Source organism: Cryptomeria japonica, chromosome 4, assembly GCF_030272615.1.
Source record: "Cryptomeria japonica chromosome 4, Sugi_1.0, whole genome shotgun sequence".
Lineage (NCBI taxonomy): Eukaryota > Viridiplantae > Streptophyta > Pinopsida > Cupressales > Cupressaceae > Cryptomeria > Cryptomeria japonica.
The window spans coordinates 391422133-391494221 of record NC_081408.1 but is presented as its reverse complement, the minus strand read 5'-3'; positions in this window follow the sequence as shown (position 1 = coordinate 391494221).

Below are 72089 nucleotides of genomic sequence, written 5' to 3'. Positions count from 1 at the left end.
TTCTCAATTTGTTCTAGTTCCTCTTCCATAGCTTTAATCCAGTGCTTATCTTCACATGCCTCATTAATTGATGATGGTTCAATTTGAGAAATGAGACATACCTCTTCATTTTCTAGTCTTCCTCTTGTCATAACTCCTTGATACTTCTTCCCAATTATCTGATTTTCAGAGTGTTTCAATCTTACATACCGAGTTGTCTTCGTTTGTTGTTGTTCCTCAGTTATAGTGGAATTTTCATATGATACCGGTGTAACTGGATCTTTATTTTGTACCAATGGATTCAATGTAGGTTCATTTGTCAATATTTTTGTTGTCGATTCAGAGTCTATATACCTTGAGGTTCCTTTAAACTATTCATCAATCTTCACATTTGTACTCTCAAAAATTCTATGTAGTCTCTTGTTAAAACATCTATATGCTTTTCTCTTAGATGAATATCCAAGAAATATTCCTTCATCACTTCTAGGATCAAATTTTCCAATATACTCATCTCTTCTAATATAGCATTTACTTCCAAATGTTCTAAAATATTTAAGAGTAGGAGTAATACCAAACCATAGTTCATGAGGGTTCTTACTAGTTTCACCTTTGATGTGAACTTTTTTGAATGTATAGACCGTTGTGCTTACTGCCTCTCTCCAATATACATGTGGTAGATCCGCTTCTGATAACATACTTCTAGCTGCATCCAAGATAGTTTTGTTTTTCCTTTCTACAACTCCATTCTACTATGGTGTCTGGGGTGCTGATAACTGTCTTCTGATTCCATTCACTTCACAGAATGCATTAAATTCCTTAGATGTAAATTCACCTCCTTGATCTGATCTCAGACATTTGATTTTCTTACTGGTTTCATTTTCTACGATTACCTTGAATAGTTTGAACTTCCCAAGTGCTTCTGATTTTTCTCTGAGTAAAGAAACCCAACACATTCTAGAATAGTCATCAATGATTAGCATAAAATATCTATCACCTTGTAAGATTTTAGTTCTAGTTGGACAACATAAATCAGTGTGAATTAAGTCAAGAGCATTATTGGATTTTTATGGAATACTTTTAAAATATGCTCTAACTTATTTTCCAAATTGACATTCCTTACATACCAGATTGTGAGGTTTAACAATCTTAGGTAAGTCTCTAACTGCCTTAGTAGTACTGATTTTCACCATGCAATCAAAATTTACATGATAGAGTCTCTTATGCCATAGCCAACTTTCATCAATATGTGCAATCAAGCATGTCTTTCCACTATTATTCAAATGAAAGATATTACCTCTAGTTGGACTACCGATTGCAATTTCCAAACCAGTTTTGTTCATAATTTTGCATTTTCCATTCTTGAATTGTAACTAAAATCCTTTTTCAACTAATTGACCAACAATCAAAAGATTGTGCTTTAAACCTTCAACATAGTAAACATTGTCAGTATTATGCTTACCATCAAGAGATATAGTACCTTTTCCTTTGATCAAACAAGCTTTATCATCTCCAAATCTTACTAGACCTCCATTATATTCCTGAAAATTCAAGAATTTATCTTTATCACAAGTCATATGATGTGAACATCCCGAATCAATGATCCATTCATCCTTAACTTCAACTTTAGCTGCCAAGGCTTGCTCTACCGATTGAACAATAGGTGTCAGTTGATCTTCTATTATAGCAATAAAAACCCATCCATTGTCTATTGGATCCTCATCAGAATCATCAGTGACTCCTTCATCAGCAAGATAACAAGATTTATCTTTATTCTTCTTAAATCTATATCTCCGATATTCAAGGTTAGGCTTGTATGTTCTTCTAGCTTCTTTTCTTAGTCTAGCATGTCTATCAGGGCATCTTGAAGCCATATGACCAATCTTATTATAGTTAAAACATTTAAAGGGTGTTTTACATTCATACTTACTTCCAACTGGACATTTTTCTTGCAAATAGTGCTTCAAGTTCTTCAAGTTCTTCATTTTCTCTCCTACTTTCCTCAAGTTCTCTTGCATAAAAGGCTTTCCAATCAGATTTGTCAAATGATGGTGCAGATGATGTTGATGCCTTAAAAGCTAAATTTGTCTTTATAGTAGCAACAGGACCAAATTCCTCAATTTCAAAAGTTGAAAGTTTTCCAATCAATGTGTCCCTAGTTACTGATGTATTACGCATTGTTCTTAACTCATTTATAGCAGTAACTTTCATTTTATATGCCGGTGGCAATCCTTTTAAAAATTTTGAAATAATTTCCATCATCACTTAAGGTTCCTCCACAACATTTAATACCCAAAATAATTTCATTAACTCTTTCCATAAAAGCAGAAATCCTTTCATCTTCTTCCATTTTCAGATTTTCATACCTGACCCGAAAGCTTTCAAGTTTTGCAATTTTGACTGTGGAATCTCCTTCATTCAATGTTCCCAAATGATCCCAAATAGCTTTAGCAGTAGACCTATCTTATAATCTCTTGATTTTCTGATTTGATAATGCGCTCAAAAGGGCTTCTCTCGCTTTGCAATCATTTTCCTCATCTTTTCCTAAGGTAGGTGGATTAGGCTGACTTTCAGTAGGACCAATATAGCCATTCTTTAAAACATCCCAGATGTCCTTTCCAATGCAATTTAGATGTCTTTCCATTCTGATCTTCCATATGCCATAGTTGGTTCCATAAAGTTTAGGATTATCCTTCCTGAAATAGTTAGTAGACATTGGATCTCCTCAAGCTATTAAACTTCTGCAAAAAGAGGACTAAGCTCTGATACCAATTGTTAGGTCCCAGAGACAACTAAGAGGGGGGGGTGAATCAGTTGTCAAATAAATTTAAACCAAAAACAACTTAACCAACCTTAATTATTAATACCGGTAAACCAAACTTTATATCGGTAGACATTTTATCAGTTAATTGCAATACCGGTAAAGATTAATGCATGAAACAGAAAGACAATAACATCCACAACACATAACACCAATATTTGTACGTGGAAACCTTGTAAGGGGAAAAAACATGGTGGGAAACCTTACCCACAATTAGATGATACTACTGCAGATAGTATGTGTATACAAATGGGGTCTGCACATGCAGAAAGGCCAAGGGCCTAGAGCTCACTGCTCAAACACAAATAGGAGTCACACTTACTACAATTGGATGGTTAAATCCAATAATGATGTACTGCTCAAAATAGCATCTTCATATGCTGGATTCATTACTTGTTTAGTTCTGATATGCCTTTACAAAAACCTTGCTTCACCTTCAAATGATGTCTGCATGTATAGCTCTGCTTATTCTCACATATACCATCTTACAATTTATTTTCCCAATCGCATATCAATCTTACAAATAAGATCTTACATATATACCATAACCTAAGACCAATTTTAGTAGGTCAACTCTAAAAGATATTACAATAAAATCAATTACAAGTAAATCAATAACCGATGCAATATCCGGTTCAATATGTCGTCTTAATGTATTTACAACATTGATAAATCATCTCCAAAGTGTGTCGTGCTGATCTGGAATAGATAATCCTGCCAGTGCTTATTCTGGACCTATTTGCTGGTAACAACAAATATGCAAATACGAATATGCCAATGAACAAATCTCCAAGACAAGGTGTCCAAATGGTCTTCAACATAACCAAGTGTTTTCCATGTTATTCCAAGTGTTGGTGAACAATATATCCTGTTGGTGTACCAGATACCCATGACTGTGCATAAGGTCACTTGCTTGCCAGTGAACATTGTCAATTCTCCAAAGTGCCAAAGTTGATAAGTGTTAATAGGTGTTGACATCAATGACAAAACCATATCAACATAACCAAAATACCAACATTAAGTGCTTTAATTCACATAATCTATTGACAACTAATTCACCCCCCCTCTCAGTTATCCATCGGTTATCCTAACGATTGGTATCAGAGCTTGGTCCTCTTTTTGTAGAAGCCTAACTGCTTGAGGAAGATCCTATGGCAACTAATAGTTCAACTACTGTTTACCAGAAGGACAACCTTGGGCTTGATGGAGAAAACAATGGAGTATGGAAAATTTGGATGGAGACTCATTTAAGATGCATTGGAAAGGAAATTTGGGAAATAAGTCAGAAAGGTTACACTCGTCATGATCCAGCATCTAGCAATCCTGCACCAACAGACTTGAAAAAGAACATTGAAAATGACTGCAGAGCTAGAGAAGCCCTCTTAAGTACCTTATCAGATTAGTAGATCATGAGATTATCAAATAAATCATCGACAAAAGCTATATGAGAGAAGTTGGAGACTTTGAACGAAGGTGATCCCACTGTTAAAATTACAAAACTTGAATGTTACCAGGTAAGATACGAAAACTTGAAGATGGAGGAAGATGAAAGAATTTCTGCATTCATGGAAAGGGTAAATGAAATTGTATTAGGAATTCAGTGTTGTGGTGGATCTGTGAGTGAGGAAGAGATTGTTTCAAAAGTATTAAGGGTTTTGCCACCAGCATATAAGATGAAGGTAACTGCAATCAATGAGCTAAGAACCATGCCTAATTCTTCTATCAATAGAGATACTCTTGCTGGGAAGATATATGTTTTTGAGCTTGAAGAAGTTGGTCCTCCAGGAGCTGCAAAGATTGATACTACATTTAAGGCATCTACATCATCAACCGACAAGCAAGATTGGAAAGTTTTGTATGCAAAGGAATTGGAAGAGATTAGGAAAGAAGATGAAGAGCTTGAGAAACTTGAAGCCCTATTTTCTAGAAGGATACCTAAAGGTCCAACAAGAAGTAAGTATGAAGGAAAATATCCTTTCGAATGTTTTGCATGTAATAAGATATGTAATTTTGTATCTAGATGTCCTAAAAGGAATTCAAAATTGGAAGAAAGAGAAGATCTTTTAAGCCTAACCCTGAATATCAGATCAAGCATAAGTATAGGAGAAACAAAAACAAATCATGCTCCTATGCTGATGAGGAAGGAGTAACTAATGACTCAGGGGAAGAACCAACAACGGATTCAGCTAATGGATCTGACAATGGAAGATATTGGGTATTTATGATATGAAGGAAGATGATCCAGAACTAGTTCTCATAAATGAGGAAAAGGCCCTTGCAGAAAAATTTGAAGACAAAGATGAATGGGTAATAGATAGTGGATGTTCTCATCATATGATAGGAGAGAAAATAAATTTTCTAACCCTATAAGAATTTGATGGTGGTCATGTCAGATTTGGTAATAACAAAGCATGCATGATGAAAGGAAGAGGAACCATTTCATTGGATGGTAAGCATAACACATAATGTCTATTATGTTGAAGGTCTGAAGCATAATATTTTGAGTGTAGGACAGTTGGTAGATAGAGGATTTCAATTACAATTCAAGGATGGAAAGTGCAAAATCATTAGCAAATCGGTATTAGAGATTGCAACTGGTACACAGACAAAAGGTAACATATTCCATTTGAACTCCGATGAAAAAAAATGTTTGATTGCACATATTGATGAAAGTTGGCTATGGCATAAGAGGTTGTGTCATGTAAATTTTGATTGCATTGTAAATATCAATTCAACTAAGGCAGTTAGAGATTTACCTAAGATTGTGAAGCATCATAATCAAGTATGTAAGGAATGTCAAATGGGTTAGCAAATTAGAATTTCTTTTAAGAGCATACCTGATAAATCTAATGATATTCTTGATTTGATTCATACCGACCTATGTGGTCCTGCTAATACAAGAAGCTTTCAAGGAAATAGATGTTAATCATTGATGACTATTCTTGAATGATGTGGGTTGCTTTTCTAAGGGAGAAATCTGAAGCCTTTGAGAAATTCAAGATATTTAAAGCTGTGGTTGAGATAGAGATAGGGATGAAAATCAAGTGTCTAAGATCAGATCAAGGTGGTGAATTCACATCTGGTGAATTCAATAGCTATTGTGAGAAAAATGGCATTAGGAGATAGTTATTTGCACCCTGGACACCTCAACAGAATGGCATTGTGGAAAGAAAGAACATAACCATTTTGGATGCAGCCATAACCATGATGATGGAAGCTAATTTGCCTCATATCTACTGGAGAGAAGTAGTAAGTACAATGGTTTATACATTCAACAGAGTTCATATCAAAGGAGATACCGGTAAGACACCTTATCAATTATGGCTTGGTCATTCCCCTACACTTAAGTATTTCAGAATCTTTGGAAGTAAGTGTTATATCAAAAGAGATGATTCCATTGGAAAGTTTGACCTCAAATATGATGAAGGAATATTTCTTGGTTATTCAACTAAAAGCAAAGCATATAGATGTTATAACAAAAGACTGCAGAGAATTGTGGAGAGTGCTAATGTGAAAGTAGATGAGAAGCACATAGACCAAGCTAAATCTTATGACAAATAAATTACAGTGGAAATGATCATAACTGGTTTGGTAATGCCTGTACCGGAATAGAATACTGAACCAGTTACCCCCACATCATCACAATACTCAGTTGTAACTAAAGAGCAGCACAAAGAACCTGAAAAATCAAAAAACACCAAGGTATGTAAGGCTAAATCATTTTGAAAATCAGATCATTGGAGACAAAATCAAGGGAGTTATGACAAGAAGAAGATTGAAAAATCAAGAGGTATGTTTCATTTCTTATATTGAACTGACATCAGTAATGGAAGCTTGCAAAGATGAATGTTGGATGCAAGCTATGGAAGATGAATTAGATCAAATAGAAAAGAACAATACTTGGACTTTGGTTCCTCAGCCTGAAAATAAGAATGTCATTGGAACTAAATGGGTTTTTAGAAACAAACTGAATGAGGATGGACAAATTGTAAGAAACAAGGCTAGATTGGTCTGCAAAGGATATTCTCAGAAGGAAGGAATTTATTATGGTGAAACGTTTCCATCGGTAGCCAAAATTGAAGTTGTTAGACTATTTCTTGCTTGTGCAGCCTATAAGAACTACAAGGTCTATCAAATGTATGTTAAGTGTGCATTTCAGAATGGAGAACTTGAAGAGGAAGTCTTTATTGAGCAACCTGATGGATTTTTACTGACAGATGATAAAAATATGGTTTGTAGATTAAGGAAAGCCCTATATGGATTAAAACAGGCTCCTAGAGCTTGGTGTGCAAGGTTGGATAAGTATCGTTTGAAGCTTGATTTTATAAAAAGTAATGCTAATAGTAACCTATATTATAAGATCACTAATGATGATATTCTGATTATTGAAGTGTTTGTTGATGATATCATTTTTGGAGGTGAAGAAAAATTGTGCATGGAATTCTCTGACAATATGAAGAGTGAATTTGAAATGTCTATGATTGGAGAAATAAGATTTTTTCTAGGTTTGCAAATTGCTCAGACTGACAAAGGCATCTTTATCTATCAAACTAAGTATCTAAGGGAATTATTGAAGAAATTTGGTATGGAAAATTCCAAACCGGTTAGTACTCCTATGGTTACAAGTGAAAAATTGTCAATTAAAGATGTATCCCCTCCAGTAAATCCTACAAGATATAAACCCACGATTGGTGGTTTTCTATATTTAACTCAGACTAGACCGAATATAATGAATGCAAATAGTATTGTATCAAGATTTCAAAGTAACCCAAGAGAAAATCATGAAAGTGTAATAAAAAGGATATCTTGGTATTTGCAAGGAATAACTAAATATGGTTTATGGTACCCTAAAGATGATGACTTTACTTTATGTCCATATATAGATGAAGATTAGCCAGGTGATGTTGATGACCAAAAGAGCACATCCGGTGGAGAATTCTTTCTTGGGAAGAGGTTGGTTTCATGGATCAGCAAGAAGCAGTCATGCATTTCTTTATCTACTACTGAAGCTGAATATGTTGCGGACACAACTAATTGCACTCAAGATCTATAGATGAAGTAGATGTTGAAGGATATACAAGTGAGTTGTAATGATCTGGTTTTTATTCATTGTGAAAACTCTGCAACTATTGACATATCAAAGAATCTGGTATTTCACTCCAAGACTAAGCACATATCAATCAAGTATAACTTTTTGAAGAAAAAGGTGGAAGCAAAAGAAGTCAAATTGGTTTATGTGAACACTAAATAATAGATAGCAGACATCTTCACTAAAATTGCCCCAAGAATCATTTGAGTATTTGAGAGATAGATTGGGGGTTTCTACCCCCCCATTAGAGACTTAAATGATGTAGATGTGCATCAGTCTGATATGCATTATCAGAGCTATCTTCTGCTCCAGATTGATGAAGTAATGCTACTACTCAGGGAGAGTAGTCAGCCTTGAGATTTACAGTTTTCATATTTTGTTTGATATGTATGTCATATCTTTGGTATTGTTGTCAAAGGGAGAGGAATATATGTGAAAAAATATGCTATCTATTTTTTCAAATTGATAGCACTCCTTAGGGGGAGTTTGGCGGTATTTGGTCTTTTGATTCAGATTTGGTTCAGAGCTTCATTGCTATATCATTTTATGGGAGATTGTTGGATGTCTTCCATAGGGGGAGACTTGTTTGGAATTTCTTGGCACTTGGATATTTTTCACATCTAGTGTTTCCATCAATGCCAAAGGGGAGATTGTTGGCAATATGAAGGAACTTATTATGTTGCATTGATCTTTTGTCATTGATATCAACTCTAGCTATTATGGTTGTTTACCGATTTCTGGTAGAAGGATTGGATTGGGAAGATTTTGAGTTGATTATCACTAGTATGATCTAGATGATGGAATAATTTTGTATGAATGGTTCATATTCTTTTGAAGTATGTTTCAGTCAGTTGATATTGACTTGATGATCGGATGCTATCTTATGTTCTAGTAATCCTTCTTTGTAGGTCCGGTAATGGTTTCACTAGTAGAGTTTTATTGAATATCTTTGATGTAATGCATAAGTGGTATTGGTGCAGCTTCTAGAAGGGATTCATGATGCTGATGGTGATTTTATTTGTGCCTCGACTGATTGGTTTCATTTCTTTGGCGTGTGTGGATCTAATTTGGGTCTGGTGCTATCTAGATTATGGACCAGTTTCATGAAACGTGTTGGTGGATCCTTTTGATGTGCTTCTAGGATGTTTTATTATTTGGATGATGTTTGTTTGGCCTTAGGCCGACATGTTTTATGATTTTATTCTAGGATTATGTAATGGATCTATTGAATTATCATTTGGGTGGCCGACCTAATTGTTTAGGTCTAGGGATTGCATAAATATATGTAAGATCTCATTGTAGATGATAGGCAAGGAGAAAATAATGTAATAATAATTTGTGCAGAGGATTTGGTCGATGATAGGTGATTGAGTTGGGTTTATGTAGAGGTTTTAGACCTCCGGTATTGAGCTTAACCGAAACTGTAATCTGCCATGTTTGATGCTATCATAGGAAGTTCTTCTTTCTAGATTGTTGTCCAAATATTTTGAGGTGGTTGACCTCTCTGTAGTTAGTGAGACTCCATTGTGATGAACAGTGCACTCTAGATAGTGTGCCTTCCTTCATGTGTAGGCCCCCTATTGTAATCATATACTTTCTATAGAAGTATCATCTGACTGTGGGTAGGGTTCCCACCATGGTTTTTCTCTTTATCGGGTATTTCACGTACAAATCATGGTGTTATGTGTTATGGTTGCATGGTATTGATTCTCTGGTTTTGAATTATGATTTAATGCTTGATCAGTTATTCTGGTAAAAGGTTTTAAGTGCTTTAATTCACATAATTTGTTGACAACTGATTCACCCCCCCTCTCAGTTGTCCACTGGTTATCCTAACAACTAGAATCCATTTGTGTCATCCACTAGACCTTTTAGTAATTTCTCCACTAAAATATATACCCCATTGATGAAAGGGGACGTCCACTTGCATAGGTCGGAGAGGCAAAGCTCCTGAATACTTTAGTTTGCCTAGAAACTTCTGGCAAGGTTCACATTTCCTAACAAATTCATGAGTATCCCTTAATAATGTAGGCCAAAAGTAGCCAGCCCTTAACACCTTATGGGTTGTAGTATTTTTTGTATAGTTCCCCCCACATATCCATGCATGTATATCATTAAGCATTGCCTGATACTGATGCTTATCTAAGTGTAACAACAAAAAACCATCTCTATCTTTGTAATACAAATCCCAAGAAATAAATATGTACCTTTGGGCATGCAGCTTCAGAGTCCTTTTCTGAGTATCAGTGAGTTCATTGGGACACTTTGCATGCTTTAGAAAATACAAGATGTTGGTATAGGATGAAGTGTGTTGCAAGATACATAAGTTCTCCTCTAAGGTAGACAAAGTATTAATTTGGACATCATCCAAATTTTCTTCTACCATGAGCTTTGCCAAAACCATACCCCGAACCAGCTTATTAATTTGAATGTCAATATTAAGTTCTTGGATCTTGTTGATCCATATACATCTTCTCCCTTTTGTCTCCGACTAGACAAATATATCCTTCCCTATTGCACTAGGCACATAAGCTATGACATGGGAACCTATAGGGTAAGGTCTGAAGTTTTTCACAACCTTAACTAAAGCATATGCTTGTTTTTTCCATGATATCATACTTGAGTTCTAGTGCTTGGAGGGATTTACTGTAAACAGAAATAGGTTGTTCATACCCCACATTGTTCTTTTCTAACATGACATCAGCTATAGTGTGGAATGAAGCAAAAGAGAAAACCTGAAAGTATTTTCTGAAAGCGGGTGGTTTTAAAATAGGGGCTTATTTGATGACTCTCTTGATAGCTACAAAGTCTTCTAGGGCTTCATTTGTCCAATCTATTACAGCTCCTTTCTTTAGCATCTTATAAATAGGTTTCACTATCTCAACAAAGTTGGATATGAACCTACAGATAAAGTTTATTTGGCCAAAGAAAGATTGGATGGCCTTTATAGTCTTGGGGATGGGTATTTTGTCAATAGATGCCACCCTCTCAAGGTCTATCCTTACTCCATCTTTAGACACAATGTGTCCTAATAGTTTTCCCTCAGTTACAACAAAGTGGCATATTTTAGGGTTAAGAGAAATCCCATATTCCAATGCTCTGGTGAATACCTTCTCTAAATGTAGACAATTCTCTTCTCTCTTATAAAATGTTGCAGGTCATCTTGATAAACAACCATGATGATGTCTATTAAATCAGAAAGAGCTACATTCCTTTCTTTTTGTAAAGTTTCCCCAACATTAGTTAGTCTAAAAGGTATCCTAACATAGGCATAAGTCCCCTATGGAGTAATGAAGGCGGTCTTGTATTGTTCAAATTCCTTAACCTTCACCTGGTTGTATCCTAAAAAATCCATCCATCATGGATAGTAGTTCACAACCTATGGCCTTTTGTAGAATTTCTTCCATGTTTGGAAGGGGGTAGTTATCCTTTAATGATGACACATTTAAGTTTATGAAGTCCACACATAATCTAATGTCACCATTCTTCTTCCTTACTGGGACTAGGTTTAGAACCCATGATGAATGCCTTATAGGATTGATTATTCCACCATCTATGAGATTCATTAACTCCACTTGCATCTTTGATATGAGCCCTAGGTTGATTGGTCTTCGCTTCTACCTAAAAGGCTTGGCAGCTGGGTTCAAAGGAATCTCATGCTAGAACAAGTCCTCTCTGTAAGCCTTTAGGTCATCATATGACCATGCAAAAACATGTTTGTATTTTCTGAGTAGGGAATTTAACATGGATCTGATATTGGGGCTGATCCTTTTACCAATATAGACTCTCCTAGGGGATGATTCAGTCCCTAAGTTTATTTCTTCAAGGTTATCCTTGTTCATAGGGGACTACTTCATTGTTAGATTGTTTTGACTGTTAGACACTCTTTCTAGAGCCACCAATCCTTTTGGGATTTTATTCATTTTCAACTGCACTATCTCATTCCCAAAGACGGTGTCCTTTCCATCTATGGTTTCCACAAAAGCATTGAAGTCAATTTCTTGACTATCATACTCATCTATGCAATGCAAGAATCTCAGCAAATCATCCTCGTCATTAAACACTTTCTAGTTACAAATATTATTTGGTATAGTAGGCCTGGTGTTCACTTCCACCTTTGAAATTCCAGTCAAGGTGATATCATCACTTTTCAAAGCAACATTTGCCAAAAACTCAGCCTTGATGTTTTTTTATCTCTCTACCCATTTGATGTTGAAGGAATCAAAAAATTCTAATGAATCCCACCCAACTGATCTATATTGCTTCAATATGTCATTCTTGGAGGAATAAATTGATCTAATCTGAGATACAATCAATTCAGAGTCCCCCCATACTGATAGTTTGTTTATCCCATGCTTAGTGGCAAGGTTTGAACCCAATAGCAATGCTTAATATTCTGCTACATTGTTGATGCATTCAAATAACAACTGGAAAGAATATTTAAATGTCTTTCCATTAGGTACAATGAACACCACACCAACACCTAAACCTTCCTTGTTGCAAGCTCCATCAAAATACATATGCCACAAATCTTCTTGACTATTCTGAATTTCAGTTATGAAATGGTTTGAAATTTTTGGGGATGGTTGAATGGGTTCAACCCTAAAGTTTCCCATATCAAAGTCACAAAACATCACCATATTATTTGGGTCAGCTTTCTCAATAGTAGTGTTAGACCTAGGTTCTCTTTCTAATTTGATATCTTGTCCATTAACAGGGATGGTAGCATATGATATATTTAATTAAACATTTCCCCCAACCACTGATGTCCATTGTTGTGATAAAAGCATGCCATATTTTGGAGGGACATCTACAACCATTACATCCACCTTGTAGGGAGCTTTAGGGATGTTTTCTATTTTGATCTCAAGGCTCTTGAGGATTCCTATCACAGGTATGGACCTATTGTCCATGGCATAACATCTCTCATAGTTACAATCAACATTTAACCCAAGTTCCTTCATGACCCCCATATGCATGATATTAATAGCAGCTCCAGAGTCAATCATACAATTTTTTACATATCTACCATTGATTAATAGGTCCATATAAAAAGGATCTACTTGAGAAGGGATCTTAGTGATAACATTCCCTAAATATACTTCAAGAACTTGCATTGTCATGGGTCGTTCTTCTTGTGTATAGTCATTGTCACTTCCTAAGACAACATTATTGTGCAAAGCACCTTGAGATACACTAGGGACTCCATTTATTAAATCTAAAGCATTGCCTCTATGTTCTAGAATTTTCATCATTTCTAATAAAGGGACAAAAATCTTTATTTGAGACAATGTTTGCATCATATCAAAAGAAGGTGCAACAAAAGTAATTGGAATAACCTCCTTTTGGCTTGTTGTTTTTGGTTGCTTCTCCTTCTTAACTAATCTTCTTTTGGGGGAGCTTCAGTTGTTACCTCTTTTTCAATCTTCTTGAATTTATTGCTTCCTTTTGGCAAATATTGTTGGGTAGGAGTGGTCTTTGCAACCTTGTTCTTTTCTTCAGTGCTTGAAGGAAGAGATTGTTACTTAGGCTCTGGTTGCCTATCCTTCATGAATATTCCACCAAGTTTCCCTTGGTTGGGAAAAGCACCCCTTTGTATCAAGTTATACCTACTTTTAATTTAGGTAACAACAACAACCACAATGATTCTCTTGATCTCTTCTTCAGAAGGTCTTCTCGGATTGATGTTTTCAGACTAGTCATTATAAACATTGAACCTATGATCCTCTCTTTCTTCTTCATCAAAAAACACTTCTTGATGGTGACTGCTATTCCATTACCTTTGAACATCCACATCTATTTCTGTTTCATTTTCTTTGGAAGTTGAGTATTTGGATTCACTATCAACTCAAAAAGAGAGTGTATTCACCATGTGGTATGTGAATCCATCCTCCATGCAGCTAGCGTATACATCTTCATGTTCTTCCATGGCCTTTTCCACTGAACATTGGGCTTGTGTGTGTGGTAAATTACATGCCATACACCATGGGTTGTTTTCTACAAGATGAGCACTTGGTATTTTTAGTGGATCCGATGTTTCTTTGTTTGCAAGCCACTGAATTCCAACCACGGGTCATCCATCTTTCCAATTTGTATTATAGGGCATGTCATGCAACTTTGGTCTATCATACCTTTGAAAACTAGGCCTGTCATGAGACACACCATTTTCATTTCTAGCCACTTTATAGAACAAATCCTTTAAAGCACTCATAACCTTGTCTAACTTATCTTCCTCTTTGGGCACCTTCTTGTGATGTCCTTTGGGATTTTCCAAAATCCTAACGTCATCTCTTCCAGATGTTTTTCCTGAGGCCTTTCTGTTGTTTTCTATAGTATGAGAAATTTTAAATGTCTCTCCCAAAGTTGGGGGGTTTCTAGACCTCAATTCATACCCTATCTTTCGATCAAAAGCATCAAAATAAAACACTAAATTCATATTATCAGTTGGTTTCAGACTAAGAGGAATTTTGTTTAGTATTTTGATAAACATATTATTGAAACATGCAACATCCTCATTCTGATTTTTTCTGATGCTTGTCAACTCATGCAAAGAAAACTTGGGATCTGAGTGATCCCCATATTGATCTCTAAATATTCTCTTGAAATGTTGGAATGACCCGATAGACAAATCAGGCAGACTTTTGTACCATTCTCTAGCATCATTAGTTAGAGACTGCATAAAAATTTTCATGAAGAAATCCTCATTTTCTACTTCAAAGTTGTCCATTATATTTTGAAATGTTCTAAGATGATCTTCTCTTGAAATTGCATTGTCTCCTGAGAACTTAGGTAGTGCATCCCTTACCTCATTGCTTACTGGATTTGGGAAACCTATGATCCCAGTGAGATCAATCTATCTATAACTATCTAATTGCATTGTTATTCTAACAAACTAATTATGCATTTGTTGTTGATGTATATTTCCCTGATTAGGGATCTGATGTTGCTGATGGTGTTGTTGTTGATATAGGGGTATCTGATATTGTTGTTGATACTGCCCTACCATTTGTTGTTGATACTATAGGAATTGTAAATACTACTGATAGCCATTATTTCCTCCCATTTGGTTATTATGTTGATATACTGGTAGAGGAGGATACTACAAAATTAAAGGATATTGTGGGGTGGTGGACCAAAAGTTTGTCCTGATGTGTTGGATTGGTTTTGTGCACCATAATGATGTTGTTGAGCTCCATGATGTTGACTAGTACTTGCTTGACTAGTATTTCTATTTTGGATATTTATAGGTGGTACATTTATTCTTGCAGAAACAAAGGACAAACTAGGCATTATAGTTTTTCATACATACGACATTGGCACGGTATTGGTTGTAGTGCTAGAAACATTTACTTGGGTACTAGTTTGGGCATTTGTTATTGTTTATGTTGAAACAACACTCACAATGAGAATTTGAGTAGTATTATTTGTGACAGCAGGGGCTAAAGCATTGGTGGTGTTCACATTGGAAGACACAGATGCAAAAGTAACTAAAGGACAACCGGTTGTACTAAGTACACTAGATGTTTGACTTGACACCACATGGACAAGGATTTGTGTAGATTGTTGAATGGCCAAAGTTAACATTTCATGTGCCATCATATCTCTTTCTCTTCTCACTTCCTCTAACTATGTCTGTAACTCTTTTGTTGATCCCCTAGTTGCATTTCTTGAGGTAGAACATATATTAGATTCAGTGAACTGGGTTTGAAAAAGGTTTAGAGCTAAAGGGAAGCTCATAGACACAGGAGTGGCTATTGTGAATTTTAGACCAAAGTTACTTTGTGCATTATCTAACTAGTCAACATACCTAGCCTCATACTCTCTTTGCAACCTAACCCTTTCAAATTCTACATACAACTTATCACAAGCTACTTGATCTTGGACCGGATCTTCATAGTAAGGGTGTTCTGGGTTTTTATCCATATTTGGGAAAGTATGACTAACAATAATATTTTCTCTTGAAAGGGAATCATCACTACTAGTATCATCTACCCCGTAGGCAGATCTATAAGTGTCACTATGGTAACTTTCTGAAACACCCTTCCCTATTAAATCACTTTGCAACTGATTTTGCTTTTTTATTCTAACCATAGGAGTATTAAGACTTATACTAATTCATGCTTGAGAGAAGACAATTTGAGGAATACCTTTATCTTTGACAGTCCACCTTTCGCTCATTGTAAACTTGCTTCCTCTTTTGCTCCTATGATAAACTTCATTATACGAACTTAGCTCAGCATCTGATGTTTTATGCCTTGTAATACATTCACTCCTCCTTGTAGCAGTATTTGTAGCCTTCTCGCTGCTCATCTTAACTTTTCATGCTATGAACTAACTTCTTTCTTCTCAGAGTCACCACCCAAGATGGGAATATTTGTTTTTTTCTTTAGTAACTCTGGGCATTGGATAAGGACTACTAGGGGAAAAAATATCTTTTGACAAAACCTTGACTTTGCCTCCCTAGAAGAGTCACCAATCTGTTGGTTCGCAAATCAATAGATCCTAAATCCTAGAGGAATAGCCAGTAACTCATAATCAGAAATAGGATTGGACTTGGCCAACGAACAAGACATAGTCACATACTGCAATCTTCGACACTTTAGGCTCTGCAAGAACTAGGTGAGTACCCCTATTGTAATGTTACACAACATTTCAACTTCATACAAACAAACATTGCAATGTATGGCAGATGCTTTCAATTAAAATATACCAAGGAAAGTATAATAAGTTACAAGTTCTAGATTGAACCTTAGCTTATATCACTCTTGCTTGCATCGAAAGTTGGCTCTAATCTATTCTACTCCTAATGCAAAAGAACTAAAAATAGAAATATAAAAGATAAAATAAGAATGTAAGAATGATCCTAAAACTTAAGATAGTATGAATAGTGCTTGTTTGAGGGGAATACAAAGTGAAATAGAAGTCCTAGTGACAAACAATATCATATTATCATCAACAATAATATTATTATTTATTATTAAAATAACATTAAAAATATGGCTCTACAAGTTGGCGGTGGAAGGCGATTCGGTGCTTGGGTAGATGTTGGCTAGGATGATCCGCCACATGTGCCGCAGTGGGTGTTTTCCAAGGGCCGATGGGAAGATAGGGCTTTGTTTCTGCAAAGGCATCGCAGAGATTTCCGTCCAGTTTCCAAATATTTTCAGGGCTTTTTCAAAGGGTTTCCGCGGCATTGGATGGGAAGTTCCAATAGGCAAGGTTCGATGGTCAATGGAAGAAACATTAACAAGGGTAAGAAATTTGCTAATTTCGTTTCTACACACTGATCTTTTGCTGAAGTGGTAGATATGGGAACCCAAGTTGCTCCTAGGGTATTCAGGTCTGTAAAACAAATGAGTGGCACTCGTTTGGCTGGTCCTAGGGCATCGGGGTCTGTTAAATAGATGGATGTGGATGTTTTTGTTATTGTTGATAAAGATGCGGGGAGCTCGAGTAGTAAAGCTCATGCGGAAATTGGTAATATGGATCATTTTGTTCCTTCGAAGGAGGTTTGGTTTTCACAACCTTGTTTTGATTTTTCTGGTTCTGTTGTAGCTAATAGGGCTTCCAAGTTGCATTCTGTGGCTATTTTAGGGGAAATCTAGGGTCCTCCGACCAACTTATCTAAATTACATTCCAAATTGCGTAACGTTGGCCTACTTTTATTTGTTTTCAGCTGTTATCTTCCAATTCCTGTGTTTTGGTTTTCAAATCCCCTCGTTGCAAGGATGATGTTCTTTCAAATTCATTTCATTGGTTTGGTAATGTTTTAGTTAGGGTTTCTGCTTGGAAATCCTTTTTTGTGCCGGAATGGGTCAAATCTAAATCTCTTCCGGTTTGGTTTGGCTTGCCTCAGCTTCCATTTGAATTCATGGATCCGAAGGTGCTGAAATCTATAGGGGATAATTTTGGGTGTTTTTTGACATCTAAATCTGTTCTTGAGGAAGGGAAGGTTCTGGTAAAAATATGTGTTTTGATTTCCCTGTCTTCAGTATGCCCAATTTCTTGTAATATTAAATCAAATGATGGCATTTGGAAGCAACCTATTGTGAAGATGACGGATGATCTGTGTCAAAATCTGATAATTGTGCATGCTCCTCTATTTTTTGACTTTCAAAATGTAAAAGTTGGTTTAAACAATAAGGTAGATCAGAATGCTTCTTTTAATCTTACTCCTACTAAAGACTCCTCTCAGGTCTTGGAGGGGTCTATTCGTCAATTCAAGGAGGACCTTAACAATGCTGCTCAAATTAATCATAATACTTCTGCAAAAGATTCTCCTCAGGTCTTAGTTGGGTCTGTCCGACATTTGAAGGAGGACCTTCACAATACCATTCATCTTAATAGGAAATCTGCCACTGTTGTTCTTGAAAGTGAGGCAAAAACCTTATCTCAGGTTGGGTTGTCTATTGGTCTTGTTAAAAATGACATTCCTAATCTGGGTAACCAGTCGGATCTTCCCCTATTACAAGATTCCCTTGTTTGCCCTGTTCAGAAGGAGGGGCTTGGTGGTAGCTTAGGGGATGGGGTCCTTAATTCTTTAGATCATTCGTCTGGTCCTATTGCAGAAACCGGGGTGATTGCTCTGGTTGTGTCCACCACTATTAATCATGATGAAGATGCCTTAATTCAGCAAGTCAAAGAGCTACTACATAATGAGCCTATTAGGGAGTGTGATATGCCTGAGTCTCTGCATATTTCTCCAGATGATCACATGGCTCAGCAAGTTGAGCAGTTGCTTAAATCCAACTTGGATTTTGCAGAAGAAGAGGTCTCGAAAAAGGTTGTGTGCTCTATTGGGAATTACCTGGATTTAATTCATAAGAGTTTGTCAGTTTCTCCTTCCTTATTTCCTTCTGAGGCCCCTATTAACACCTCTCAGGATGACCCAAAAAGAGTGGTTCTTTAGGAAGTGACCCTGTCTCATCGGTCATCTCCAGTTAAAACGCCCATTAAATCTTCTATTGCTCAAGTTCAGCTGAATTTCCCTAACACTATAGTGTCACCAGGCAGGGGTAGACCTCCAAAGAGTTGTAAAACTCAGTTGGAAATTGATGCAGGTGTTCAACAAGTTTTGTTGTCCTCTCCTGGGTTCAAGAAGGCTGCTATTTTGACCTTTGGGAATGGAAAAGGTAGTGGATCCTTTAAATAAATAAAAAAGTGTGTTATTAGTCCTCTGGTTACTAGGTCTGCTATGGTCAAGAGAAGCTTACATAAAAGCTTTGGGGAGAATTGTTCTTCTCCCATTAGTGAAAAGAGGGGAGGGTCGACCTCCCCTCGAGTCCAATGAAGATTATTTCATAGAATGTTAGGGGCTTAAATGCCCCTAACAAGAGACGCTTGATCAAGTCTTAGTTAGATTTGGTTAAGTGGGATCTAGGTTTGCTTCAGGAGACTAAACTTTCATTGGAAAAATTAGATTTTGTATTTTTGTCTTGGAAAAAGTGGAAGTTTTTATCTTGTCCAACTGCTGGGGCCTCAGGAGGCTTGGCTCTGTTATGGAATGATTTTGTAGTTGATGTAAAATTAGTTGCATCTGAGTCTAACTGGATGTTGTCATTAGTCTCATTCAGAGCTTCTAGTTTTTAAGTATGGGTGTTTAACATTTATGCCCCCTCAGGTATCTTGGCTAAATACAATCTTTGGCAAGAGCTCTTTAGGGTGTCATCCCCCCTTAGGAATTCTTTTGTCATCTTTGGGGGAGACTTCAATGCCATCTTGGATTTTAGTGAAAAATCAGGAGGGACTTACCCAAACAAGAAGTCTATGAATGATTTTAATGCATTCATTGTTGACATGTCTCTTTTTTATTGCAAGACCAATAATGGTCTATTCACATGGACAAATATGAGGAAAAATTTCTCTCAGATTGCGGAAAGATTGGATAGATTTTTACTCTCATCTAATTGGTTTGATTCAAACATTGAGTTTTTCTCTTCCACTCTTCCCCTGTCTAGGTTGGATCATTTTCCGGTCTCTCTGACTGTTGTATGGGATAGACTTGGCCACAAGCTTCCTTTTAAGCTTGAGCCAATGTGGTTTAGGGATCCCTCTTTTCTTCCCCTCCTGAGACAATGGTGGGGAGAGGCTCCATTCTTTAGGGGTTCTAGAATGTTCCAGTTGGTCAAAAAGATTACTTTCTTAAAAAAAATATATTAGGGGATGGAACTCCCTTCATTTCAAGAATATTTTTGAAGAAAAACAAAGGGTTTTAGATATGTTAGAGGTCCTCAATAGGAACATCTTGCAGCATGGTTCAGGATCTAAGGTACTGGATGAACTCAGGTCTCTTAGGAGTGAATTAGAAGAAATCTTGGCTAGAGAGGAGGTTTATTGGAGACAAAAATCTCGGGAGTTATGGCTAGCTGATGGTGATAAGAATACAAAAATTTTCTATGCTAGTACTAAAATGAAAAGGGTCGGGAGTAGGATCTCTTGTATTCAGGATTGTCAGGGGAATATTCTTTCTGAGGATGGGGATATCTCCAAGGAAGTGGTTAAGTTTTTTAAGAATCTTCTTTCTTCTGAGAATATTGATGTTTCTAACAATATCTCATCTCTTATTCCCTCTCTTGTCTCTCCCGAGGATAATAGAATGTTAATGTCTCCTTTCTCAATAGAAGAGGTTTGGGGGGCTATTTTTGCAATGAATCCAGATAAGGCTCCCAGGCCTGATGGTTTTACTCATTTGTTTTTCCAAAAATGTTGGGAGTTTGTGGGTCAGGATGTCCTTTTGGCTTTAGAGGAAGCTAGGAGAAATAGATCTATCCTTAAAGAAATGAACACTACCTTAATTGTCATTTTACCTAAAAAGGACGACCCTAAAACCTTCACAGATTTTCATCCTATAGCTTTATGTAACACCATTTATAAGATATTTTCCAAAGTAATTGCTATGAGGTTGGTTAAGCTTTTACCAAGAATAATTTCCCTTGAGCAAGGAGGATTTGTTCCTCAAAGGGAAACTCTTGAAGGGGCTATAGTAGCTCATGAGGTCTTACATTTGATCTCTGCCCAAAAATACCCTGCAATGATTCTTAAGTTAGACATGATGAAAGCCTATGATAGGGTTGAATGGAATGCTTTAAAAATTGTCCTGTCAAGGTTGGGCTTCTCCATGGCTTGGATAAAAGGGATTATGGCTTGCATTTCCCGACAAGATTCTTGGTTCTTATCAATGGCTCCCCTTGTGGTTTCTTCCATTCTTCCAGGGGATTAAGGCAAGGGGACCCGCTCTCACCTTTTTTATTTATCTTACTAGCTGAAGCTCTGAGTCGGGCAATTGGCTCAGCGCGTGAAAGTGGTTCATGGAAGGGTATCAAAATTCATAATTTTGATCAAAGGATCTCCCATTGCCTTTTTGCTGATAACACCCTCTTCTTTGGTTGTGTAACCTTGAAGGAGGCTCAAGTTATTGATCAAGTGATTAAGAGTTATGTAGCTTTTTCGGGTCAGAAGGTTAACAAGGAAAAATCTAAGATTTTTTTCTTAAATACTCACTCCCTACTCCAGGATAAGCTTCAAAAGTTTTGGGGTTTCCAACTTGGGGATCTTCCTTGCACTTATCTAGGTGTTCCTTTTTTTGCTAATAAGGTTAAGGTTAGTTTTTGGGATAAAATAGTTTCAGGGGTGTCTAAGAAAATCTTGGCTTGGAACCACAAATGGCTCACCATGGCGGGGAAAATTGTATTGATTAAGTCAGTTTTGAATGCAGTGCCTACTTACTTAATGTCAATTCTCAAAGCTCCAAAGGGTGTTATTTTCAGTTTGAATGATACTCTGAGGTCTTTTCTTTGGAATAACAACAGGGCTGGGAAATCTAGGATCCCCTTGTTAGCTTGGGATAAGGTTTGTCTTCCTAAAGAACTTAGGGGGTCTGGAATTCGTAGCTTGGAAAATCAAAATTTGGCCCTGGTGGCCAAATTAGTGTGGAAATTGTATGATAATCCAGCCTCCCTTTGGGCCAGAATCATGTTCGCTAAGTATCTTTCTAATGGATCTAGGGAGTCTATTTTTCGGGCCTTGACTCTGCCTAAGGGGTCGGCTATTTGGAATTTCATGGGAAAATGTAGAAGTGTCTTGCTGCCGCATCTTTCTTGGGTTGTGCATAATGGTTCGAAAGTTAGATTTTGGGATGATACTTGGAATGGTCACTGACCTATGGACTCTATTAGGGATTGGTCCCCCTTGAAATCTATACTTCTGGATAAATGGGGGGTCTATTTATCAGACTATTTTATTGTAGTTCATGATGGACATATGGTGATGGCTCAATGGAAATCGATTGAGTTTCTTCCTATTAGCCCTAGTCTTAAAGCAGATTTTTATTCTATTCTTAGAGATAGAATTATCATTCTATCTGAGCTTGATGATGAGCTAATTTGGACTAACAATTCATCTGGAAATTACTCAGTGAAAGATGGATACAATTCCCTTATGCCGACCAAAGATCTCTCTTCTTGGCCTTACAAATTATTCTGGCACCCTACATGTCTGTCAAAGGCTGGAGCATTTGCTTGGCTTGCTGTTCAAGATAGGGTTCTTACCAAGATGAGACTGGATAGGATGGGTTTATCTATTGTTTTCCCTTGTGTTCTCTGTAATCAAAAATTGGAATCATCACCCCATCTTTTCCTTCATTGTGATTTTGCTCTTGGATGTTGGAATTGGTTTTTCAAGAAGTTAGGTTTGTCTTTTGCCACTAGTGGGGACCTCCTCTCTCACTTTAGAGCTTGGCCTTTTTTGTTTTCCTCTTCTTTTTATGCCTGCCTTTGGACCATAGCTCCATCGATTATTGTTTGGAACATATGGTTAGAGAGAAATAAAGGGATCTTTAAAAAATCATTCACGCCGCTCTCTGATATCTTAGTCAAGATAGAGGCTTCTATCTCAAAGGTGGCCTTGTCATATATTCATAAGAATTTAGATCATCTGACATCTTTTTCCCATTGGGATGGCATGATCACTAGGACATGGAAATCTCTATCTAGCATTCCCTCTCATGGGTCAGTTGCAACGGAGCTGGATTTTAAAAATAAGAGAATTATGGCCAGTTGGGTTCCTCCTCCTTCGGGTCATTTTAAACTCCATTTTGATGGTGCTTCCAAGGGGAATCCAGGTTTGGCTGGGGTTGGTATGGCCATTCTTGATCATAATGCAGTCCTAATAACTACTCAATGTCATGCCCTTGGGTTTCACTCAAACAACTTTGCTAAATGTCAAGCTTTGTCACTTGGGATTGATATGGCTATTTCTCTTGGGATCAAACACCTTTCCATCTAGGGGGATTCAATGGTTGTTATTCAAAGTGTATTGAACTGTAAAAGTAATTGTTGGCATTTGAAGTACCTAATTGATCACATCTTGGAGAAATTATCCTTTTTTGATACCTATATATTATCTCATTGTTATCGAGAGTTAAATAAACTAGCAGATTTCCTGGCTAATTTGGCTATTGACTCGGTTGCTTTTCATAAGAATGTAGAAATTGGCAACATTCCTCAAGATGTCCTCCCTGGTATATGCTACATCCCAAAGATTAAGATTATCTTTTTTGAGTTATTATCTTCATTTCTTATTGAAGTATATATATTATCCTCTTCTCAGATTAGTTTGTACCTGTGCATCATGTGTTGATAGGAGGCTTTTACTTCTAGTTTACATATGGTGTATTTTTACACTTCTGTTTTGGGTTAGATGTTAATGTGTGTATTTCTTAAGGAATGGGGAAGTAATTTTCAGGTGGCAGTACTGTTGGATTTTGCCAAGATCAAGAAGTCATTGAAATGTACAAGATAGAGACATAATATGGGATAAGAATAAACTGTATTCTCATCAATAGAAAATGATCAATAATAGTTGTTACATACAATGTAGATGAGCCTGCTTATATAGGCAAGGCTAGGGATATGTGTGAGCACACAAATATGACATGTGGCTCAATAAGAAACAAGGGTAGGTAGGAAATAGGTGTGGGTAGGTAGGAGAAATAATATAATATTCCACATGAGGTGGATCACCCACCGAAGGTGGAATTATCACTCCACAATAAGTGGATATGATAGTGTAATAACAAGATCAACACCATAAGAGGTGGAATTTCTCCTACACACACTATCCCAATGTGGCACAAACACCCAAGTGTCTCATATCCAAACTACTATGAAATGCATTATCCTAAGTAAACTTAAGTAAGTGTAATAATATCCATGATCAATAATTATTTACACCAACACCCCCCCTTAAGTGCAACTTAGGGGAATGCACTTAAGTCTACAATGCAACTAAGCAATGCAAGATGGGTCCCGGCTACGAGGCCATGTTAGGTACCCATGCACAAATGCAAATGCATGCAAACCAATGCAATGAAATCTCTCACAAAGTGGGGAAAGAGAGAAAAACCCAATGGGAAAAAACCCTCCCCCAAAAGAGAGATGAAAGCTATACAAGAGAACTCTCAAAGAAGTATGTGAGGAACAAAACCCCATGTGAGGAAAAAGTCCCCCCCATACGAGAGAAGAAGAGAAGTCAAACTGTGATCATCCCTCAATGAAGAATCTGCACCAATGATAGAAGCTCGATGTATGAAGAAACTGCTCCACGAACGTCGAACAACATTCCTCCCCTTAGGAAGAAACAAAACCAAAGGTGTATCCATGAAGTCTCCCCAATCATGAAGGGAAGATGAATGAAGAAAACTCATGATGAAAGGAATCTCTGAAAACTGCTCAAGTGTCCCCATGTCGATGCTAGAAGATACCCCTTCCAAAGATGGTAAATTGTGCCATACTGCTGAAAAAGGAACTCCAACATCTAGTGGAGATGGATGTAGAACAATATCCAAAGACTCATGTGTCTCCTCAAAGCATAAAGAGGCCTCCTCCAACTGCTGTACATAAGTATCCACAATCATGTCAACCTCGAAAGAATGATCATGTAGAGAATGAACAAGAGGGTCAGAGTGTGCCCTCGCAACAATCGAAGAAGGATCATCTTCATCAAAGAGAAGATGTATGTCATCAATGATGTCTCCCAAATCTGTAATGTAGGATTCCACAAACAAACCTGCAATATCTGTCATGTAATCATCCCATGAATCTGAAGCTGGAAGACAATGTATATCCTGCTGCACTGAATCACATGAAGGCAAAACTATCGCACTATCTGCATCATCAGGTGCAATAGGTGATGTGATATCAATATGAGAAGATGAAGTACAAGACTCAAGAACTGGGTTACATGTGAGAATCCCCATGTTCAAGTGTCCAAAGTTCTCCTCAAAATCTGAATCATCACAATAAGTGTGATCATCATGTGTAGAATCATCAAATGTGAAATCATCATCATCAACAAAATCTGAAAAGGAGTATAACCGAGATGCATGATCAACCACCCTAGTTGCAATGATAGCTCTAGTCTCCATGTCTCTAATAAAAATTGAGTCAGGTGTGAACTCCACAACTCTCTTAGTTGCGCCATGTGTGATTTGATAGATAGAAAGGAGATTGTTTGTCAAGTGGGGTACACACAACACATCATTGAAGAAGTTATCCCCAATGTCAATAGATCCTTTCCCAATCACATCCATGTATGTATGATTTCCCATCAAAATCTGAGGCATGGTGCAAGGCTCAAATGTAGAGAACATAGACTGTGAAGATGCCATATGATGAGAAGCCCCTGAATCTAGAAGCCATCTCTCTGAAGTATGATTTGTTGTAGCACATAGAGCTTGTCCTTTTCTTGTTCCAAAAGAGTGAGTCTTTCCACTTGTAGAAGCCATGAATGCTTGCCCTTTTCCTTTTGAATGTGAGGAAGTGGAAGTTGATGAATCATCCTTCTTGTAGACTTTAGGCAAATCAATGTTATGCTTTTTGATGATATGTGTGAGCTCATCAATCTTCTTAGTATGGCAACGATGTTCCTCATGACCAATCTTTTTACAATAAGCACAAGTAGGTCTCTCTCTCTTTGGTGAATTATCTTTCTTGGAAGAAGATGAATCTCCTTGTTGTGGAGAAGATGATGCTTTATCCTTAGGCTTTGATTGCCATTTCTTCTTGTTTGAGTTGTCCTTTCCTTGATTTCCTTTGTTCCCTTGATTTGCTACTAATGCTTGAGACTTAGAAGAAGCCTTAAGAATGCCCATGCTTATCAACTTAGTTTGTTCCATCATCAACATTTCATTGAAAGCATCAAATGTAGGCATTTTGTAGCTTGAACCCATTGTCATCCTATGAGTTTGGAAACTAGAAACAAATGCTGCATATTCTTGTGGAAGCTTGCCTATCAAGTTGAATATCAATTGAGTATCCTTCTTATCAATGCCACAATCTTTGAGTTGTGCCCTCAACTCATTTGCCTTAGTGACATAATCTTGTATAGTATCAAAGTTCTTGGGATCTAACATGGTGAGATCACTATCAATTTGATATCCCCTAATCTCATCAACTTGACCATACAAGTCTTGAAACTTTTGCCAAGCATCCTTGATTAGAGTACATTTCTCAATATGAAAAATGAGATCCTTTGATACATACTTTCTTAAGGTACCAACTGCCATGATATTTTTAGTGAGCCAATCTAAGTGACCAACTGGATCAGCCTTAGGATCAGCTGGAGCAACAATAGTTCCATCAATGTAATGAGTGAGTCCTTTTTCCATAAGTTTACTCCATGCATCAATTTTCCAAGTAGCATAATTATGTGGAGTTAAGAGAGGAAACTTAGAAGAACCCATAGCAGCAAAAAGGAAAGAACACAAGAGCACAAAGCACAAGAGACACCCCCCAAATTCAATCAATGAAAGTACCCCCCCAAAAGTGATGATTTTGGCACTTTATACTTAGTGCGATTACAATGAGCCACTTGCAAAACAAGGCAAAGTGGGCTTATGATGCAAATTTTACAACTTCTCAAATGAGATACAAGAGACTTCAATCAATAATGCAATGAATCTAACTAAGATTCAAGCAAATATACAAGTACCAAGAGAGCCAAAAATGGCCTAAATCTGAAAGTACAATTTCTACTTACAATGACATCAATCTGATAGCATCATGTGAAAGTAGACGAAAAAATACGCACTTTCAAAAAAAACGGCACCTGAAAAGGAGGTCGGATGACCCCAAACGAAGCCTCTGAAGTTGCAAAAACTGGGATTACTCAGGGACAGTCACCAAAAACTGCATTTTCTGAAAAATCCGTGCATCAAAATCAAAAAATTCTTTCACCACTACGGAGAGCACGAAATTCTAGCCCATTTCAAAAAAAATTGCACCCAAAAAGGAGCAAAAATGAGCAAGTTATGGCCATTTGAACTTGAACTGCAAAATCAAAAATGCAAATGAGAGGGGGTCAAAAAATTTCCAAACCCTGCTGATGTGGTGCTGACGTCATCAAAACACTATGTTAAATTTGACGGCCGTATGACCATCGCCAAAACTTCGCTGCCTGGCTGACTGGTCATCCGTACCATACGGACAGATGCCGCGGCGTGCTGACTGTACGTTCCGTATTGTACGGAATTGCTGACGTGTCAAGGTGACGTGGCTGCTGATGTGGTAGACCGTACTGCTGACTGTGTGTACGGCTTTCTGACGTGGTAGTACGGAAAACCGACGTGTTAGGTTTAGTCCACGGGCCACGGGCCTCCTGCCACGTGGCGGGCATGGATTCGTCTGCCTGGATGCCGCGTGGCGGAGGGCACTGCTGGGAGCGGAGGAGCCAAGAGGCGGCGATAGGGAGCTCGGGCGGCGTCGGAGTGTACAGAAAACCTGCGGAGATCCTGGGGGTTGCGGCCGGAGCGGAGAACCTGCGGACGAGGCGGCGCTAGGAGCCGAGGCCGGGAAGGTCGCTGCTGGGTGGAGCGAGGACGCCGGAGCGCGGAAGACGGCGCCCGGACGGACGCGGCTGGAAGGATGCAGGGCGGCCGGGGAGATTCGCCGGCGGCGGCGTTCATGCAGGAAGCAGGCGCCGGAGATCGGACAGGTGCCGGAAGCCGGGGACGAGGATTGTACGCGGAGCAGAGTACGGCAGGCGCGCTGTCAAACCTGCAACCTGTAGGTCATGGGCGTACGGGGGGGGTCTGCGGACCCCCCAAAAACCAAAGTTTTTTTTTTGATTTTTTTGCTTTCTTTTACAATTTTTTGATTCTTTTTCGAATTTCAATTTTTTCAATTTTTTTTATTTTTGATTTTTTGAAAACAAATTTTCAGAATAAAATTTTTTTTTTTGAAAAATATAATAGGAATATTCGAAAAATCCATACGATATAGCAAAATTGGGGAAAAAAATTTTCCTCACCAAAATAGGCCAACTTTATAACCAAAATTCATGGAAATGGCCTTCCGGACGCAATGGCAAGGTCGGATCTGGTCTAGGACGCCTCCAAATGACGATGCTCCTCAGATCTGCCTCTTGACGTCACAATAATGCCTCTTCAAGACGAATCAATGAGACTCCAATAGCTCTGATACCATGTTGGATTTTGCCAAGATCAAGAAGTCATTGAAATGTACAAGATAGAGACATAATATGGGATAAGAATAAACTGTATTCTCATCAATAGAAAATGATCAATAATAGTTGTTACATACAATGTAGATGAGCCTGCTTATATAGGCAAGGCTAGGGATATGTGTGAGCACACAAATATGACATGTGGCTCAATAAGAAACAAGGGTAGGTAGGAAATAGGTGTGGGTAGGTAGGAGAAATAATATAATATTCCACATGAGGTGGATCACCCACCGAAGGTGGAATTATCACTCCACAATAAGTGGATATGATAGTGTAATAACAAGATCAACACCATAAGAGGTGGAATTTCTCCTACACACACTATCCCAATGTGGCACAAACACCCAAGTGTCTCATATCCAAACTACTATGAAATGCATTATCCTAAGTAAACTTAAGTAAGTGTAATAATATCCATGATCAATAATTATTTACACCAACAAGTACATTTTAAAACTCTAATTCATTATCTTCATTTCTTACTGAAATATACATATTATCCTCTCCTCAGTTCAGCATGTATCTGTTCTTTATGTGTTGATAGGAGTCTTTTATTTCTATCTGCATTTGGAGTATTTATACAATTTTGTACTTGGGTTAGATGTTAATGTGTGTATTTCTTGAGGATTGGAGAGGATTTTTTCAAGCAGTTGTTTTTGTTAACAGTTTGTTATTGATATGGTAACAATCTTTCTATTCGGTTTAATTGTATGGATTCTCACCATTGGTTTTTTCTCTTATGTGCTTGAGATTTATACGTCATCCTTCTCTTGGTCCAGTTTTTTTATCAACACATGTGTAAATTATTGTCTGTTTACATATGGTGGATTATGGATGCTTGTTCTAATGTTTGAAAATACCATTCTAGTTCAGAAGTACGTCCTTGTGCCTTATATGTTGGTCACATTCAGACATAAAGTTTAATATGGTGGTGTCTTACTTTGGGACATTACTTCATTATATCTGCATGCTTGTGGGTAATCACAGGCAGGGCTCGGGCCTTTTTTCTTCTGTCCGGTTGGAATTTATGGTGTGTGGAAGTTGTTTCTTATCATGCTTTATTCTTTGTTGCCACTTTTAAGAGTTTTTTATTCTTACTCATTGGCAAAAAGTTTGTTCATGTACAGTGGCTGGATGATTAATTTTAGGAATGCAATGTCATGATTGCATTTCTATTTTATCTCAGTCTCCGTACAGGTCACCTTTTTTGAGAGTATTGGTTGCGGGTTTTTGGTGTACGGGGGAGGTTTTTCGCACGAGTGAAATCTTTCCTTGAATGTTCATTATTTTTTCTCCCTTGTTGATTGCATGGTTTTGTTTACTTCATGTCCATTATGTCGCAGATTTTTAAGGTCTCTTGATTGATCTTGTTCATGTGGATATCTTGGTTTATTAATTGGCTTGGCTGGCTTTGTGCTTCGCATGGATATTGTCATCATTTTTTATTAGGGTGGTGGCATTGTTTCTATTTTGCATTTGCTTTTAGTTTGTGTCGAGTTTTTGAGTGTGTTGGCCTTTTGTGGTTGTTTACTTTCGTATGATGACATTGTGGCCTTTTATTCTCCTCTGCTCTCTGGGCTTGGCATTATCTTTTTTGATGGAATCAGTGGGTTACCGCATTCTAATGCCTCGCAAACATTATGATTTCCAAGACCGTTTTGTTTTGGATGATGAAAAGCTTGGGCATTTGTTTCAAATTCATTCGGTGGATTTTTCTCTGGCTTTTCACAAAGTTTTGGGAAAGAGATGGCTTGTGGATAACTCAGGTTGTTTCCTTGTTGATATTGCATCTCGGTTTCTCACTGTATGTATGGATGTGCTTCTAGATTCTGCTATGGTTAGGGCAATCTTTGATACATATTTCAACTCCCATTTCTACACTATTGTTGATTTGGACTATAATTACTGTTTTGAATTTGGTGATTTCGATTATGTTGGTTTTATTTCTCATTCTCAGCTGTTATCTTCCGGTTGGCATTGGGAACTCCTTTCAATTTTAAGGAATGGTTTGATATCTAACTTATATGATGATACATTATTTGATTTGGTAGCCCTTTTAGATCATGTATCACTGGATTGTTTGGCTGCAGCGGTTAATATATTTGTAGGAATTCATTTTCTTTTAGAATCAATGCCAAATGTTAGATCTTCTCCAGTCTGGGTTTCTCCTATATAGATGGTTCCTCCTTCCTCTCCACCATTAGAAGGGCCTAGCTCATGGTTCTCAATTCCTTGACATCATGTTCTTGGGCTTTTCTATTTGAGCGTAGAAGGTTTTTTGTCCACGAGCTCTTGAGCAAGGCTATGTTTTCATCTACCTCCTTCCTTTTTTGGCAAGCAGAATTGTTATTTGTGGGAAATAGCGGGTGGATTCCTACATGCCTTATGGATATTATGGTTCTGATCAATTGATATATATTTTTGGCAAGCTTGGAAGCCTTGTGGCTGTATACCTCCTCTACAATTTACTCCTCATAATTTTTATTTTTTTTGGGTCATATGGATATTGATATGTATCTTCGAAAAACCATGTAATGGGAGGGTGTTCAATATCAAGTATGTAATTGGTTTATGGGGTTTTTTTGGATAATGACAGGTATATCCTGATAAGCTATGTAATGGGAGGGTGATCAAAATCAGATATGTAATTGGGTTTATGGGGTTTTAAATTCTCTTTTTCTTTTTTGGGCCACAACCAGAGGTTTTCTTGCGGGTTCTTTCCTGCCGGTATGCCCTTTGAACCCGTTTTGTATTTTCAAAATTCAAAATTAATAAAATATAAGTTTAGTGGCTTGTCCACTTTTATCTAAAAAAAAAAAAATCATATTATCATCATTAAGACTCAATGCAAAGCATATAAGACTTGCTTAAAATGCTTAAAATAAGAAACCATTCATAACTTCCTCACAATCTCTCAAACAAAAATTGCAATGTTCAAGACAAAATTTAATTCATTTTCTTGAAATTAAATCCACCAAGAAACACACATTCTCCATTAGAGAAGACAAGCTAAACATGTCATTAACACTTCAACTCATACAATATAACACAAGAGATGGGAGCCAGAAAATGAATGTTCTCTTTATTTATTTTCAAAATAAGATTGATACATTCATGACAAACTGTTCAACTCACTAAACTTGCAAAATTGACTAAATATCTTTGCATTACTCTTAGCTTTTCTAATAGATACAAATAAAAAGTTTTTCGAATCCCTCTTCCTAGCCTTGAATTCTCTTTTATAACACAAGGGAGCAAAACAAGCTTTAGACCAGAGAAGACACATGTCAAAATCCTATTGCATTACAATCTGGCCTAAGGCTTTTGGTCCTTGATTCTTTGCATGCAATTTTCTTTGATGCATTAAATGAAGGTGACTGAGAAGGCATCATCTTAGGAGCTTGGGCTGCAGATTTGCAAAAATTATCCTCGCTCGGTACTTCAATATCAGCTCTTGTCTGGATCAAAAAGTGCAGCTTAGCGGTTAATAGCAGGTATCTTGGATATCGTTCCTTGCTGATTGAGTGCTCTAATCAATCTTCCCAAAATGGACAACCTACACAAAACTTTTAGGGGCAACAAAAATGGAAAATCTCTGACTAGTCCTCTTCTTTAGGCTGGTCCTTCTCCAAAGAACAATACCTTTATGCAATGCTTCTATTTCATCAACTGGCCAAACAAAAGCCCTTAAGCCTTGCAGCTTACTCATTGCCTCTTTTGTTCTATGGGCTGGCACAGGTGTGGCTTCCAAAGTAAATCTATGATACATTAAATCAACCTCCATAATTTTATCAATGATATTATAATATGTATCACTTTGTGCAAAATATGTGGCCAATGAATTTAAAACTTCATTGATGGCATCTTGGAAGCATTGCTTCCATTCGTCCAGGATTTTGATCTGTCCTTCCTTTGTCAAAGTAGTGGGAATATCCCACTTTTGCAGTCCTTGAAAAGAGTCACTCATGCCCATCAATGTCTCCTTTTCTTCCTCAATGTGAGGTAACTCCTTAATCAATAAATTATAATTTTTCCATCACCCCCAAAAAATGGGGTGCAACTACCACATTCTTGACTGCCAAGAAGACCTCCTTCAAAGATTGACTCTTTTGTAGCCAAGTAAGCCTGATAGGTTGAAAAAATGAAAAAATCTCATCTGGCTGGCTGAGAAGCTATGATGTCAAAGAATAATAGGTGTGTACCTCATTCAATTTGTCAAAGACCTTATTAGAAATCCTCAAAATTTAAGACCTTTTGATTTCAAACTAATTCTTCTCAGCTTCATCCTTAACCCTTTGTAATTCTTTATTCATCTTTTCCAATTCTTCAGGCCTTATTCCTCCTGAAGATTTTGCAGCTATTTTTCTTTTTTTATCCTTCAATGCAACATTTTCAATGAATAAATTATTGTGGCTTTCGTTTAGGGCCACATGCATGTCCTGTAGCCTTGCATGTTTTTGCTCAAGTTCCTCTACAACTAACTGAGCAAATTGGACTGGATAGGATGTCATGGCCACAACTTCAGATGCAATAGTGTCTTCTAAGGTCCTAATTATTACATCTCCTATTTTTTTACTGTCCACCCTACAAGACCAAAGGATTCTAAATATTTGGGGCCTTGAACCACAAAGAAAATGCCTTCAAAATTATGCTTATCCCTGACCCATGCTCTCCAAACTTTAGAAAAATTGGGATCCTATTGCCTCATGATCTGATCAAGTAAAAATATTTTCTCAAAATCCCAACCAAGTACCAGAAGCATGTCATTGTTTGCTATCATTTCCCTTCCTTCTTCAAAGGTGCATCTGAAGATATCCCTATCAAAATCTCTGATCTCTTCATCAGATAAGTTTTTCCTTTTTTCCCTACACCAAAAATATTTAAACTGAGGAGTGTTCACAAAATTATCATCCGCCATGAAATTTTTAGAAGCAACAATCCTCTCATCATCTGCTTCCTCCACATGGATTGTTCTTGGGATGATGGCCCTATCTTTATCATTAAGGACCTTAACAACCTCATCCTCTTTGAATGTGTCTCATGGGGGAGAGGGTAGTGGCACACCAACATCAAAGTTCTCCTGAATATCAACAAAGTCAGATATGTTTTCCTTTCCTTTATCAATTCTTCTAATTTTCTTAGCAGTATGTTGCCCTTCCTTTTGTGTCCTCTGCTGAGAAGTCCCTGTGGGCAGCTCTTCAATTGTGGTTGTCACTCCCTTCACTTTGTAAACCTTAGGGGTTATTTCAAATGGCCTCTCTTCAAATTTTGTCCCCTTTTCTTTGGCTTCTTTTCTTTCCATTTTTATTTTTATGATATCATCAGCCATTCAGATCATAAATGACATCCTTGCAAAATCATTGTGAAAATGTGTTAAAAATCCTTTAAATTTGGGATCTTCCTTTCTTTCCCTCTCTAGATTTTTCATAAGCTCCCACTTCTTTTTCCTTTGGTTCACATTAGCAGGGAAAACATTCTTGGTCAGATCCTCCCTTTCATTAAATGAATGGAAGTAACCCTTTTCTTTCATCTTATTTATCCTCAAATCGCTTATGCACCCCTTAGTGTCAAAATGCCTAGCCCGACCAACCTTTAACCTATAGTTTTTCACCAAAAAATCCTGTATCTTTTCTCAGACATCACAACCTACACTAAATTCTTCAAAAACTATTACTCTAGGGAGGATCATGATGAATAATGATGAACAACAGATACCCCAACCAATATTGAGAGGGGGGGGTGAATCAGTACAGGTAAAAACTTTCTTAACAACTTATCTAGCTAAAGAAAAACCAACTGGTTTTCACCAAAACTAAACTTAACCATGGAAATATCGGTTAAACATAGTAAGACACCAGAAACCATAAACTGATAGGTCTGAATACTTCAAATACGATCAATTATGCAACATCAACTTCACCCATAAACATATGCATGTGGTATACTAAAAATACCATAACCTATTAACCCTGTATGCATAATCCTTCAACCAAATACTTCATAATCATCACATGAAAAATGCATAACACATAACACACAGATTTTTCACGTGGAAACCCAAATGGGAAAACCCACGGTGGGGATGAATACCCACAAGCTTGTTTTGAACTCTTTTGAAGCTCGCCCTGTTAGGAGCCGAGTCCGGTTAAAGACTTTAGAATAAGGTTTTGCTAGGAACCGATCTTGTTAGAGATCACCTGGTTAAGGGATGGCTATATACCCTATTAAAGGTTACCTCACTAGAGGATTTAAAGAACTCAATGATCTTGAGTCACCTGGTTATAGGTTTTACAAAAATCTTGTTAAAGCTACCCGGTAAAGGGATTTCCATCTATTGAAATGATTAGAAGACAACAGGAAAAACTACGATCTGATAACAACACTACATGCCAAGGTAGATCCTTTTCATATCCTCTACTCTGCAATCACATTCTACAGTTTCTCTCTTACTGGTCTGGCAAGTATCAAGTATCTCTTCACTCAGATACACACACACAACATTTACCAACAACTTTTCAATAACAAACATCATCGACCTTATAGACAACATATATGTCGGTAACATAAACCCTAAACCTTAAGCATCTTAGGTTTACAACATAGGAGGTCCAATCCTGACCGTCCAAACATATTGCATAGAGCATTACAATTTCAAATAGATCACAAGACAATCTGCATCGTTCATTCTTCACCACACATGGGAATCAGTAACCCATTACACTCTCTTCTCATACCACTAAGAAGAATGATCATTCCCGAGGTAGACTTTAAACGCGATCAATCTTCTTATGCCTCAATCCTTCACGCGCACAAAGCTAATATGGCACCTCGATCACATCTCTTAGCTAACTCATCACATAGTATCATCATTTCATCGCACAAGATGGATCACCAAACCGATAACCATAGAGCTGAGACTACCAACCGGTAATCACACTTAGTGAAACCCAGACACCGGTTCACTAAATCTCCTCATGCCTCTTCATACCGGTTCACCAACTTCTTCCAATCTGCACATCGATTCACTTACACTTATTTGATATCAATGACAACATACATTATCATCATATCAACATGTCGGTTCATCATATGCCAATGATATCCAACAATCTCCCCCTTTGGCATTGATGGCAATACTCAGTGTAGCATTGCAACTGAAAACCTCATAGACCAGTGTATCTACATTATCAGATATCTTCTCCCCATACATCTATTATATATCTTCTCCTCCTTTGACAACAATGCCAAAGTGGAGGCATAAGCTTCCAAAATCTACTATGTTGCTCCCCCTAAGGAGTAGCTTCCATCAACACATCAATCCTGAAATATTTGATGCTATAGTACTTGACTGATGCAGAGCACACAACCTTAGTTGACTTCATGAAGGGGCAGAACCCCTAATTCACCTCTCAAATAGGTAAATGTAGTCTTTGGTAAGGGCTTAGTGAATATATCTACTAGCTGCTCCTTACTGGAAACATGTTGTAATACAACCTCCTTATTCTGAACTTTCTCTCTCAAGAAATGATATTTAAGCTCAATGTGCTTAGTTCTAGCATGCAATACCAAATTCTTGGAAATGTTTATTGCACTTGTCTTATCAAAAAATATGTTCACCAGTTTAGATACAAGTACCTTGAAACCTCAATACATGCTTCATCCAAATTGCTTGAGTGAGTTCATAAAATGATGCCACATATTTTGCTTCAGCTATAGATTGAGAAGTACAACTCTGCTTCTGCTTATCCACGATACTAATCTTCCACCTAGAAAGAATGCTCCACCGGTTGTTCTCTTCTGGTCATCCATATTACCTACCCAATCGACACCGGTATATACTTTGAGATTATAGTCACCATTATATGGATACCACAATCCATAATCAACTATTCCTTTCAATTATCTAAGAATCCTCTTCACAGCTACCAAGTGGGATTCTCTCAGACATTTCTGAAAATAAGCTACTATGCCCACTACATGAGCAATATTTGGTCTATTGTGCACCACATAGTGCAGTTTACTGATCATTGACCAATACTCCTTTTCATTCACCAGTGCTGAATCATCTTCCTTGGTCAGTTTACAGCTAGTCACCATCGGTGTACCAACCAGTTTTCTTTCCTCCATGCCAAAAGTCTTCAATACCTCTTTGACATCCTTGGACTGGGTAATAAAGATACCCTCTTTCATTTTCTAAATCTGTAAACCAATGAAGAATTTTATCTCTCCTATTAAAGACATCTCAAATTCTTTCTTCATTTCATCTGCAAACACATGAGTCATTTTATCATCTCCTCCAAAGATTATGTCATCCACAAACACTTCACAAATCATAATCTGATCACCTTCCGATTTCAAGTAGATGTTGCTATCTTCACTTGTTCTCTGAAATCCAATCTTCACAAGATGAGAGTGTAGTCTTTCATACCATGCCCTAGGTGCTTGTTTCAATCCATACAGGGCTTTGTGTAATCTACACACCATGTCACTATCTTCTGATAAGGAAAACCCTTCTAGTTTCTCTATATACACTTCTTCTTCTAGGATTCCATTCAGAAAATTAGACTTCACATCCATCTGATAGACCTTAAATCCCTTAAATGCTGCAAATGCAAGTAGAATTCGAATACCTTCTAGTCTAGCCAAAAGAGCAAAGGTTTCTCCATAATATTCTCCCTCCTCCTAAGCGTATCCCTTACATACAAGCCTAGCCTTGTTTCTGACAATTGTGTCTTCTTCATTCAACTTGTTCCTGAAGACCTATTTGGTACCTATGACATTTTTATGTTCGGGTCTAGGCACCAAAGACCATGTTGCATTCTTTTCTATCTGATCTAGCTCCTCTTCCATTTCTTTAATCTAGTCTTCATCTATAAGAGCTTCTCTAGAAGTCTTAGGTTCAAATTCAAAAATCATGCAGGAGTTCTCCTTCACTTTTCTTCTTGTGAGTATCCCTGTGTCTGGTGGAACCTAAAATTACAGGCAAAAACTTGGTAATTGATAACCGGATTGCTTAGGTTGGACAATCAAAAAATTATTCTACAGGGAGTATATCTTACCCAAGAATATTTTTTGCAATGTGGTTATATTTTGCATATAAATGATTTAAAAATAAACCCAACAATATTTTTTGCAATGTGATTATATTTTGCATATAAATGATTTAAAAATAAAATCATCTACCTCTCAACCCAACCTTCCTAACTACCCATACCTACCCTCCCCTTTTACCAATTGCTCTATTGTATCACTTGAAAATGTTTATTAGGGTAAATTACTATGGATAATAATTTACAAATATTTCCACAAGATTTTAATTTATTAAAGTAATCTTGAAATGTGGAAATACATTTTGAAATATGTGATTTAAATAAATTATTTTTACCCTAAAACATTGGTAAAATATATATTAGGGTAAAATGTTATTTCATATAAATGGATCTTATTTTGAAAAATATGTTAAAAGGTGTGAAATGTACTAATGAAGAAAATTGAATTTTGATATTGTTATTACCTTTTTTACTCTCTTGTAAATTATTTTTGCCCTTAATCACTAAATTAAATATTTTAGGGTGAATTTTATTTATTAAGAGATTAATTAAAGGATAAATATTTATTACAATGTTGTTTTATGTGCAGAAAGCTAAAATTCTTGGGCAAACATTAAAAGGGAGTATTCTTCATCCAAGATTACATTTTAACATTTTTTTTGTGATATAATATTTCTAATTATTACTTGCGAAAGGCATTTTGATATTTATAGCATCTTGATATACTTATGCAAGTAGTATTTTCTTTTTGCCTTTTAAGAAATTATAATTGTAATATTTTTTATCAAAAGGGAAAATATATGTGGTATTGGATGACCTAAATAGGGTTTGATATATTACTATGTCATTTTATATTCTCTTAATATTATTTTTACCCTAGGTAAATAATTTGAACATATTCATTAGGGTGAGTAATTTAATGCTTGATTGCTTTTTGCAAAGGTTATTTCATATGATATAATATTTCCCACCCAAATTAAAGATTACCAAAAGGTGAGAAAGTATTGTAACATTATCGGAAGGGAAGTATTTTCTTTTACTTACTATACAAAATCTTTTACCTTATGTTATTTAATAAAAACTATTATTGGAATAAATATTTACAAGTGTTTAATACTTTGATTTAAGCGAATTATTGTAAATAAGTATTTTACATAGTGTAAAATGATTATAGCCTAATCTAGAGTGGAATATATTTAATCTTTAATTAATAAGGGATTTGATTGGTTTATTTTATGTGCAGGAGATATTGAATATTTATGAGAAGTATTATCAAAGCGGAGGATAAAGGATATATTATTAAAGCTTTATTTAGTGTGTATTTTAGGGATTCAAATGTAATTATCTCTGTAAGCCAAAGGGTGTGTCCTTTGGAAAAACAACTGTCTGTAACTCCCTCATGTATGCGAAAGGGTGTGTCCTTTCACATATGTCTTTTGGATTAGGTATTTATAGGGAGTCTTTTTCAATTAAAAAAGAAGAGAGACAATTCACAATCTGTGATGCTGCCAGTGGGGGCTATGGGATGTTTGTATTGGAGAAGTCTGTAGGAATGGAAGTATCATTTTGAGCAATCACTATGTAATGGACTATCTGTAAGTGTAGCTATTGTATGCATTCACTCTCCAGAAATTAATATCCAAGATTCGTTGTTTCAATTCCAGAATTCATGTATACTTTTGTGTTGATGAATTTCATTTTGTCCTCTTGATAAATCTGATAAAGGGTTTAATACAGTGTACCACCATAAGTTGTTATAATTGAATATAAGATTTGCTTCTTCATGTTCTTATAGCACTTAATGGAACCTCTGTATTAATAGTCTTGTGTTACAAGTTGCCTGAAAACTGTCTCAAGAGTTTAATCAAATTATTTGTCCACAAAGTATCGTGCATATTCCTTGATAGAGGCACTGGTCTGTCATTTATTTCTGAGATTTTTATTTGTATGCATAAGGTCCTTACAGAGAAACATTCTTCCATATCCTATTTGAACTAATCCTTGCAGATTTCATTCAAGTCCTGAAAGCATTTCATTTTCAATATATAATATCTTTAACATACACTTTTATTCATATTCAGTTTTTAGTTTTCAAAGTATTCAGCTAAAGCACATGATATAGCATAGTTGCAGAACACTAATTTGCCAGTTGTGTAAACTTGCTTAGAGGCTTAAATCCATATTTAAATAACTCTTTTGTGCTTCAGAGGGAAGGGTACACCCGCCTAGGTCTTGTGGAGCCTGAAGTGCAGAGGGATTTGGTCTTTGACCATCCCTATTCGTTGGCCAAGGCTAATTGGATTTCCTAAGGAGTTGACAAGTCTTTGGGTTTTCCAATCTGTGGTTTTGGGCACCAACAGGGTCTTTATCTCCTATGATTTTCTTTGGATCATGGTGTAGCTTCACGTATCTGGGAATGACTCTAGCCTGATCTGCTAGCTTTTCTTCTTCTTCTTCACTAACCTCTTCCTCTTCTCTTACTTTGGCTTCTACTAGTACAGGAACACTAAGATCTTTACAAGTTTCTTTCTCAATCGATTGCCAGAAGGCTATACCTGGTTCATCTTCTACTTCTTCACTGCATGTTACCTTAGGTTCCTTAGGGGATTCATCAACCCTGATATTGATACTTTCAACAATTTTTCTGAGTTCTATTGTTGTAACACTTGAGAGCTTTGCTCTTAGTGGAATATCCCGAAAATATTCCGTCATCACATTTTGCATCAAATTTTCTCAAATGCTCACCTCTCTTGATATAGCACTTACTACCAAACACTTTAAAGTAACTCACATTGGGAGTTTTCCTGATCCAATACTCATAAGAGGTTTTATCTTTGCCTTTCTTGATGAGTACCCGGTTCATAGTATAGACTGCAGTGCTCACCGCTTCTCTCCAAAAAGTGTAAGCCACCTTTCCTTGGATCAACATTGTTCTAGCCGCTTCAACTACTGTCCTGTTATGGGTTCCTTGGGGCAGACAACTGTCTCTTGATACCGTTATCTTCATAGTACTTATTGAATTCATCAAAAGTAAATTCTCCTCCTTGATCAGTTCTCAAGCACTTTATCTTTTTACCACTTTCTTTCTCTACTAATGCTTTGAAAGCTTTGAACTTTACAAATGCTTCAGACTTGTCTTTCAAGAATGTGACCAACATCATTCTTGAGCATTCATCAGTAAGAATCATAAAATACCTATCTCCCTAAATACTTCTAGTTTTTATAGGACAACACAAATCAGTATGCATAATATCAAGTAAATTTTCTACTGAGAAAGACTTACCTTTAAAAGTTGAGGAAGACATATTCCCAAGTTGACATTCTTTGCACAAATAATTCTCAGGTTTGTCCAGCAATTGTAATCCTCTTACCACCTTGATCTTACCGGATTTAACAATATTGTCAAAGTTCATATGACAGAGTCTCCTATGCCATATCCAACTATCATCAAACATAGCCATTAGACACTGACTTATCTTGGCATTCAACTGAAATAAGTTACCTCTAGTATGCTTACCAGTCACAATAACTTCACCACTCTTCCCAATTATACTACAAATTTCACCTTTGAATTCCAGAATTAATCCTTTGTCATTCAGGTGAGCAACACTCATCAGGTTATGCTTAAGACCTTCTACCCAGTAGACATCATCTGCACTGCTCATTCCATTTAGTGAGATGGATCCTTTACCTTTTACCAAGCATGGTGCATCATTATCAAATCTGACAACACCTCCACCATATTCTTCCAGAGACAGAAACTTTCTCTGGTCGCCAGTCATATGGTGATAACAACCACTATCAATTATCCACTCATTAGAGTTGTCAATGCGAGAGACAATAGCTTTCTTGTCGGACACTTCTTCCTTTACTACTACAAACACTATGTCTTCATTTTCTTCATCTTCTGATTCTTCATCAGTGATACCTTCATCCACAACAACTAGATAATTTCTTTTGTTTCCTCCTTTATACTTCCTGAACCTCTCTGGTTTATCTTTATTGTCATTGTTAGGGCAATTTACAGCTATATATCCTATCTTATTGCAGGAAAAACATTTTTTTGGATGTTTTGTGTTGATGAAAACTGACATTGTAATAAAACCCTAAAAAGGCCGACTTTGTTTGTTGCCCTAAAAACACATGTTATAAGCGGTTGGGATTCTTAAGGCATTGTGAGGTTTATGTACTATTTTTGCTGGATAATAAGAAAGATTGGACAACTGTTTATGGTGGATGTAACCCATTCTGGGTGAACCACGTTAAATCTTTGTGTTATCTATGTCCTGTTTTATTCCTTTATCTTTTGTATTTAGATCTGCATATAATTGTTAGTTCATATTTTCTTTTCTACTTGAAACCCTAACAATTGGTATCAGAGCGAGGTTTTCTTTAAATTGGCAGGACTTTCATATTTGAGTGGGAGCAATGGAGGATTCCAAATTCAAGGTCAAAAAGTCTAACGGCCAGAATTATCAGTTATGGAAAATGCAGATGGAGGATTACCTATATCAAAAGGATTTGTGGCAGCCATTGGAAGGAAAGGCTAAGAAAGAGACCACAATGTTAGATGAAGAGTGGGACATTTTAGATAGAAAGGCACTGGGATCCATTCGATTGTGCCTTGCACCATCTGTAGCATTCAATATAACAAAAGCAAAAATGACTGTAGATTTGATGGCGACATTGGCTAAGTTGTATGAGAAACCCTCAGCTTTGAATAAGGTATTTCTTATGAAGCGTTTGTTTAATTTGAAAATGAGTGAGGGAGGATCTGTAGCGGAGCACTTAAATGAATTTAATATAACTACCAATCAATTGTCTTCAGTAAAAATTACTTTTGCAGAAGAGGTTAGGGCTCTCTTGATTTTATGTTCTTTGCCAGAAAGATGGAATAGCTTGGTTATGGCTGTAAGTAACTCTGTCTCTGGTAAAAATACTTTGATATTTGATGATATTGTTGGTGTTATCCTAAGTGAGGAAATGCGAAGGAAAAGCACGGGTGAGACTCCAACATTATCAAGTAGTGTTTTGAATGTGGAGAATAGAGGAAGATCAAAGGAAAGAGGAAAAGGCCCTGGGAATGAGAAGTCACGAGGGAAGTCAAAGAAAGGACGCTCTCAATCTAGAGGAAAGAAAGATTGCTAGTACTACAGAAAGCCTGGTCATCTAAAGAAAGACTATTGGTCTCGGAAAAACAAAAGAGACAAAAATAAAAATGACAGTAAGGAAGCTAATATTGCAAGTAATACTTTACAAGATGCTTTAATCTTATGTTTGGATAATGTTAATGATTCCTGGGTAATAGATTCTAGGGCTTCATTTCATGCTACACCCCATAGAAAATATTTTCTAGATTATGTTCAAGGTGATTTTGGACAGGTATATTTTTGTGATGATGAGCCTTATCAAATTGTTGGAAAAGGAAAGATAAAGATCAAGTTGCAGAATGGAAATGACTGGTTTCTGCAGGAGGTAAGACATGTTCCTAATTTAAGAAAAAATTTAATTTCTGTAGGGCAACTAGGTAGTGAAGGTTGCATATGTTAGGTCCCAGAGACAACTGAGAGAGGGGGGGGAGGGGGGGGGGGGGGGGGGTGAATTAGTTGTCAAATAAATTCAAACCAAAAACAACTTAACCAACTTAATGCTTAATACCGATAAACCAGTTAAGTATGTCGGTAGACAGTTTTAACAGTTAATTGTTATACCGGTAAAGATTAATGCATGAAACATAAACACAAAGTCATCCACAACACATAACACCAATATTTGTACGTGGAAACCTTGTAAGGGAAAAAACCATGGTGGGAAACCTTACCCACAATCAGATGATACTACTGCAGATAGTAAGTGTACATAAATGGGGTCTGCACATGCAGAAAGGCCAACAGCCTAGAGCTCACTGCTCAATCACAAAAATGGGAGTCACACTAACTATAGTTGGATGGTTAAATCCAATAAGAATGTACTGCACAAAATAGCATCTTCATCTGTTGGATTCAGTACCAGTGTAATGCTTATATGCTTTCACAAAAACCTAGCTTCACCTTCAAATGATGTCTGTGTGTATTGCATTGCTTAATCTCGCATATACCTTCACACAATTCTTTTTCACATTCCACACTTGATCTTACAAATAAGATCTTACATTTATACTATAACCTAAGACCAATTTTAGTAGGTCATCTCTACAAGATATTATAATAAAAACATTTTACAAACAATACAATATCCGATGCAACAGCCGATTGAACATATCAGCTTAATGCATTTACAACTGTAGCGTCCTAAAATTGCGACACTTGCAATTTCGACTGCATTTCGGTCTTCACGATGGCGACGCAACACGCAACCTGAATGGAGACCCCGAAACCTGATTATGACACCAAAAACTGCATTTTCTTGCACCCTGGCCTGAACCTCCTTTGCACCCTGCTGTCCCGGGAGGTGGGACCAGAGCACCCAGCACCCTGGTCCTTCAAGACCAGGGCACCCAGTGCCCTGGTCCCCCAGGACCATGGCACCCAGCGCCCTGGTCCCTGGGTCCTATTTTGGGCCCGGTCTCTTTTGGACTTCGGGTCTTTATGTTTGCAAATTGGAAAATTATCTTTCCTGGTCGGCCTAAGGTCAGGAAAATCAGTCTATCAACCCTAATTGGCAAGTATATAAATGGCATTTTCCTCTTTCATTCAATATGATGGAAAAAGCGTGGAAACTATACTCAAGCATTCAAGCATTCAAGCATTCCTTCAAGCAATTGATCATTCTAAGTCTCCATTCAAGGCTAAGTGTTGCATTCAAGACAACGATTCAACCATTGAAGAGAAGATCACATACTACTTGCTACATACAACATACAACAATACAACAAACAACAACAGCTATACCTTCGCACATAAGGATACAAACATCCTTACAACAAGGTATTAGTACTTGTTTTACATTACATTTACAGCAATTTCTCATTTCTTGGTTAATTCCAAAACCGGGGTTTGACCTAAAGGCAAACCCCTAATCCCTAACCCCCCAATCATCTTCGCTTTTCTGTGTGTAGGTTGCAGGTACGCAGCTGAAATTGAAGATCTGGAATCCTTGTGCAGAGACGAACAGATCCCCCTTCGTTTCGCGGATTTTTCGTAGGACCGCATGCACGCCGGGCGCCATCGTCCCGACAACTTTTGCTTAAATTTGCAGGACAGCGCCGTATCGACATTTTACTACTAATTCCAGGTCCGCAGCTTCATCCTATATCCCTATCTCAGTTTATAAGCGAATCTTTGTCACTTTCTATGCATTCCTAGCTTAATTCTTCTATCAACATTCTTTACAAAAGAGGGTAGCCTTGCTTTCTTAACCCTTGAAACTCATTTAGCATCCAATCTTGCATTGTGTGGGATTGGATCTTGTGGGTTTCAACCCCTCTTTTGAATGTAAAGTCTCTCCCTTAAGTGAAAACCATCAACCCTAGTGATCTCCCTTCTCTCTCCTTGGAGTTGGAAGAGGGGAGAGCAACTAGGGTTCAATCGCGATTTTCCGCTTTACAACAACAATAATTAATCATCTCCATAGTGTGTCATGCTGATCTAGAAAAGATAAACCTGCCGGTGAAACCCTAGATAACCCTGGACCTATTTGCCGGTAAAAGAAAATATGCAAATATGAATATACCAATGATTAATTCATTAAGATAAGATTTCCACATGATGTCTTCGATATTACCAAGTGTCTTCCATGTCATTCCAAGTGTCGGTGATCATTATATCCTGTCGGTGAACCATATACCAGTAACTGTGCAATAATTACTTGCTTGCTGGTGAATGTTGTTGGATCTCCAAAGTGCTAGTGTTTTAGTAGGTGTTGACATCAATGACAAAACCATACCAAAATACCAACAATCTCCCCCTTTGGCATTGATGGCAACACAAGATGGAAACCATCAAAGTGCCAAAACAAAAATGCCAAATACCAAAAACCAACAATCTCCAAAAAGATTATAACCAAAAATCAGAGAGTAATAATCTCTCCTAAACAACAATCTCTCCCCCTGGGAGCAACATGTGTTTTTCAAAAGATAATGTGTTTTTCCATAGATATCTCTCCCCCTTTGACATCAAATGCCAAGGTTACAACAAAACTAAGTTCATATACAAAATACCAATCAATTCAATATACCAACTACTCCCCCTGAGAAGTAGCTTCCTCATCAAAGACCGGTGTAAAAGATTTGTCTGTTAATTCTGTCGGTTGGTGACAATCATCAACTATCTAAGTCTCTATCGATAGTGGTATGACTCCAAGTTGATCTCTAAGATATTCAAAAGTCTCCTTAGGCAAAGGTTTTGTAAAAATATCTGCAAGTTGTTCTTTAGTATTCACATAAACCAGTTTTATCTCCTTTTCTTCAAATTTTTCCCTTAGAAAATTCAGTTTGATAGAAACATGTTTTGTTTTAGAATGTAGTACTGGATTCTTAGATATATCAATTGCTGCAGTGTTATCACAATATATAGAAATAGGTTCCTTGCATTTTACCTTTATGCCTTTCAACATTTGCTTAAGCCATAGTACATGTGTATAGTTAGTTGTTGCTGCAACATATTCTGATTCTGTTGTTGATAAGGATGTACAACTCTGTTTCTTACTCAACCAAGAAACTAGTCTGTTTCCAAGAAAGAATGCTCCACCGGTGGTGCTTTTTCTATCATCTACATCTCCTGCCCAATTTGCATCTGTGTATGCACATAATTCAAAGTTTTCATCTCTAGGATACCATAATCCAAGATTTATAGTGCCTTGTAAGTACCGGAAAATCCTTTTTACTGTTGATTCATGATTTTCTTTAGGATTACTTTGAAATCTTGAAACAATACATACTGCATTCATAATATCAGGTCTGGTTTGTGTCAAATATAGTAAACCTCCTATCATAGATTTGTATCTAGTTGGATTAACAAGTGTAGATTCATCCCTTTTAGATAATTTGTCATTTGTAGTCATAGGTGTGCTTACCAGTTTAGAGTTCTCCATCCCAAATTTCTTTAGTAACTCTTTCACGTATTTGGATTGACTCAAGAATATACCTTTATCAGTCTATGAGATCTGCAATCCCAAAAAGAATTTTATTTCACCAATCATAGACAATTCAAATTCTTGCTGCATTTTAATAGAAAATTACTTACATAATCAATCTTCTCCTCCAAACATTATATCATCAACAAATACTTCTATAATCAAGATGGCATCATTAGTTATTTTGTAATATAAATTGTTGTCTGCATTTCCTTTAGTAAAACCAATCTTTAAAAGATACTTATCCAATCTTGCATACCAAGCTCTTGGAGCTTGTTTTAATTCATACAGAGCTTTTCTTAACCTACAAACCATATCATTGTCATGTGTCAAAGAAAATCCATCAGGTTGTTCAATGTATACTTCCCCTTCAAGATCTCCATTCAAAAATGCACATTTAATGTCCATTTGATAAACTTTGTAGTTCTTGTGTGCTGCAAAAGCCAAGAATAATCTGATTGCCTCAATTCTAGCTACCGGTACAAAGGTTTCATTATAATCAACTCCTTCCTTATGAGAATATCCCTTACACACTAGTCTTTCTTTATTTCTGACAACCTTACAATCTTCATTAAGTTTGTTTCTGAATACCCATTTGGTTCCAATTACATTTTTATCTTTAGGTTGGGGAACTAATGTCCAAGTGTTATTTTTCTCAATTTATTCTAATTCTTCTTCCATAGCTTTAATCCAAAATTTATCTTCACTTGTCTCATTAACAGATGATGATTCAATTTCAGAAATAAGACATACCTCTTCATTTGTCAATCTTCCTCTTGATATAACTCCTTTAAATTTGTTTCCAATTATCTAATCTTCAGGTAATTCAATCTTACATACCGGGGTGTCTTTGTTTGCCGTTGTTCTTCAATTATTGTGGAATCCTCAAATGGTACCGGGGTAACTAGATCTTCATTCTGTATCGATGAATTTAGTGTAGGTTCATTTGTCACAATTTTTGTTGTCGGTTCAGAGTCTATATACCTTGAAGTTCCTCTGAATTGTTCATCAATCTTTACATTTGTACTTTCAACAATTTTCTGAAATCTCTTGTTAAAACATCTATATGCCTTTCTCTTAGATAAATAACCAAGAAATATTCCTTCATCACTTCTAGGATCAAATTTGCCAATATACTCATCACTTCTGATATAACATTTACTTCCAAAAATTCTAAAATACTAAGAGTAGGAGTATTACCAAACCATAGTTCATGAGGGGTCTTACCAGTTTCACATTTGATGTGAACTTTTTTGAATGTATAGACCACTATACTGACTGCTTCTCTCCAATACACATGTGGTAAATTTGCTTCTGATAACATACTTCTTGCTGCATCCAAGATAGTTCTATTTTTCCTTTCAACAACTCCATTCTGCTGTGGTGTCTGAGGTGCTGATAGTTGTCTTCTGATTCCATTCACTTCACAGAATGTATTAAAGTCCTTAGATGTGAATTCTCCTCCTTGATCTAATCTTAAGCATTTGATTTTCTTACCGGTTTCATTTTCAACCATTGCTTTGTATAGTTTGAACTTTCCAAGTGCTTCTGATTTTTCTCTGAGAAAAGTAACACAACACATTCTAGAATAGTCATCAATGATTAGCATGAAATATCTATCACCTTGTAAGATTTTAGTTCTAGCTGGACCACATAAATCAGTTTGAATCAAATCAAGAGCATTATTGGATTTTTCAGGAATACTTTTGAAACTAGCTCTAACTTGTTTTCCAAATTGACATTCCTTACATACTGTATTCTGAGGTTTGACAATTTTAGGTAAATCTTAGTAATACTGATCTTTACCATGCAATCAAAGTTTACATGACAGAGACTCTTATGCCATAACCAACTTTCATCTATATGTGCAATCAAGCATGTCTTTTCACTATTATTCAAATGAAAGATATTACCTCTAGTCTGATTACCGGTTGCAATTTCCAAACTAGTTCTATTCATGATTTTGCATTTTCCATTTTTAAATTGTAACTGAAATCCTTGTATGTTCTTCTAGCTTCTTCTCTTAGTCTAGCATGTCTATCAGGGCATCTCGAAGCCATATGACCAGTCTTATTGTAGTTAAAACATTTAAAGGGTGCTTTACCTTCATACTTACTTCCAACTGGACCTTTAGGCATTTTCCTTGCGAACAGTGCTTCAAGTTCTTCATTTTCTTTCCTACTTTCCTCAAGTTCTTTTGCATAAAAGGCTTTCCAATCAGATTTGTCAAATGATGGAGCAGATGATGTTGATGCTTTAAAGGCCAAATCTATCTTTATAGTAGCAATAGGACCAAATTCTTCAATTTCAAAAGCTGAAAGTTTCCCAATCAATGTATCCCTAGTTACTGATGTATTAGGCATTGTTCTCAACTCATTTATAGCAGTAACCTTCATTTTATATGCTGGTGGCAATCCTCTTAAAACTTTTGAAACAATTTCATCCTCACTTAAGGTTCCTCCACAACATTTAATACCCAAAACAATTTCATTTACTCTTTCCATAAAAGCATAAATCCTTTCATCTTCTTCCATTTTCAAATGTTCATACCTGACCCAGAAGCTTTCAAGTTTTGCAATTTTGACTGGGGAATCTCCTTCATTCAGTGTTTCCAAATGATCCCAAATAGCTTTAGCAGTAGACCTATCTGATAGTCCCATGATTTGTTGATCTAATAATGTGCTCAAAAGTGCTTCTCTTGCTTTGCAATCATTTTCCTCATCTTTTGTCAAGTTAGCTGGTCTGGGCTGATCTAGTACAGCAGTATTATAACCATTCTTTGTAACTTCCCAGATATCTTTTCCAATGCAATTTAGATGTGTCTCCATTCTAATCTTCCATATGCCATAGCCATCAAGTTTAGGACTATCCTTCCTGAAATAGTTAGTAGACATTGGATCTCCTCAAGTTGTTAAACTTCTGCAAAAGGGGACTAAGTTGTGATACCAATTGTTAGGTCCTGGAGACAACTGAGAGGGGGGGGTGAATCAGTTGTCAAATAAATTCAAGCCAAAAACAACTTAACCAACTTAATGCTTAATACCGGTAAACCAGTTAAGTATGACGGTAGACAGTTTTAACAGTTAATTGTTATACCGGTAAAGATTAATGCATGAAACATAAACACAAAGTCATCCACAACACATAACACCAATATTTGTACGTGGAAACCCTGTAAGGGGAAAAACCATGGTGGGAAACCTTACCCACAATCAGATGATACTACTACAGATAGTAAGTGTATATAAATGGAGTCTGCACATGCAGAAAGGCCAACAACCTAGAGCTCACTACTCAATCACAAAATGGGAGTCACACTGACTACAGTTGGATGGTTAAATCCAATAAGAATGTACTGCACAAAATAGCATCTTCATATGCTAGATTCAATACCGATGTAATGCTAATATGCTTTCACAAAAACCTAGCTTCACCTTCAAATGATGTCTACATGTATTGCACTGCTTAATCTCGCATATACCTTCACACAATTCTTTTTCGCATTCCACACTTGATCTTACAAATAAGATCTTACATTTATACCATAACCTAAGACCAATTTTAGTAGGTCGGCTCTACAAGATATTACAATAAAAACATTTTACAAACAATATAATATTCGATGCAATAACCCATTGAACATGTCGGCTTAATGCATTTACAAAAATAATTAATCATCTCCATAGCATGCCATGCTGATCTGGAAAAGATAAACCTGTCGGTGAAACCCTAGATAACCCTAGACCTATTTGTCGGTAAAAGAAAATATGCAAATATGAATATACCAATGATTAATTCATTAAGATAAGATGTCCACACGATGTCTTCAATATTACCAAGTGTCTTCCATGCCATTCCAAGTGTTGGTGATCATTATATCCTATCAGTGAACCATATACTAGTAACTGTGCAATAGTTACTTGCTTGTTGGTGAATGTTGTTGGATCTCCAAAGTGATAGTGTTTTAGTAGGTGTTGACATCAATGATAAAACCATACCAAAATACCAACAGCATAGTTACCTTCTCAGATAGTATCTGAAAGGTCACTAAAGGATCATTAGTAGTAGCTAAAGGTGCGAAGGTACGCACATTATATCTGTGTACTGGTAACACTTACTCTACCCTAGCTGCTACAGACAAAGTTATTGCAGGGACAACAACAATAGATGTTGCAAGAACAGATTCGATAATGTGGTACCATAGGCTTGGGCACATGAGTGAGAAAGGGATGAAAATCCTTCACTCTAAAAATCTATTGCCAGGACTAAAGAAGATTGATTTAAAGTTTTGTGAAAACTGTGTTTATGGTAAACAGAAGAGAGTCAGATTTCTCAAGGTTGGGAAAGAGAAGAAGAGTGAGAAGTTAGAGCTTGTGCATTTAGATGTATGGCGACCGGCTCAGGTATCATCTCTTGGTGGCTCTTGTTATTATGTTATTTTTATTGATGACTCAACCAGAAAAACATGGGTATATTTCCTAAAACAAAAATCAGATGTTTTTGAAACTTTTAAGAAATGAAAAGCTTTGGTTGAGAATGAGTCAGGAAAAAAGTTGAAGTGTCTCAGATCAGATAATGGAGGTGAGTATTGCAGCAAAGCATTTGAAGATTACTGCTCCTTAAATGGGATTCAAAAGCAGAAGACAGTTCCAGGAACTCCACAGGAAAATGGTGTGTCAAAGAGAATGAATAGGACTATCATGGAACGCGCGAGGGGCATGATATTGCATACTAGATTGCCCTTACATTTTTGGGCAAATGTTATACATACTGCTATCTATTTGATAAATAGAGGACCTTCAACCCCTTTGGATGGTGGTATTCCAGAGGAGGCATGGACTAGTAAAAAGGTAAATTATTCTTTTCTGAAAACCTTTGGTTGTGAAGATTTTGTCGATGTTGATAAAGAAAATAGAACCAAGCTTGATGCTAAATCTCAGAAATGTACCTTCATTGGATATGGGAAAGATGAATATGGCTATCGGTTATGGGATTTTGCAAATAAGAAAATAATTAGAAGTAGAGATGTTATATTCAATGAGAAGGTTATGTATAAAGAGCAGATGCAGGAAAAGAAGAATGAACAGGACAAACAAGAATATGTGGTGTTGGATGAGATTCCTGAAAATGAAATGCCATGGGTACCTGATGCTCAGCAACAACAAATTGTCCCACAAACTCCTGCAAGTGTTAGACGTTCTACGAGGTCAAGTAGACCCCCTGAAATATTTTCTCCTTCTTTGTATTCTATTTTATTAACTGATTCTGGTGAACCAAAAGAATATGAAGAAGCAATGTAGGTGGATGCCAAACAACAGTGGGAGCTAGGCATGAAAGAGGAGATGGACTCCTTGATGAAAAATAAGACTTGGGACTTAGTCCCTTTACCTGTAAAAAAAAGAGTCTTGCCTAACGAATGGTTTTATCGGCTAAAGGAGGAGGAAGGAGGTCAGAAAAGATATAAGGCCAAACTTGTGGTAAAAGGTTTTGCACAGAAAAAGGGTATATATTATGGTTAAATATTTTCTCCAGTTGTAAAAATGACTTCAATTAGAAATGTACTTAGTCTTGTGGTTGCAAATGATTTACATCTTGAACAATTAGATGTCAAAACAACTTTTCTCCATGGAGATTTGGAGGAAGAAATTTACATGTTGCAACCACAGGGATATGAGGTCAAAGGTAAGGAGAACTTGGTGTGCAGGTTGAAGAAAAGTTTGTATGGCCTAAAGCAAGCACCCCGACAATGGTATTTAAAATTTGATAGTTTCATGGCTGAACACGGTTATCATAGATGTCATTCTGATCATTGTGTATATTTTAAGAGATTGGATAATGGCAGTTATATTATCCTGTTGCTTTATGTTGATGACATGCTTGTTGTTGGGTCTAACATGCAACATATAAATCATCTTAAACAGAAATTAGCCAGGTCATTTTCTATGAAGGATTTGGGTGTAGCTAAGCAAATTCTCAGTATGAGGATTACACGAGATAGAAAAAATAGAACCTTGAATTTGTCCCAAAGCGAGTATATAAAGAAGGTGTTGAAAAGATTTAACATGCAGGATGCAGAAGCAGTTAGTACACCTTTGGCTAGTCATTTCAAATTGACTAAGAAGATGTGCCCAAAGGCACAAGAATAGGTAAATAAAATGTCTAACATCCCGTATTCATCATCTGTTGGCAATTTTATGTATGCAATGGTTTGCACAAGGCCAGATATTGCACATGTAGTGGGAGTTGTGAGCAGGTTTATGAGTAATCAGGGTATGGAACATTGGAATGTTGTGAAATGAATTCTTCGGTATTTGAAAGGAACTACTATGAAGGCATTATGTTTCAAAGGATCTAGTGCTGCTCTGAGTGGATTTGTTGACTCTGATCTGGCAGGTGATATTGATTCACGAAGGAGTACTACAGGGTATGTTTTTACTATAGGGGGAACTGCAGCCAATTGGATTTCTAGGCTGCAAAAGGTTGTTTCACTTTCAACCACTAAAATTGAGTATGTTGCTGCTACAGAAGCCAACAAGGAGATGATTTGGTTACAATATTTTTTGGAGGAATTGGGTTAGACACAGGAGGATCACCCATTGTATGCTGATAGCCAGAGTGCCATTCATCTTGCGAAGAACTCTTCTTTTCATTCAAGGACAAAGCACATTCAGGTCAGGTACCACTTCATCTAGACTGTGTTGGAGGAGGGTCAATTACGGCTTGAGAAGATTCACACAAGTGAGAATCCTGTCGATATGTTCATGAAGGTAGTTCCATAGGAGAAGTTGATTTCTTCATCAGTTTCTGTTGGTCTTCTTGATTGATAATTGTGGATTTTATACCAATTGAGTCCCAGTGTTTTATCCAGTGGATGCTACAAGTACAGTGGTGTCATCTAGTATCAGTCTCCAAGTGGGAGATTGTTTGGTGTGGAGCCTAATCAGTCTCCAAGTAGGAGATTGCTGATATGTGGCAACTGATTAGAAAAGTATTGTACACTCAGCACATATTCTCGCTGGGGTCCGGGACCAGGTCGGGCCCCAGGAAAGTGGGCGGTTTCCCGCTGCGGGGGTTCAAGGGCGACAACCCCTGAAAAAAAAATTTGGACATTTTTTGTTGATGAAAACTGGCATTGTAATAAAACCCTAAAAAGGCCGACTTTGTTTGTTGCCCTAAAAACATATGTTATAAGCAGCTGGGATGCTTAAGGCATTGTGAGGTTTATGTACTATTTTTGTTGGATAATAAGAAAGATTGGACGACTGTGTATGGTGGACATAACCCATTCTGGGTGAACCACGTTAAATCTTTGTGTTATCTATGTCATGTTTTATTCCTTTATCATTTGTATTTAGATCTGCATATAATTGTTAGTTAATATTTGCTTCGAATCTACTTGAAACCCTAACAGAATTTTACCTCTATATTTTCTGGTTCCCTTCGGAAGTCTTTTAGCAAGAAGAGCTTCGAACTCCATCAGAATCTCTTCATCATCCATATCTCTGCATTGTCTAGATTCATAACTGGTACTAGTTTATTTTCCTTTTCTGGATGGTACAGTAGATGCTTTAAAGGCTGACTCAACCTTCTTAACACTACCATCATAGCTATTCAACTCATATGCAGTTAATTTTGCAATAATAGAATCTAAGGATACCTTGGTCTTATCAATAGACCTCAGTTCTTGGATAGCAGCAACTCTTATTGCATAGATTGGTAATAATGATCTAAGGACTTTACTAACATCAATGGTATCATAAATAGTTCCACCAGTGCTTTTGATATCACCAACCATAGTCTTAATCCTAATGCCATGCTACTGAATGGTTTCACCTTCAACCATCCTCATATCCTCAAATTTACCTCTAAGGCTTTCTTCCTTAGCTTTCTTTACATTCTCATCACCACCATAGATGTTTTCCAGTGTATCCCATACATCCTTAGGTGTGTCCTTGTCTTGAACATCAATAAACTCAATGTCTGACAAGCTACTGATAAGGGCTTCCATGACTTGCCCATTTTCCTGGATTTCTCTCTTCTGATCATCATTCAGAGTGCCACTGGGAGTAATGAATGCATTCTCAACATAGCTCCAGTGTTGAGCACCCATACTCTTGATGTAAATCTTCATTCTGTCCTTCCATATCTTAAAGTTATCTCTATTGAACTTAGGACCTTCCCTCTTCATCATTACAGAAGGATCTTTTACCTCAAGTGGTTAAGCTTATATCATAGAGGGCCTGGAGGTGCTCTGATACCAATTGATGAATAATGATGAACAACAGATACCCCAACCGGTACTGAGAGGAGGGGGTGAATCAGTACAGCTAAAAACTCTCTTAATAACTTATCTAGCTAAAGCAAAACCAACTAGTTTTCACCAAAATTGAACTTAACCATGGCGATACTGATTAAACACAGTAAGACACCAAACACCATAAACTGATAGGTCTAAATACTTCAAATACAATCAATTATGCAACATCAACTTCACCCATAAACATATGCATGTGGTATACTAAAAATACCATAACCTATTAACCCTGCAAGCATTATCCTTCAACCAAATACTTCATAAACATCACATGAAAAATGCATAACACATAACACATAGATTTTTCATGTGGAAACCCAAATGGGAAAAACCATGGTGAGGATGAATACCCACAAGCTTGTTTTGAACTCTTTTGAAGCTCGCCCTGTTAGGAGCCTAGTCTGGTTAAAGACTTTACAATAAGGTTCTGCTAGGAACTGATCTTGTTAGAGATCACTCAGTTAAGGAATGGCTATAGACCCTATTAAAGGTTGAAACCCTATTAAAGGTTACCTCGCTAGAGGATTTAAAGAACTCAATGATCTTCAGTCACCTGGTTATAGGTTTTACAATAAGCCTATTAGAGCTACCCAGTAAAGGGATTTTCCATCTATTGAAATGATTAGAAGACAATAAGAAAAACTATGATCTAATAACAACACAACATGCCAAAGCAGATCCTTTTCATATCCTCTACTCTACAATCATACTCTGTAGTTTCCCTCTTACTAGTCTGGCAAGTATCAAGTATCTCTTCACTCAAATACATACACACAACATTTGCCAACAACTTTTCAATAACAAACATCATCGACCTTATAGACAACAGATAGGTCGATAACATAAACCCTAAACCCTAAGCATCTTAGGTTTACAACACAGGTGGTCCAATCTTGACCGTCTAAACATATTGCATAGAGAATTACAATTTTAAATAGATCACAAGACAATCTACATCGTTCATTCATCACCGCACATGGGAATTAGTAACCCACTCTCTTCTCATATCACTAAGAAGAATGATCATACCCGAGTAGACTTCAAATGTGGTTGATCTTCTTATGCCTCAATCCTTCACATGCACAAAGCTGACATGGCACCTCGATCACGTCTCTTAGCTAACTCATCATAGAGTATCATCGGTTCATCGCACAAGCTGGATCACCAAACCGATAACCATAGAGCTGAGACTACCAACCGATAATCACACTTAGCGAAACCCCGACACCGGCTCACTAAATCTCCTCATGCCTCTTCATACCGGTTCACCAACTTCTTCCAATCTGCACATCAGTTCACTTACACTTATTTGACATCAATGAAAACATACATTATCATCATATCAACATGTCGGTTCATCATATGCCAATGATATCCAACAGAGCCTTCCCTTCTTGTCTATTTTAATTTGCTCCCTCCCCATCCACATCATCTTCCAAATGAATTCAATAAAAGCCAGCCTTGGGGATACAAAAACTGGCAATACATGAGGTGCTTGCTCACACACATAGACTCTAATGATGGTGCAGTTGGCATAGAAGAAGAAATCTCCAAAATTATGGGTGAAAAACCCCTGGATACACTAACCCTTCAGCCCTGCAACTTTTTATTCTCATAATTTTAATGATGCCCTTGGGCAACCTCGACAATCCAAGTCCAAGCCCTAACAAAATTTTCATAACAAAATGATCAAATAATACATTGTAATCTCCAAATTTGGACCCTTTGTCCCAAACTTGAGTCCACCTTTGCACTGGCCACTCAAAACCTGTGTATGGGTCATTGACCCTTACCTTCATTTCAGTGTCCCAATAGGCCCCATTCTAATAAAGAATTAAATTACACAATAAAGAATTATGCCAGAATTCTATCTTCTCATTTTTATTGGCTACTTTAATCAAACCCTGATGAATCTTGTCCTTAATGATGGTTGTGAAATAATATAATTCATTTATTGAGGGGTGTTGGATATTTATTTCTAGCATCATGAAATCAATAGACATTTGAGTTAGTCCGCAATCTACCCCAAGAATTTGGCTTGTTAAAATAGGGCTCAAAACATTCTAATCTGAAGGGTTCTTTCTCAGATGGCAAAAAATAGTTATGTGAATTCTTGAAAAGTTTCCTCACGAAAGGAGGAATAAGATCCTTCATATACCTTTCCCTCTTATATTGATAATCCCTTTTCAAATTCTCCGCGTTGATGCCTCTGAGGGCATACCCATCTAAGGCAAAACATTCAACAATAGCCCTGTGAGAGATGTCCAATAAGACATAGCCTTTTACAGTTCTTATAGTTAGGCTTGGTGAATTATAAGCCTTGGAAAGTTCCCTTATCAACATAGGCTCAACAAACACATTTGGTACTACCAGGTTCCCTAAATTCAAGGTCCAAGGATTGGACACTGGGACATGCTTGTCTCTTTTAGAATAGAAATAATAGAAAATATCCCGGCCCCTCTCCTTTGTAAAGGCATCTCTGCACCCTGCCTCCTTATCATTGAAAGTAGTTCTAAGGTTGTCATGCATTATGGAGCCCTCAAGTAATTGCAAAAGGTCTTGGTGCAGGCTCCTTATCTATCTTGTTGGCCTCTGTGTACCTTCCTCTAATTTTTTCTCCACTTCTTGCTACAACTCCTTAAGGCTCATGGTAGGAGCAAGAGGGGTAGTGGGCTTCATTGCTAGTTTTTCTTGGGAAGATGATTCTCCATTAGAGGGTTGCTTGGACCGCTTAGCAATTTTGGGAGTAGACTTCTTTGCAGGAGCAACTTTTTTGGGTTGCTCTTGAGAGATTTCTCCTCGAGGGCTTGACTCTTGTGAATTTGGGCCTTTATCAATAGAAGGGTTAACTACAGAGGGGCACTTTCTTCAAGAGGAGGGACTTCAGTGGAGGGTGCCTCAACAAAGGTCTTTTTAACAATTCTCCTCCTCTTTTGTGTAGGTTTTCTAGCTTTTGGAGTAGGGGTAGGTTCATCAAAAAACTCACTATATGAAACTATAGTGGTGGTCTTTTGGATTGTCTTTATTTTCTTAGTTTTAGTGGCCTTTTCCTTTTGAGGGGAGATAGCTTTGGCCTCCATGGATGTCTGTAGAACTGGTTTAGGGTCTGGCTTGACTATAGGAGCATTCTCAATCGCTGGCATGGGTGTAATTACATCAATAGGGACAACATGGGCAATCTCTGGTGTTGCAGAGCTAGCACCAGTCTTAGGGACATTCTTGGCAGTGGGGACAGTGGAATCCTTATTAGGGGAGGCCATTTGAACACTTAAAGTGAAGAAAGCTGAGAAAATTTAGTGCATATAAAAAACCTACTGACTCTGGGGCACACACAGAAAGACTCTGCATACAAACAACTATAACAACCTAGAAACATAGAAGGATGCAGAAACAATCTACTCACTGGTTTCTACTTGGTGAAATTTGCTTGATGGTGCACTAGTCACTACTTCTCTCTCTTCTTCTTCACTTTGGAAATGCTTTGGATTCTCTCATATGCAAGGTCTGGAAGAATTCCGCTAAATTTCGCTTTTAGGGTGTTGCCATTAATTCATTCGTGCTGGACAGAGTTGGTCTTTGGCGCCAATTTCAACCATTGATCGAGAAATTAATGGCCAAGATAATCTTTTGATGTCCTTTGAATAGTGAAATGGCATTCTCTTAAAGCTCCTCTGGCCAACTCTGACTTGTCAAAATTTTATGTTACTTTTGTCATTCTAGCCATCTTAGGCATGCGAGATAACCTAAGTCTTGAAATCTCTACATTTAGTTGTCCTGCGCCATCTTTCATAGATTTAATAATCTTTGTGGGATAAGATTTCTTTGTATCGGCTTTGTCTTCATAATGGGATAATCCTTTATTGTCTTTCTTTTATCAGCTTTAAACTTCCTTATCCCACGTCACAATAGATATCCTGGTTCTGCTTCATGGGATAAGGCCATAAGCATGCCTTTTAAGTCATCTCCTTATCCTGTGATGTCCTTATAAGTCTTCTATATTTTCACTACTTGAGCATGCTTTTCATTTGTGTGTTTACCCACGCAAGATAAGCACTTAGCTTAGTGTTTCCTTATCCTGCAACCTATTTCTTGTCCCCGCGGGAATGCAAGGGATAAGAAATCCTTCCTTAGCTTGCACCCTTATCTTGTGGCCCCTTTTGATCTATAGAGAGTCTTTGTGAAATAAGATTTCTTTAGAATCCTTTGTTATTTCTTATCCCATATGACCAATCTTTATAATGAAGAGTATTGTAGGATATTAAACCTCTACACTTGTTACTTCATCATTTCTTATCCTGTGCTACCATTTTAGCATTTTGGAAACCTCGCAGGATAACACTTCGTTTGTTCCTTTGAATCATCTTTTATCTTGCGGTACTTTATTGGTATCCTGAAGATGTCATGGGGTAAGCTTGTCTTTAGTGTTCTTTGACTATCCTTATCCCGCGTGGCCCTTGATCTACTATGAAGATGTCGTGGGATAAGGATTCACTTTGCTTCTTAAAAGCCTTTATTATTTCACGCTACACTTTTTCTACTTTGAATGTTTTATGGGATAACATTTCCTCTTGAGTAGTGTTATTTCCTTATCCCGCTCATTTAAAACTTGGTACAAATACACTTGTGGGATAAGCATTATCTCACACAATTCATTTGTGTTTTCTTATCCCACACAACTGTGACACCAAGGTCTGCACTTAAGTGAATATTTAGAGCACTTGGGGGCTTACGATGGGTAAAGTGGTCATGAGATGGGGCCTCCCTAGGGGATTTTATGACTTAGACTTAATCATCAGGGAAATACATAAAATATTTAAGGCGACCAATACCTTAGGTTACCGACCCAACATAAAATCTTAACACACAGGGATGGTAGAGAAATGATGAGGAAGCCTCCCAACCATGACTTAGGGAAAGGACACTGGCAAACACAAGTCAACTACAAAACATAACTTGGCCTGGGAGAACAAAGGGAAAACCAAGCAGCAGTAAAACCCTTTTAAAACCCTAAACCCTAGGGTTTAAAACACAGGAGGGGCACATTTAAAAGCCAAATTTTTGCACTTCCAACATACCAAAATTAAAAACATGCTTCTCATCCTATTTTATCTTCTTTAGATTTCTCATAAGCTCACTCAGAAGTACTCCATACAGATCATACAACTTATCCTCCTTAAAATTTGATAAGATGCATATATTCACATACTAGAGATTGATTTTTCTCTACTAGATTGATATAACTTATATCTTGTCATCATGGATGCAAATCTGACATGCTATCATGTTGGGAACTCGTTACCTCTGTTACTGTCGTGTTCTTCATATTTCTAGGACCAGGAACTTCACTGGTTGCATTCAAACATGTCACTGCTTGGATTGCATTCTTTGTGATCTTGTATGGTTATCAAGCCATATGAATTCATCATGGACCTTTCTCAAAATGTACCTAACCCATTCAGGTTCATTGAAAACTGGAAAGTTCACAAACTGAATGAAACCCTTATCCTGTAGAGATTTGAATTTTGGTTTAAGGTTGCCCATTCTATCTATCATGTGCTTGGTGTATAAATATAGCATTTCAACACTCCCAAGCTCCCCAATATTGCAATGGATGTATTCTGTAATGCCTTCAACATGCAATAACCCATATGGAATAAATGAAAATGCTCCATTCAAATCATCTTCCATCGATTTGTATGGATTCTTCTTAAACTTAAGCCTTGCCCTATCAATTATCTCAATAAGAAACAAATTTTCCACACCAGATGATGTCATTATTGAATTCTAGGTTTTGAACTAATAGCTTGAACTTATAAAATACCTCTTTATCTTCAACCGGATGTAAGAAATATTCGTTGAATCCTTTCAAGCTCTAGTTTAGCTGCATAATATTCTTCACCAGACTCTCCTTCTCTTTGCTTCAAATGCAATGTTAGAAATGAATGTTAAAATGCCTTTTTATCCTACGAACACCTAACTTTAAGGTGCAATATATGATTAACCCTAAAGTTCTCTAGGATGCTCTGAATCTCATGAATATTGTACCAGAGCATCAAATCAACATGAAATCTTCCAATTATCTCTCAGGATCATCTGCACAACCATCTACAATCATCTACAACCTTCCACATCTGATTATATATCTTAGAAAGGGGATTTCAAGGATCTGCATGAAAAGATTCCCCCTAAGGCCAAAATGCCTTAGTTACTGGATGAGGTTCCAACACCAGAATCAGGTGTGGACTCATTTACCACATTTGAATCATCTTTTTTAACCCATATCTTTTTGTGCTTCTCTTTGATCTCTTCAACGTTTGATTTTCCCTTTTCATCTACTTTGTTCCTATCTACTTAAGCATTCTTTCTCATATTCTTGCTTCTACAATATTTTGCAATGTGACCAGATTTGTTGGATAGCCACAATAAACAATGTTGTTTTTTTTATTCGGCTTGAAATTAACTTGATTTCCCCTTGATCTGCATTGGTTAGCAATATGTCCAAATCTTCCACAAGAATAGCATCTTACATTTCTCCTATTTACCATACTTCTGCATTCAACTAACTTATGACCATATTTATTGCAATTGAAACATTGTTCGGAGAATGATGAATTATTTTCATTTGCCCTATTTCTCCATTGACTTGCCATATGACCAAATTTATTGCAAACAAAGAATTTACCATTGAATTAATAAGCATTAGGTTATCTTACTGGAGATCTCTTGTTCTTCTGATGATGAGGTTTAACATTGCTTTGTCTAGATCTAGAGCTCTCTCCTTTCTCAATTCCAAGTCCTCCCATATCACCTTTATTCTTCTGACTTTGTGGCATTTCATCCAGCTTAGCCAAGCTAGTATTGAATTTTTTTGTACTCATTAGCAGTGGTAAGTTCATCTCTTAGAATTATGATCTGTCTTTCAAGTTCTTGCTCATTATTCTGGGATTGTATCAATTCAAGTTTCAGTAGGTCATTTTCATGATTTAGTCTGCAACATTCATCATATCTATCCTTCAATGACTGAGTTAGATTTTCCTCATTCTTCTTCTTGTCTTCATTCTCCTTTTTCAACTTCATCACAATGGATTGTATTTCATTCTTCAGGACTGCATTATCTCTAGCAAGTTATTTATATTCATCTATCTTGTCTTGATTGTCAATGCATTGCTCTTCTTTCTCCTTGAGTTTGTCCAGCATCTCCTTTCTCTTCTCTCTAGATGTGTTCACTTGTTCTTTCAATGATAATGAAATTTTCACCATCACTCAGATTTCTTCTCAGACTACTTGCTTCTTTCCTTACTGCATCTAGGTCTTCAAGTGCCACACTAAGTTGTTTCTGCAAACCAGAGTCCATTGATTTACTATTTTGGATCTTTCTCAAGCTGTTAGGCTTCCTTGGAGGAACTAAACTTTGATACCAATTGTTGGAATCGATGAACACTAAGAGGGTGGTGAATCAGTGTTATGCAATTAATAACTTTCTTAAACTAGTTCTTAAACCACCAGATGCAAATGAATAAAAGCAAACTGCGGAAACTAAATGCAAACAAGCACAAAACCATAACACTGGAATTTTTATGTGGAAACCCAGAAAGGGAAAAACCACAGTGGGATTGAGACACACATTATTATAATATTGTGATTAGGAGTATAATAATATTATAAGAGGAGAATGCAAATGCATTAAGGCACACTGCCTAGAGCTCACTGCTCAAATACAAAAGAGGGCTACAACCCCAGAGGACTCATTGTCCTAAAAATTATTATAAATGATAACAAGAATGTTTGGACTAATAAATAACATCTACAAATACCAAAATAAAGTTTTGGTTGAGCACAAAGTGGTTGTCTTCCACCGTTCTATCAAACTGCTCTATTTCGTTGCTCTGTCAAATACCAGAGCACTAAATCAAAGATAGCACACATGAAACTACACACCAACACTCAAAAAAACTTCACACATTCACATTGATCTCTAAAATTCTCAAATAGATCGGTCTAATATATGTGCACCAACAAATTAAATCAATTTCATGTCGACCCAAAAATTGCATAACACACAACATGAAACATGTAACAATAAGTCGGCTCAATCTGATTGCAAATCCATAGTCAGACCTAAACAAATTGATAATATGCTTTACACATGTCCTCTTGACCACCTCGAACTCAAAACCAATCACCGAAATCATCCCAAAGATTTTGCATAACATGCTACACCAAAATAACCATGTTCTTCCTAAAATACTAGATACCGGATCTTCAATATTGTGTGAGAATCAATACCAAAGGCCAGGATTACGAATTAAGATATCTCTAACATCCAATCACCTAACTCTTCCATTGCAACCAAAAATATGCAACCAAAATTGAGTTCTACTCAATATACTCATACTCCATTGCATATTGTATTCCACCTTCCAGACTTAAGAAAAATGAATATCAAACTTTTTCGTAGAACAATTCAGCATATACCGGATATGATTTCTGATCTGAGTTTCTATCAATGACAACCCCAAAACATTCCTTAAGTATTTAACTCAATTGGTATAGTGTCTCTTGCCAACACCTCTTGCCCAAGAGTTGAGAGTAATGAGAGAAAGACTTGATGCAAAGCTTACAATAGTTGAGATTAATCAGAGAAAAGGAGTGGTCACGGGAGATTTGAGTGATCAAGGAGTGGGTGAAAAAAATCCACCACAAGAATAATCTCAAGAAGAGAGATATTTTGAAGAGGAATGGATGGAAATATTGCTAAGGGTAGTCAAGAGTGAGGGTTATAAAGTGAAGATGGAACTTCTAGTGTATGTAGGTAGTTTTAATAGTGAGAAACTTCTTGATTGAATAGGAGAGTTAGACAAATTCTTTGAATTTGAAGATGTACCTGAGGAGAAACAAGTGAAGCTGGATAGAACTAAATTAAAAGGCCATGCATCATGTACATTATGTACAAGAAGAAAGCAGGAAAAAAGGAAAACCCAAGATCACCTCTTGGGATAGGATGGTTTCCAAGTTGAAAGGAAAATTTCTACCTAGTGACTATGCCACCAAAATGTATAGGAACCTAAAAAACTTGAAGAAAAAATACATGGATGTGAAGGCCTATATAAAAGAGTTTTACAAATTGAGTATTAGATCAAATCATATTGAGGATGATGTTGATAAGGTTTCAAGATACCTGAATGGATTGAAACCTAGATTACAAGATGAGTTGAGTCTTACAAGCCCCTGGACTCTTGAGGAGTGTTATCAATTAGCCATGAAGGTTGAAGAGAAATTGAAAAGAAAAAAAGAGAGAAAAACAAGAGGTATGGGAAGGACATTGAGAGGAAGAGGAACCTTTTCTGGTAGAGGATAGTCCCAAAGATCTCAAGGAGAGACAAGTAACTCTCAAGAACAAATCTCATATTCAAGGGGCAACTTTAGAGGAAGAAGATCCAACTTTAAGGGAATATTTGGAAACCAAAGAGGAGAATCTAGTGGCTTCACTAGAAAATATTATAAATGTAATAAGTTTTCAGGTTATCAAGCATGACAATGCCCTAAAAAACAATCATCTACTTCTTTTAGAAGCGAAAGGAGAAATTAAGTAGCACAAGGTAGAGATGTTGAAAGTGTGAATTATTCACCACAAATGGAAGAACCAAAAGTTGCAGAGTCTTTATTGATGAGGAGGACAATAATTAAAGTGCCTATAGAAAAGAAGCCACCTAAAGAAATTCTTTACTTAGAACTACTTTCAAATGTCAAGGCAAGTGTTGCCAAGTGGTCATTGATTTAGGTAGTATGGATAAATTAGTGGCTATTAAAATGGTTGACAAACTGAAATTAAAGAGATTAGTGTGTATGCTACACCTTATAAAGTTTCATGGTTAAACAAAGGACAAAAAGTGCTAGTGAATGAGCAATGTTGAGTTGAGTTCCAAATAGGTAGACATAAGGATAAGGTCTTGTGTGGCATCATTCCAATGGATATGTGTCATATGCTTCTTGGTATACCATGGCAATATGATAGAAATGCCAAGCATGATGGAAGGAAGAACACTTATGTGATAAAGAAAGATGGCATCTCCTATTCTCTCACACCTTTGAAGGATGAAGAAAAAACTCAACAAGTGGACTCAAGTGTGATGATAATAGGTGAGGAAGAGTTCATAAAAACCATGGAAGAGGAGAATGTGGGCTTTGCAATCATGATCAAACCTAGGAATGTTATAACAACAATAAATATTGATGAGTTACCTTCGGAGATCCAATATTTTCTACAAGAGTATGTTGATATAGTGGTAGATGAACTCCCAAAAACCTTGCCTCTTGTAAGACATTAGTCACCATATTGATTTCATATCAGAGGCTATCTTACCAAACAAGGTAGCTTGCAAGATTACACCACAACAAAAAAAAGAAATTAGAAAACAAGTGCAATAATTACTTGATAAAGGGCTAATAGGGAGATCCTTAGTCCATGTGTGGTTCCAACTATTTTGGCACCCAAGAAAGGAGGTGAATGGAGGATGTGTAATGATTCTAGATCCATAAATAATATCACAATCAGATATAGATTTCCACTTGCAAGAATAGAATATTTGATGGATTCTCTTAGTGGAGCAAGCTACTTCTCAAAAATAGACCTCAAGAGTGGTTATCATCAAATCAGGATCAAACAAGGAGATGAGTGGAAGACATCATATAGAACAAATGAGGGGCTCTATGAATGGCTTGTGATGTTATTTGGTCTATAAAATGCACCTAGAACCTTTATGAGGCTCATGAATGAGATCCTCAAACCATTCATTGGTAAGTTTATGGTTGTCTACCTTGATGACATTTTAGTTTTTATTCTATTGGAATCCTGATTTTTCACAAAAAAATAGAGTTCCATATACTACGAAAATCAGTGATAACCCTAAAAAATGCCTCTTTAAATCTCGTGACTAACAATAAAAATCACTCTTCCATCATGTTCACCTTTCATATATATGTATGTGTGTTCATATTTATCCCCCCAAAGTCAAGTACAAAAAGTATCAGGTGTGCAATTTGAATATCATAACTCTTTTAGGTAGCCAACTTTGGAGGTCAATATTTAAGTACTCTAATGCACACCAAAATGCCCTAGAGAAAATAACTAATCTAACTAACAAATAGAGATAATTTTTTTTTAAACATACACTATTGCAACATATTATTATACACATACTCGTAACATTAATCATAACATTACATGAATGCATAAATATCTTAAACATAGTCATATTCTTAACAACATAATACATAAGCGTAATAAAATTACACAACTATCATTTCCCTAGGGTACCTCAACGCCATTACTTAACTAACATTAACACATAAATAAATTTATATACTATAATACCATTAACATTCATTACATTTATTCTCTAATCCTTTTATTTCCCATTTAACCTTTAAGTTCATTTTAAACACCAAATCAAATGTTCCTAATCCCATTAGAAATCCATCTAACATGATAATATCATCTTTCCACATTAAGTATCACTTAATGCAATTATAATTCACTTCCTTTAAGTATAACCATATAGCCTACTAGCTACTCATTCTTATCCATATTCTAAATATTTTCATTAAGAACATACTTTCTATTACCAACATAATCCTTTAATACCTACACCACAATCATAGATTCACATAGGATAATCTAATAACAATACTCATTCATTTGATATCCTTTCCAATCTAGAATCACATACATAATGAATATCCAATTACAACATTATGCTCTATTACAATGCATCATGATCTTGTCCTACTACAAGTCTAATTACATATTCTTTCTTTACATTTACATCTATCTCATGATATAAAGTACATGATTTCAATCTCAATTACATAGTCTATGCTCCAAAGATCCATCCACATGAATAAGAGATATGAATCCACATCCACACACACTAGAAACCAGTGAAAAAAATCCCAATGGAAGAAGGCATCAAACCACTTGACCATGTGGAACCAATAAGGAACCAACCCCCTGTGCTAGGAGATAACACAAGGTTCCAACTAACACTCTAGACCTAGGCTGACACCTAACATCCAAAGGACAAGAACTCAAAATCATAGAAAGAAACCATATAAGATTACACCAAAATACAACACCAGGCTAAATAAATATGCAATAAACTCCCAGAGGTGTACCAAACAATCATGGCATAAGGATCATAAACACATGTAGGCAAAGAGTGTCATCACATGCTATCCTCACAAAGAAGGGGCCAAGCCACACCCTGATAGACATGTGGAGAAATCAAGGGAGTTTGGCTTACTGTCGCAACAGTCTTCCCAAGCTCATCCCAAGTCTCTCCTCGAGGGCTATGAGGTGGGGCCACAAAAAACTATTCATTATCTTGATTATGTGAATCCTAATTACCCAACCCACTAATCAAATTAATATGGTTATCACTTGCAAATCAAACATAAACACTCCATGTGGTTCCATGATAGGTCTAGACCCCAAGCATCCTTGCAAGGAACCTCTTAGAAGCCTATTGCTCATGACCCCGGTCCTACACATGCAAGATCCCACTCTCCCTATCCATGGACCAAGACCTTAGGGTGAAACATAATGACAAAAATATCACAAGGAGGCTCAACATATAAGATCCATCAAAAGCAACAATATACTAATACAATCTAAAGCATAACATGAACCATGAAGTCAACGTGAAAATCAAGAGCCTCAACCATCAAAAGAACAACACTAAACAAGAGTATAGAATACACCAACTTACTCAATAATATGCAAATATAATCCTCAACAATGAGGCACATCCATCCCATTGGAGATCATATACAATCAACGTCAACAACAAGGCATTCTCCTTCTCACTAGAGCTAATCAACATATATGCACAATCCTCAATGCTAAGGCACAAACCATCTTGTCAAAGCACAAATCAACAATAAAATGAATGATACTGAACCCTAAACATCTCAAATAAACTCAATAAAAGCATAAAAAGCCTCTAGTACAAGCTTGAAATCTAGAAAAGTGACCTCGAAAGGCAACACTTACAAAACTAGCAAAACAAGGTAGTCTGGTGCATCCAAAAAACAATTTAGTGCATCCATGGTGTAGTTTAGAGCATCCATGGTAACAAAATGGTGCATCCAATCCATTCTGTAATGCATTGGATGCATTATGTAGCACATCTACTCCATAAGCCAAAAATCATGAAAAACAGAAAGATAAAGTGATGAAAACACCCATAATTGACCATAGACTCACATAAGGACCCAAATTCACTTCCAAAAGATGTGGAAGGTAAAAATAAAGTTAAATAAAAACACCAAAGAGCCATACATAATTATACAAAAGAATCTAACTTCTTTTCCCTACACCTCCTTCTCATAGACATACTCAGATTTGCCTAGAATTCAAAAGACAACTCCAAAGGATAAAATGATGTAGGGACAAGACTCATACATCAAATAAAAAAGAAAATCAAGACTCAATAAGTCCAGAATGAAGGAAATAATAAGAAAATGAATCACAAATAATATAACCACTTGCTATCCCAGTAATACACAGCCACATTCGTCCAATCAATAACAATGTGTGTGTGTGTGTGTGTGTGTGTGTGTGTGTGTGTGTGTGTGTGTACACACACACACACCCAAATTCTCAGAGATGTCAACCCTGACAATGCACACCAAAATCCAATAAATAGATAATTAATTCAAAACTATAGAAATATACTAACCAATCAGAAAATTCCAATAAACCATATAATATACCTACCATGCATAGTTTCGAGGTAAATAATATAAAATAATATTATTTACTTAACCCACCAAATTAGCCAATAGAATAGAAGGGTAGGAAATAAATATATTATATTAATTAACCATATAGTAACAAGAAAAATAATCTCCTTTGATGGAAACAAGGCTCCTGGACCAGATGGTTTTCCCATGTTCTTCTTCCAGAGCTTTTGGGATATTGTGGAGAATGATGTTTCTAGTGTTGTCAAGGAATTTTTTGGGGCCTAGTCCTTGCTTAAGGAACTCAATTCTACCTTTATTGTTTTGTTCCTAAAAGGCGGGGAGCCAACTCTATGGATTCTTTTCACCCTATTAGCTTGTGTAATTTTGTCTATAAGATCATCCCTAAGGTGTTGACTACTAGATTACTTGGGATTCTGCTTCTTTTGATTTCTCCCCAATAGAATGGTTTTGTGCCCGGCAGACAGATTTTGGACTCCATCATCACTATCCACGAGAATATTCACCTTTTGAATGTATCTAAATCTCAAGAGTTTCTTTTGAAACATGATATTGCTAAGTCTTATGATAGGGCTGATTGGGGATTCCTTTTGAAAGTTCTTGTGGCTTTTGGTTTCTCTAACAGGGTCATTAGGCTCATATGGCAACTTATTTCTATTGTCTCAATGGTTTTTATTGTCAATGGGTCACCCTCCCATTTTTTCAAAAATGCTCGTGGTTTAAGACAAGGTGACCCTATCTCTCCAATCCTGTTCACTATCATGGCGGAGAGCTTGGGAAGATTTATTCAGAAACAGGTGGGTAATGGATCCTTAAAGGGTTTGAAACCTTCTTCTACAAGTCTGATTTGTTCCCATCAATAATGTTTTGATGATACTATTTTAATGGGGAGCTCAACAATTGATGAAGCTAGAATTATTAAGTCTACCTTAAATCTTTATGAACATGCTTCGGGTCAGATAGTTAATAGAACTAAAAGCTCAATATTTTTTTATCAATACCCCGGAGGCTAGACAGAAAAACTAATGTTGATATCCTTGGTTGTCAGGTTGGCTCACTCCCTTAGACCTACTTTGGTTTACCTTTAGGGCATAAGCCTCTTGATTCCTTTTTGCTCTCTTTGATTAATAGGATCAACAAGAAGTTAGTGGGCTGGAAAGGTGCCTTGCTGGGAAAGTTCAACTTCTTAAGTCCACTCTTCAAAACTTGTTGGTGTATGCTTTGAGTTTATTCAAGATCTCTGCTAATTATGTTGATATTATTGAGAAAATCTGAAAAAAATTCTTATGGTCTAGGGTGGAGGGACGGAAAACAATTCCTTTGGTGGCTTGAAGAGAATGTGTGTAAACTCGGAAGATTTTGAGGTTTGGGGTTCAAGAGCATTAAATATTTTAATGTTGTTCTTCTTGCTAAGCAATTCTGGAGCACTTTTGAACATAGAAGAGAATGGAACACTCTATGGCACAATAAATACCTTTTTAATTGTCAGAACTTTTGGATGTTTATCAACTCCCCAAACCTCCCTCATGGATCTCATCTTTGGCACAATATTATCAAGGTGAGGGATATTGCTCTTCTTGGGTCATGTTGGAAGCTAGAAAATCGTAGAAGCATTCTATTCTAGGATGATTACTGGATTGGTAAAGCTCAGTTGGCTTCTGATCCTACATTTAGGGAATTTAAAGAAGATTGTATTGCTTCTTTTGGTTTGAAAGTGGCAAATTATTGGGTAGATGGATGATCGATTAACCTCTCATTAATCAATCCCATTCTTGGGCCTCTATAGTCTTCCTTGAACTCCTTTTCTTTGGAGAATGTGAATTCTAAGGATGAGTTGGTCTGGAGATGTTCTTCTTCTGGTAACTACTCTATGGCCTCGGCTATGCGGTTATCGGTTAATTCTCCTCCATCCCCTTTGTGGTTTAAAGTCTGGTTGAAACATCTGATTTTGAAAATTAACATTTTCTTTTTGGCTCCTTGTCTTGAACAAGATCCTAAGCACTAAAAATCTTTAAAAGAGAGTTTTTTCTATTCCCAATAGGTGTTATCTCTATATGCAAGAAGTTGAATCTGATGATCATCTCTTTTTGCACTGCCCCTTCTCTGCTGAGATTTGGAGTCACGTACTTCAAAGATGGGAATTAAGCTGGATTTTTCCTGAATTGATCAAGGATTTTAGACAAATGGAAGGTGCTGACTAAGAACCACATCTTATAGTCTCTCTGGTCTTTTATTTTCCCTCATGTTGCTTGGGGAATATGGAATGAGTGTAACAATCACATTTTTAGGGAAGTCTACCTTCAGCCAGATATTATTTTCAGAAAAATCAATCGGGCTATTAATGATAACCTCTCTATTTTGAATCTTAAGGCTAATCCTCTTAATAGGTTGTTCTGCAATGATTATGATCTTAGGGTTGCTAATGCATGGGAGGTGTAGCTTGATATCTCTTTGACTCTTAAGACTAATCCTAAGAAAATGGTCATTCAAGATTGGAGGAGGCCCCCGCAGGGCTGGGTCAAAATTAACTTTGATGGGGAAACTAAGGGTAACCCTGGGCCAAATGGATGTGGGGGAGTGTTGAGAGATCATAATGACATGCTTATTTTAGTGGTGGTTCTCCCCTTGAGAACTCAGTCTAACCACCTTGTTGAAGCCATTGAGGCTTTTCAAGGCCTGAATCTTGCCAAGCAACATAATTTCAAGAGAGTTTGGATTGAGGGTGATTCTAAAAATATAATACAATACCTTAAAAATATATCTTATCCCTCTTGGAATGTGGGTTTATGGATTAATAAAGCAAGGGGATATTATTTACTCTTTCGATAATTGCATTATATACCATATCTATAGGGAGTCTAATGTTGTTGTTGGCTACCTTGCTAACAAAGGGGTTAGTAGTGAACACCAAGTCATGTGGACCAATGAGGACATGGTCAAGACCAAACTCTACATGCTAATTCTTCATGACAGAACTCAAGGCAGTAAGGACAGTGATTAAGATTGCTTTTATTACTTGTAGTGATTCTAGAAAGATCGTCTTTGTTATCATTATGAGTTGTGTTGGTCACAGGCGATGTAATTATGGTGTTATTATTTGGCATGCTTTATGGGTGGTTTTCCCTTTTGCCTGTTATTTTTCCTACAAGTTTATCGTAGTGTTTTATGTTTTGTCTCTAAGCATCATGGGGGGAGCTAGGAAGCGGGTTGAGCCTCCAAGCTATGAGCAGTAGAAGAAGAACCATAAGATATGGAAGTTGTTGGTGAAAGGGAATGTTACCTCTTACATTGAGAAGAACTAGAAGGATGTTACCATTATTTTATGTAATGCCTACCAAAATACCCTAGAGAAACGAAGCATCTAACATACTAAAAAGAGAGAATAATTTTAAAAAAAAAAAAACTAATACTACGCATCATATCATCTATATAATGGATTAACATTCATTATCATTTAGGAATAAAGAACATAAACCATTCACATAA